The 70,392-nt window shown below is 43.0% G+C and overlaps 5 protein-coding genes across 45 annotated transcripts in view; 2 read left to right on the top strand and 3 right to left on the bottom strand.

Annotated features, from left to right (window-relative positions):
* The window catches only part of CNGA4 (cyclic nucleotide gated channel subunit alpha 4), a 6,789-nt gene extending 3,025 nt beyond the window's left edge, over positions 1-3,764 (bottom strand). Inside the window, exons 1-5 of one of the 2 annotated variants that reach the window (XM_005578815.5) lie at positions 3,552-3,764; positions 3,335-3,436; positions 3,026-3,132; positions 2,104-2,749; positions 1,031-1,380 (exon numbers count right to left, since the gene is read on the bottom strand). In XM_005578815.5, coding sequence (XP_005578872.1) covers positions 1,031-1,380; positions 2,104-2,749; positions 3,026-3,132; positions 3,335-3,436; positions 3,552-3,613 — 1,267 coding nt within the window. In that variant the 5' untranslated portion in view covers positions 3,614-3,764. Of the gene's footprint in view, positions 1-1,030; positions 1,381-2,006; positions 2,750-3,025; positions 3,133-3,334; positions 3,437-3,551 lie in introns of those variants that run through there. The other variant, XR_012423457.1, reaches the window with a different exon arrangement.
* A 4,386-nt stretch (positions 3,765-8,150) lies between these two features.
* FHIP1B (FHF complex subunit HOOK interacting protein 1B) lies at positions 8,151-40,872 on the top strand. Of its 40 annotated transcripts, none has more exons than XM_074014516.1 (14): positions 8,151-8,412; positions 12,322-12,417; positions 18,020-18,348; positions 18,479-19,117; positions 19,489-19,647; positions 19,840-19,926; positions 20,128-20,295; positions 23,722-23,801; positions 24,009-24,214; positions 24,621-25,400; positions 27,837-28,015; positions 28,175-28,337; positions 30,854-31,042; positions 40,543-40,872. In XM_074014516.1, exons 3-14 carry the CDS (start codon positions 18,211-18,213, stop codon positions 40,599-40,601), a joined length of 2,847 nt encoding a protein of 948 aa, XP_073870617.1. In that variant the 5' UTR covers positions 8,151-8,412; positions 12,322-12,417; positions 18,020-18,210; the 3' UTR covers positions 40,602-40,872. The 40 variants fall into 40 exon arrangements, 31 of the variants coding, with proteins under 31 accessions (XP_073870617.1, XP_073870616.1, XP_005578884.2 ...); XM_074014515.1 differs by having other exon boundaries at positions 8,151-8,224; XM_005578827.5 differs by lacking the exon at positions 12,322-12,417 and having other exon boundaries at positions 8,151-8,247.
* On the bottom strand, positions 31,686-37,193 carry C14H11orf42 (chromosome 14 C11orf42 homolog). The gene is made up of 3 exons (XM_005578817.4): positions 37,063-37,193; positions 32,081-32,879; positions 31,686-31,816 (listed from the first exon to the last, which is right to left on the bottom strand). Exons 1-3 carry the CDS (start codon positions 37,132-37,134, stop codon positions 31,686-31,688), a joined length of 1,002 nt encoding a protein of 333 aa, XP_005578874.3. The 5' UTR covers positions 37,135-37,193.
* A 1,729-nt stretch (positions 40,873-42,601) lies between the features above and the next one.
* Positions 42,602-43,781, bottom strand: OR52W1 (olfactory receptor family 52 subfamily W member 1). Its single transcript, XM_045371409.3, has one exon. The coding sequence runs from the start codon at positions 43,670-43,672 to the stop codon at positions 42,602-42,604; it is 1,071 nt and encodes a 356-aa protein (XP_045227344.2). The 5' UTR covers positions 43,673-43,781.
* A 24,075-nt stretch (positions 43,782-67,856) lies between these two features.
* On the top strand, positions 67,857-69,778 carry OR52B2 (olfactory receptor family 52 subfamily B member 2). The gene is given in 2 exon segments (XM_015435316.4): positions 67,857-69,740; positions 69,742-69,778. Coding segments are annotated over 2 exon segments (957 nt in total). The 5' UTR covers positions 67,857-68,820.
* The last annotated feature ends 614 nt before the right edge of the window (positions 69,779-70,392 follow it).

Genomic DNA, 70,392 nt, shown 5'->3' on the forward strand with positions numbered 1-70,392 from the left:
TGGACAAGGGAAAGGGAGCTACTATTTGTTGAACACTTGCTGTATGCCAAGCATTGCACTGGATGTCTCACTCACATAGCTCGTTTATTCTCACAGGTAACTCTGGGTTTTTATTATTATCCTCATTGGATAGGTGATTAAACTGAGGCCTAAATAGGGAAATGACTTGTCCAAAGTCAAACAGACAGCATCTTACCACATACAGGATGTGGAGCCTGAGGGGATCATTGGAGGACAGATGTGAGGCTTTCAGAATCCCTGAGTAGAATTCTCATGCTGAGAGAGCCAGAGCACATCCAGCCTCTCAGTCTGTGACAGTGTGCTCACCCCATTTGTAGGATTTCCTGCTTGCACGACCTCATGCCTAATACCTATGATTAGGCATAACAATTCCTACTGCACAGGGCTGATGAGAGGAAAAAGTAAGCCAGTAGGTAGTACCTGGCTTGGCCAAAGGTGATGGTCAGTAAATGGGAACTTCTTCTCTTCTACCTTTCTCTTTCCACTTGTCTGTAAAAAGGTTGTTCTTTCCACTCATCCCACATGTGTATACCTGTGAAACCTTGGGCAAATCACCCAACTTCACTGAGTTTGATTTCCTTATCTTTAAAATTGGGATAAGAATAGTACTTATCTTATAGAACTGTTGCAGGAATTTAACGAGTTTATATCATATGAAGCACTTAGAACAGGGCATGCAGTAAGCAGGTAATAAATATTAGCTGTTATTATTATTATTATCTTTATCACTGTTCACTAGTCTATTGGTGCTTCAGGTGAATATCCACAGAGCAAGTCTACTCTCTCTTCCACGAACCCACCCTGTTCACTGGTCTTGGCTCAGCTTCTCAGGGAATGGATCCTCTATGTGTTGGTTTTCTCCTGAGCCATCTAGTGACTCAGAGAAGGGCCAGGTTTCCTCAATCAGAAGTTTAGGCCTGAAGTACTATCTGGTCCCAGCACTGGGCTCTGTTGTTCCCCCCTCCCCCCACCCTGTCCTCGTCCCTGGAACAAATACTGGGATACCCACCTTTGATGTTGATGATGCTGATCTCCCCAAAGTAGAGTCCTGCACCGAGCACAGCATACTGTGTGATACCATCATCTGCCACCACGGCCAGTTGACCCTCTCGGATGATGTACATCTCTCGGCCAATGTCCCCTTTGCGGCATACATATTCGCCTGGTGAGTAGGTCTGGGGCTGCAGCTTCAGCACCAGCTCCTCCAGCAGGCTGGCTTCACAGTTCTGAAAGATCTGCACCTGGCTCAGAATAGTTAGGTGCACAGACACAGCCACTTCTGCCCGCAGCCGCTCAGGCAAGTGCTGTAAGATGGCTACCTCATTGGTTATCTTCTTGTTGATCTGCAGGTGCTGATACCTGAGAGTAAGGACAGTGCCATTTCCTTACCAGCCCTTTGTATGTCTGCCTCCACCCCTTCCATCAGGGCTCAGCTCAGCTCCAGCGAAGAATCTCACCATACTGAGATCTAACAGGGGTCGTGGGAGTACCTGACAGTTGGATCATCTGTTTTCCAGGGCATAGACACCTCTACCACTTTGCATAACCCTTCACCTCCTCCTGTCAGGCTCTACCCTACTCACCAATCAGTGATGTCTTGTTCCACCCCTACCCTTAGCTACCTCAGCCACCAAGGTCCCCCTCCTCTCTGGAGACCCTCTGCTCTCCTTCCCCAACTTTGTGACACTTCCTTTTGTTCAGTCCACAGTATGGATCACCATAGGTAGTCAATGATCTTGTTGCTGACCATTCTCAGGGGGATTGCCTTTCTTCACCCACTCCTTCCAGAGCCTTCTGAGCCCTACCAGGCAGTGGCAGTTCCCATTCCATGCTCTCCATATTATCCTTTTTTGGGTATGAGCTCCTCTCCCTTTCAGTCTCTTACCCACTCCCTCTCCCAAGTCCTGATTCCCTCAGTTGAAAGAAGTTTCCTCTTTCCAAGCCCCACCCAGCAAACCCACAGCTGAATGCTACATTTTGATTACCTTGCCTGGCTCACTAGGCACTAAGTACCCAGTCACCTCCCTCAGGTTCCATCACATACACTGGTCCCTGTCCTGGTCGGGAACCCCGCCTTCTCACCAGTCAATAACTCGCCGTTCCAGCTTGTGGTTGACGTGCTGCAGCTTCATGTACTTCTTCACCAGCGCATGATCTGGGTAGAAAGCTGCATCTGCAGTGTTCATGTTGTAGATGACAGAACTCATGCTACCCATGATGGTGGCGAAACCCATGACGGCCAGCAGGAAGTCGCCCACCATGAAGAAGTACTCCTCCTCCCGGGCTGGCGGCGGTGTATCGCCCACTGTAGTCAGGATTAGCGTGGAGAAGTAAAAGCTGTAGAGGTACTGGCGCCGCAGGCGCTCAAAGCCAGGCTGCGCGGGGCCCGGGTACACCCATGTGTCACGCCCGAAGCCCAGATACCGGGATAGGGCAAAGTATAGGCAGCTGTTCCAATGGATGACGACAAAAATGTAAAGCATCAGTTTGGCAATGCGAAAGGCATTTGGGTAAGCTGTGCGGGTCTCTGTGCGGTCGAAGGCCTCGAAGAGGCGGGGTGCGCGGAGAAAGCGGTTTAGCCTCAGGGTGGGTGTGTGCGGACCCAGCCGCACGTAGACCACGTCTGTGGGCATCAGGGAAGCCAGGTCCAACAAGAAACTCCAGGTGCGAACGTAGCGACTCGAGATCCTACCCTTGTCCACCACCAGGATGCCCTGTTCCAAGAATCCTGGGGAGAGGTGGCGGGTAGGAAGGGGACCTGCTGTAGTCAAGCTTGGACTGGGCATGAGCTGCCCAGGGCAGGCCAGGGAGACTGTCTGAAGGACAGGGTGGAGCCGGGTATAACTCTGCTCTGGGGTTTCTGGGGTGAGCACTGGGATACTCTCAGGCCTGGAGGCACGCGAAGGTGCTAGCATGGCGGGGGGTGCCTTTCTTGTTACTTCTCAAGTGGCTATCTTTAGGAAGGGAAGGTGGAACAAACGGTCATTCCTAGAAGCTCACTGACCTGTGTGGAAGCGCACCACAATGTCTAGTAGGTACAGCAGGTCACTCGTGTAGTCCAGCACCAACCAGGCCACCAGATAACCGTGCTGCAAGTCCGGGAAGCAGGCTCTGCAGGGCAGGGTTAATCATGATCGGATTAAGGGCACCCTCTGTGTGTGAGGCGTCTCCCTAAGGCCCTCAACCCTCTGTCTCAGACCCTCCCATGGAAGTTGCTCCTCCTCCCTGCCCCACCAAGGGTCTGCCCTTCTCCTTGGCCTCTCTTTAGTCCTCTTTTTGGCTTCCAGCCCCTCCCTTAGCACCCCTGCCACACCTGCACACGAGGATGATGAGGTTATACATGACTGGGAAGACCATTGTGTTCAGCCACCAGTAGTAGTAATCCCCAGATGGGTCCAGGACAGGCAGCGACTTCCTGTAAGAAGGAAAGTCTTGCTTCATTTATTCACCAGGTATTCAAAGTTGTAGTTGTGACTGGGGTACCAAGAGGAATGAGGAGAGATCCCACACAAGGGACCAGGACTTCTCACCTGTTCTTGGATGGGGCTGAGGGACTGGACTCTGTTGTCTTCACTTTGGTGTCCTGGCTCATAGTTCTGTGGTCTGGTGCTGGGGTGTGAGATATTCACACCCTCTCTGCCTGTAGGGGACTTGGGAGTTGGGGGCTAGTGCCTGACTGCCTGAAGGAGGCTGCCCTTGGGCTCCTGCTGTGACTTCTTTGTCTTTGAGGCTCTTAGCAACACAGCCAGAGCTAGCGCTACTGAAGGGGTGGAGACGGTCTAGCTCTAGCACTCTGCCTGCCCAGCTAAACACCTCTAATAAGATCCCTGGAGAAGGTGGGGGTGCATGCCTCAGAGGGAAGCCTGGGTCTTGTCTCTGTTTTCCTCCTCCCCTCTTTCCACAGCAACTGAGCTACATAGGTGTCCTCTGGGTCAGAAGACCTGAGTTTTAGTGTAGGATCAAACACTCTGTTTTATCTTTGTACATTCTCTGTTTGGGCCTCACTATTTATTTATTTAACAATTATAACTGAATGGCTCATCTATGTCAGGTGCTAAACTATTCTCCAGGGACAAAGAGATGTCTCTCACATGAGAAGTGAGCTCTATTTTTGTAACCTACATCCCACCCATATCTACCTCCACCTACATCTTCCCCCATCACACCACTATCATAGATAGTGCGATGGGGCCATCCTATGGTTCTTTTGTGTTCATTTCCTTCTTGTTACTTCTAGTACCTCATCCTACCAACTACTCCATGTGTTTTATGGTCCCTAATCTTTCAACTTTTCTCTTTTTGTGAACCTGCTTAAATATCTCCTACATCAAAACAAACACTATAAGTTCTCCCTCAACCTGATGTTCCTTTCACTGCTATCATCTTTCTCAGTCAACAAGTCAAAATCATAACACCCATAGGCAGGTGTTCTGTGTGCCAGGCCAATATTGTGCTAAGTACTAGGAATTGGAGATGAATAAGACACACTCTCACCTCTCCAGAAGCTCACAGTCTGCTAGGTGAAATAGTCAGGCCAGCAGGTAATTACACATTAGGTAATTAAACAGCAGCAGTCATTGCCAGGCTACTGATGAGTACTCTGTTAGGTGGATACACAGAAGGTTATTATAGTATCCATGAAGTGTCCCTACAGAGCCTGGGTTCTACAGGATGAATAGGAGTTGGGTACAGAGATGGGAGGGTGAAGAGCACTAGAGGCAGAGTGCACAAAGTGGGCAAAGGCATAGAGATATCAAAAAGCATGGGTGACTGGGCAAACATCAATTGGCTTTTTTAAGATGGCCTAGCGGGTAGCGGTGAGAGATGAGGTTGAATGATAGACAGAGGCCAGCTCAGGAAGAGTTCTGTCAGCCATGTTATAAAGCTTGGATTTTACCTAATGGCAACAGAGAACCTGTGAAGAGTTTTGCACAGTTCAGTGATAAAATCAGGTTTGTGTTTTTGGAGTGTTTCTTAGAAGAAAAACCTGTGGTCCCTAATTAATTTTTGTAAAACTCTCTTTTCCCATGGCTTCTTAATTTCTTTTTGAAAAGTATTACGCTTGTTAAAATAAAAAGACAATATTCAAAATAATGCAACAAAATGAATAAAATCCTTTGTGATGCCATAATGTCTTAGTTTTCTGTTTATTTTTAGTGTCTTTCATAAGCTCCTCTGTCTATTCCTTCTATGACGGTGTTTTTTTTTTCTTGGATTCTGTTCTAGGCTTTCCACTTTTGCCATCCTCCTAACGCTGTCTGGTTGATGTCAGTCACCCACAGACTTGCTTTCCCATACAGTGGCTCCCGAGAACTCTCCCTGAGCTGCAGTTTTCTATATGACTAACTGCTCACTGGATGTTCCTACTTGGATATCCCGCAGTCACCTTCAACCCATTGAGTCTATAACTGAGCTCATTATCTTCCTCCACTTTTTCTTCTAGAATTCCTATATATGCCCTTTCAGCAAAAAACCTATGACAGCATTTATTATTATTACTGTATAACATTGTGGCAGTTAAAAAAAATGTTCACAAATTCTTCGACACCAATCCCTTGTGATAGTTTCAACCAATAGAGTATAGCAGGAGTGATGTTGTATGACTTCTAAGGCCAGATCATAAAAGGCCATGCAGCTTCCCTCTGGTTCTCTTGGAATGCTTCTTGTCTGGTAGCTCCCTCTCAGGATGTTCCCTCTTGGAACCTACCCATCATATTGTGAGAAGTTCTGTTTGACAGTTTCCCCACTGACTTTCGCTTTTTCGTTATCCCAGCCCAGGAATTAGATGTGTGACTGAAGAAGCCTCCAGATGCTTCCAGTCACCAGCCTCAAATCACCCCTAGATGTTCAAGCTTTACAGATAAGGCCCCAGATATCATGGAATAGGGACAAGCCATTCCTGTTGCATCTTGTCCAAATTCCCAGAATTTGTGCACATAGTAAAATGGCTATTGTTTTTATGACACTAAGTTTGGGTTGGTTTGTCACAGAGCATAGTAACCAGAACAAACAAACACAGAGAAAGGTGTATAATCCTTAAGTGTACAGCTTAATACATTTTCACAAAGTGAACACACCCATATAACCAAGCACTCAGGTCAAGAAACAGAATATCACCAGTGCCTCAGGAGCCCCACTCTGCCCCTTTCAGTCAATGTTTTTCCAAGAGTAATCACTACCTGAATTCTAATATCACAGTTTAGTTTTACCTGTTTTTGAATTTATGTAAACTAAGCATTAGTTTTTAATTCTTCCTCTTATTTTCCTCTTCTATCCACCCAATAATCAAACCATGGTGATCTACCTTCTAGAAGTCCACATGTCCACTTCTCTGCATTTCTGCTACTCTAGTTTGGGCCTTATCAGCTTGTTTGGCCTTCTGCAAAGTCCCCCTCACTATCAATCTATGTATAAAATTCTTTATAGCTATCATCCCAAAAATAAAATCTAAATTCCTTAACATGGTTTATAAAGTTCTCCAGTCCATGTCTTCAGCCTCATCTCACAATGTTTCCTCACATGTTGCCTAGGCTCCAGACACACTATACTGACTGCAGTTCTTATAGCACCTCCCACATGCTGTCCATTCTTCCTTTCTCTGGTATATGTTGATCCTTTGGTCTGAAACTTCGATTTCTTTTTAAATACTTTTTATTTGAACTAATTTTAGGCTTACAGAAAAGTTGTAAAAATAATACAGGGTTCTTATAAATTCCTTATCCATGTTCCCCTAACGTTATGATCTTATATAACTATAGCACAATGATAAAAACCAGGTATTTAACATTGGCAAAATACTTTTTTTTTTTTTTTTGGAGACGGAGTCTCACCCTGTTGCCCAGGCTGGAATGCAGTGGTGCCATATCGGCTCACTGCAACCTCCGCCTCCCAGGTTCAAGCGATTTCCCAGGTTCAAGCGATTCTCCTGCCCCAGCCTCCCAAGTAGCTGGGATTACGGGAGCACGTCACTACGCCCAGCTAACTTTTGTATTTTCAGTAGAGACGGGGTTTCACTATGTTGGTCAGGCTGGTCTCGAACTCTTGACCTCGTGATCCGCCAGCCTCGGCCTCCCAAAGTGCTGGGATTACAGGCGTGAGCCACTGCGCCCAGCCGGTGAAATACTTTTAAAACTACATACTTTATCTGAAACTTCTATTTTTCTATTTTAGTTTATCTTACTCTTGCTTGTTTCCCAAGACTCGGCTTAGACACCATCTCCTCCTGGAAATCTTCTTTAAGCTCCTTCACCATACCTTCCTCTCATCCTCTATACATACAAATCATGCTAAGTGCTGCTTCTAGATGGCCCCCGTAGTAATGCACTTATTACACTACGTTGCAATTCTCTGAGGTCCCGGAGAGCAGAGACCGGTTCTAACTGATCTGGAATCCAGCTGGGCATGCAGGTACTTATTCCGTGTTCCTTGACTAAGTGCTCAAGGGGTCACGGAGCAGCACAGCACAAAGGTGTTGGGCGAGCCAGGGGCAGTCATCGCTGCGGTACTAGAGACTAAGCTATGCACGACGAGGCAGCAAAATGAACTAGAATGCCCGCAGTCAGCCCTCTCCAGGCCTCGCTTTTCCGCAGGCCGGGCCCACCTAATGATTCCTCCTGTCTTTTCGTGATAGCCACGCCCCTCATGCCCACTCTTCCACTCCACGCGTCGCCCGGAATCCGTGGCCCCACCCCTTTCTCGTCTTTCTTCCGGCTCCATCTCTCTCAAGCCCCGCTCTTCTGATCTTTCCCTGCCTGTAAAAGTCGCGTCTCTCCTTAGGTCCCGCCTTCTGCCCTCTGGTTCGACCTTTCCTTCCCGGGCTCCGCCTCCGCTCTGCGGGCCTCCACCTTCCCTGAGGCCTTCCCCTATGACACGCCGGAGTCCCTCTGAGGGGCGGGATTTACGTACGAAGGGGCGGAACCAAGAGGAGAGGCGGTGCTCCTCCCTCGGATAGCCGTCGGCGATCCCGCCCCTGCGTTCAGCCGTTGCCAGGAAACAAGCGTCCTTGCTCGGGTTTGGTCGGGCTCAGCCAATGAGCTGGCACGCCATTGCCCAGTCGTGCGTCGCCGGGCGGTTACGTGTGGTGCGCGGGGGCGCGGACTGCGTGTGGCGTGTGGCGTGGGGCGGGGCGCGGTTGGTGCGCCTGAGAAGCGATGGCGGCGGTCTGAACTCACCTAACAGTGCCGCAACAAGCGGGCCCGGCCAGGTTCGGCGTTCCGTGAGTGAACAGTACGCATGGGCCAGAGGGCCTGGAGAGGCAGGCGCTTGGGAGGATGAGAGACTGGGAAAAGACAGTACCGGGTTTGGTTACTGTACTGGTTGTGAGGTGTTGGCAGGTGGTGAGGATCCGGGTGTGAGTGGCTAAGATAAGAGAAGGAAGATGAGAGCTTACAGGTGAGTGGACAAATGAGGGGCTGTGAGAGGCTGGCTGCTTTCGGAGGTGCCAAGTTGAAGGTACTCCTGAACGCGGTTTACTAAGGCTGGGGCCACTGAGGGCTGAGTTGAAGGATACTCTGGGACTAGTGTGAGGGGGTAAGGCCTGCGCGAGGAGAGGGAGAGTCAAAGGCGCAGCTGGGAGCCTGCGGGGTGGCGGCAAATTGGTGAGGGAGTTAAAGGCGGGGCATGGATGGAGGGAATTAGGGCTGTGAGACTTGGATAAAGGTGAGAGGTTGATTCTGAGGCCTCCCTCGATGGACTGTCATGTTCAGTAAGAGCAACAGTTTAGGCGAAGTAGGGCAGCTTGGATGGAAGTGTTGTGCACCTGACTCCTCTGCTCCCATGGACTTTCCATATTCTGGAGGACAAGAAAATGAAGGTGTGTTGGGCAGTAGTACTATGGTAATGAAAATAATATTTGAGGCTCAGTCTTCAACAGAGTAATCACTGAAACTTCAGTTCCTTCGACTCCCTCCTCTGGACTGCATAGTTGAAGATGGGCCCTCTCATGAAGGGTTTTGCGCTGTGACAGCTTGTGTTTTCTCTCTACCTCCTTCTGGACAACCTTATTCGACTGCTGCTCCTTACCTGTGCTTAACTGTGGGTCTTTGATTGGACTGACCATATTCAGTTGCTAATTCTACTTTTATGGAGGTCATATGGTTTGCCCTATACAGCACTGTATTTAGGGTTCCGAACAGGGTGGCCTTGCTGTCCTTTCTTACAGTTGAATGTTTTAAAAAGCTAGCATATATTATATTTAAAATGTATGTTTGATGAGTTTTGACATGTGTAAACATCTGTGAAACCCATCATCACTCTCAAGATACTGAACATTTCAACCACCTGAAAATTCATCTCTTCATCTCCACACCCTGTAATTGGGTTCATCTTACTAGCATTCTTTTAGGTCCTCTTCTCCCCACCAACCCAAATGCACATGAAATTCTGGAAAGTTGTGTTGGCATTCAGTGATAACGGCCGCTTTCATACTACTAAATTTTCCTCTCTACTGCTAGTCTGTCATGGGGTTGGGACATCCTGATTCTTTCCACACTCAGGAAGAGTTAAGTCTTTCCTTAACTCTACATTGGACAGGGCGAAACCATTCCCCGAGAATTAGACAGCCTCAGTCCCCATTATTTTCCAGAGTCAGCTTCAGAGCCGACTCCTCTGTCCTGTGGTATATTCTCATTGCTTCTTTCTGGAGGACAAACAGGCCTCCATATTGGTAGAACACTTGGCAACTTGCCCAGACAGTCAGAACTTATAGTTCAGAGTTTAGAGTAGTGATTCCTAAACACTGGACCAAGGACCCTGTACATGATAAAATTATCATCTATCCAAGATGGAGGGAGAGAAACAAAGACAGCATGGTTAGTTATAAGATAAATTTATTATCAGAGATTATCATTCATATTCTTTTGGTGTTGAAGTGCTCTTTCATTGATGCAGTAATGTTAACAGTAGATGGTGGGTTAAAAAAAGATCTAATTTACGTAAATAAAAAGTGACAACCCAATTTTTAATTTAAAAAATTATTTCTATAGCTTTATGAACTTCAGAAATTTAAAGTGATGATGGTGTGGCTGTTGTATTAGGTTGAGGAAGCATACATTTTTACAATGGTTCTGTGTAACTTGACATCTGAACAACATTCATGCTTTACATAGGGATTTCAAATTTTATTATACTGATTTATATAGATACCTTGTAAAGTAGACAAAGACAGGAACTTTCATTTTATAGATGAGAAATTAAATTCAATAACCAGAGGTCATATAGGGATACAGTGGGAAAGCTGAACCCAGAATTTTGTCTTGGAGAGAGAGACTTTGGTAAAGAAAATTTATAATAGACACTGAAGGTGATGTGGGAGGATTTTTTAATGATTTGTAATTGTTCAATTTCCAAAAGACAGAAAAGGGACTGTGAGGGTGACATAGGGATGAAGGTTATGGACATTGGAACAGGTATATATAATACCTGGATCACATCTTGATAGTGGATCATATCATGATAGTGATAGGATGAATCAAATCAAATATCAGATGGCTCTTAGGGACTGTCTAAATTCTTGGTTATAATGGAGAAAGCACTGGATTTGGTAAGCTTGTTGTTTGCTATACCAAACTCTGTTGAAATAGTAGTGCATTAAGTATAATGGATTTTGATTTGTGTCATATAGTGAGTGGTAGGTCTGAGAGGACGAAACATACACGAGGATGATAATGTAGAGATAGAAACATGTTTAGGGTACTGTGTTAATCATTTATTCCATGTCTGCTCTGTGCCAGACACTCTACTAAGTACTAGGAGAATGAATTCATTTATTCATTCAACAAATACTTCTTGAACACATAGTTTGTGCTTGTGATGCTCACATATTATGGAATAACAAGATGAATAAAACATGGTCATCTGAGCACTCAAGGGATTTTCAGTCTAGTTGGGAGAGTTAGACACATGAAAACATAATTTCAGTTTAGAGAGAGAATGTGAAATGTGAAAATATATCATAATAGGCCGGGCGTGGTGGCTCATGACTGTAATTCTAGCACTTTGGGAGGCTGAGGCAGGCTGATCACTTGACCTCAGGAGTTTGAGAGCAACCTGGGCAACATTTTGAAACCCTGCCTCTACCAAAACAACAACAACAACAACAATAACAACAAAACCACCATGAAAAAAAACCCACCAAAAATTAGCCAGGTGTGGTTGCACATACTTGTGGTCCTGGCTACTTTGGAGGCTGAGGTGGGAGGATTGCTTGAGCCTGGGTGGCAGAGGTTGTAGTGAGATGAGGTCACGCCACTGCACTCCAGCCTGAGTGACAGAGTGAGGCCCCATCTCACCACAGGTATCTCGAAATTAACATGTCCAAAACAGAATTCATAGTCTTTGCCCCAAAAGGCCGCCTTTGCACTCATATCCCCATCTCAGTCCAGGCAAGGACTACATTGTCATCTTTCATACTTCCTGCTCTTTTACTCCCTGCATTCAATCATTTGCTAAAATCTTAATACATTTCCCTCTGTGTTATCTCTCTTCTCTATATCTCCATTGCTACATCTTCACTGTTAAAGCTTTAGTTTAGCTCCCCCTCACCTCATGTGATTTTTTTAAAACAATTTTTTGTCTTAAAACTTGCTCTTTTCTAGTCCATCCCTAGAATGATTTTTCTGAAAATATACATCTGATCACCGAACTCCTCTGCTTAAAAACTTTTGGCTCTTTGTGTCCTGTAGGACAACATCCAAATTTCTTAATATGGCATCATTTAGCTTCAGCTCACCTCTCCAGTCTCATCTGTCACTCCCTAGTCTGTGTTCTAGTTTGAAGAAATTGTTCAGAGTTCCCTAAAACCGTGCTGCTTTTATGAGCCTTGAAATCTTTGTAGTAGCTGCTTCCTCTACTAGGAATGCCTTTTCTTCTCTGCCTAGCTAACTTTCCTTATCCTTTAGGATCTAGTTCAGTTTCACCTCCTTTTTGACATCTTTGTCAAGGTAGAGATAACTGTGTGTGACATGAGGATTCATTGCTGTAAAGAGGAGTCACTGTAGAATAGAGGTTCACTTTTGTGAATTAGATGGGCTGTGCTGGAGTCAGATGAGGAGATCCCTGCAAGAAGCAGAAGCGATACTGTGGGGAGGGAAGGGAATGAGTTGGGACCATACCCTGACATCCCATTTGTCTGAGGGATGGAAAAGCAGGGAAGGTATGTGTAAACTGAGCTGTAGTAAATTCCTAGTAGGTGGTGTTTTTGGTTTGTTTGTTTGTTTTTTCCTTTGTATTACTATGAGATTTTAATCAGGTCATTCACCTTTCAGTATTTAGGGTAACAGCCCATTCATCCTTCTTGCTTAGGAAGAGCCATCGTAAGGAGAGAGAAACCACAGAATTTTACTGACCTGTTCTTGGAAGATCATTTTGGTCTCTCCCTGTCCAACGTAGGTGTTGCAGGTATATCCCTTCCCCCAGTTCCCTCCTCTCTGCCTCTCCCAGTGCAAAGGTTCATAAGTGAGGCTGAGCCACTTCCTGCCCTGTATCTGCCGTTCTGAGGTTCGTTGTCACCCTTGCTGTGTGTGGCTGTAAGACTGTATTTTGGGCTGTAAGGTGAGTGCTTGATTTTGGCCATTTTGGGTCTGAGAGATCAGCTCCTGCCCCTTTTTACTCTGTGGCTGAGCCTGAAGGTAAATCAGGAGAGTGGGGGGTTCTGCTGGTTTTTTTTTGTTTGTTTGTTTGTTTGTTTTTTTCTGGACTTTGCTATGGGAGGAAAGGACACCATAAGAGGGTGGTGATTTTAACTTCTTCTTTATCTTGTTCTGAATGTTGCAGGGAGTCTAAGTGGGTGATAGGAATACCAAACTATGACTTTCTTTTAAGCTTTTGTTGTATGTGAACAGGGCCCAGTTTAAGTGTTGGCTTTTGGAATCTGAGATGCTGATTCCAACATCTTCTCTTGAGGTCTTTGAAATGGCATTGTAGAACTGGGGTGGGCAGGCGGGTGAGGAAGGGTCCTGGAGGCTAATCTTACTTGGTTCCATGAGCAGTGCCCTTTGTTGGTCAAATGGTGGACCAATAATGGGCACCTCAGGTATATTGCAAGCTAGGAGCAGTTAATGTTCGGAATTAAATTCCAGAAGCTGGAGGCAGTTTAGTTTTGGATATGTTAAGACTTTACTGAGACTGAATGCTTGGCCTTTCTTCAGCTGACTGAGGTATGTATGGTAGGCGATAAGGATGGACACATCAGAGCAGGTTATATCTCTTCTCTTAGAGATATGGGCATCTGGGTCAAATAGGATCAGGAGAAGGAAGGAGGAAAGGGACATGTAATTTACAGAGTATCTTCTTTATGGTTGGAATGCTACCTAAGTTATTATATGATTTAATTTTTAAAACTAGCAGTAATTATTTCATTAGGAATTTATAGATGAGGAAGCTGAGGCTCAGATATGTGAAATGGTTTATTTAAGGTCACACAGCTGGAAAATGGTGGACTGAGATTCAAACCACTGAGGGACTCCAGAGTTCAGACTTTATCTACTACTCTGTGTTATTCTTGTTTGATTGTCTTTGTTTTCATTCTTCAAATGAGATACGATTGAGAAGAGTGTTCCATAAGCAGTAATACTCTTTTTCAGTGAGGCTGTTTGCAGGTGACAGATAGCTCAAGCTGGGTTTGGGAAGAATTTAATAAAGGGACTATATTTACAAAGATATGGGTAGGGTTTAAGGAAACCAACAAGGGGATGGTGCAGTATCCCAGGGCTAATAACTGTAAGAAGGGCTAGCCATAGGGGAGAGTGCTTACCACTTTTCTCAACTGTTGACTTTTCCAGTCCATACCATAAATAGCTGGGTGGATGGATAAGTACTTGTTCCAGTGCATCCCTGCTGATGGCTACTAGTCTTTGTGGCTGTGTTGATGATTTATTAAGAAACCATGTATGAAAGACTGAGCAGTGCTTCTGTGGCTTTGCCACCTTCTCACCCATTTTCTTCTCTCCCACCCACAGTCTTCTAGGTGAGTGAGGGAGGGAAGGCGGGGTGGGGTTGGTGGTGGATTGAATGTTAGCTTCTCTCTTTCTTCATGTTCAGATTTGCGTGAAGTAGCACCCATCCTTTATTTATTACTCTATTCTTCCTTTCTCAGAGAAGGTGTCTTACCTATTTTTCTGAATATACCTGATTTTAATGTCATTTATCTCTATCTTATTTATTTATAAATTGTCCCTTTCTTCAGACTACTTCTCTCACTTAACAGATACCCTTATAACTCCCCATCCTACAGCAAAACCAAAATGCTTTTTCTTGACTCCCCTTACCACAACTTCTTTAAGCTATTGCCCCGGTTTTTTTTTTTTTTTTTTTTTTTGAGACGGAGTTTCACTCTTGTTGCCCAGGCTAGAGTGCAATGGCGTGATCTTGGCTCACCACAACCACTGCCTCCTGGGTTCAAGCGATTCTCCTGCCTCAGCCTCCCCAGTAGCTGGGATTACAGGTGTGCACCACCACACCCAGCTAATTTTGTATTTTTTAAATAGAGACGGAGTTTCACCATGTTGGTCAGTCTGGTCTCAAACTCCTGACCTCAAGTGATCTACCTGCCTTGGCCTCCCAAAGTGCTGGGATTACAGGCATGAGCCACTGTGCCCGGCCTGCCCTATTTTTATCCTTTCTCATTTCACTGAATTTCCTGAAAGTACATCTTACTTTTCGATTCCTATACTTTAACCAACTAATTTGACTAAGTTTGTAAAAAACTTGATTATGCCATTTTCAGTCTTCATTCTACTTGATCTTTCTATAGAACTATACACTATGGGCAACCTCCAGTTTCTTGAAACTTCCTTTCTTTGATGTCTAGATCATCATTTCTTGGATTTCTCCTTTTATTTCTGGCTACCTTCAAAGTCTTCTTTAAAGACTCCTCCTTTTTAACTTTCCTACATCCTGGTTTTCCCCAGGATTTTACCCTTACCTCCTTTATGATCTGCTGTTCTCCTTGCATAATTCCATCTACTTCCATAGTTTCATAGTTGCCTATAAGCTGCTAACTCTTGAATTTATATCTTTTGTCTTGATTTTATTCATTATCTCAAGTATGGTATTCCTGCTTGCTTTCTGGACATCATGAATATCCTGTAGATATCTCAAAACTTAACATACTCAAAACTGTACTCAACCTCTTTTCTAAAACACAGTTCCCCTTCTTACGTGTTTCTAGTCTGTTAATGGCTTTATCTTTTACTGAATCTCCTATACTTCCTATGAGAGTCTTCTCTCATTCCCCATTTATTTGCCAGGTCTTATTGCTTTTACTTTGCAGTTAATTTAAATCTGGAGGCAGATACTCTGCATTTGCATTTTAGTCCTGTCACTTACTAGCTGGGTATGTTGGGCAATTTATTTAACCTCCCTGGGGTTTGATTTCCTTATATGTAAAATGTGGATAATAATACTTAAATGAGTTTTTATGAGGTTTAAATTAGCTACTTCGTGTAGTGCTGGAATGGAGCCTGGCATGTAGTAAATATATGTTTGCTGTAATAATTATTAATTCAGCATTCACTTTTGCAGGCATATTTGAGTTCAGGCTCTATGTTTGCACTGGGATATCAAAGAAAAATGAATGATATTTTTATTTTGTCAAGGAACTTGCTATTGATTGGCAGAGGTGTTACTGGTATAAATAATTTCAGTATTGCATGGAACATATTAAGATAGAGTTGAATCTCAGATTTATCTTTCCTGATATTTCTCTTACTACCATAGTTGATGCCTTACTTTTTTATTTTCAAATATACTATTGAAACAGCTTCTTATAAATTGTCCACTGCAATCCATCTCTCTTTGCTCCACCTTATACTGTTATCTGATATATTTTTGAAGGCCAATCTGATCTTATCATTTTCATGTTTAAAAACCTCCTTTGTTTCTAGGGTGTCAATAAGTAAAACCTAAACTCCTTAGCATAATATTTAGTGATATTTATAACCTTCACCCATATTTACCCTTCAACTAATGTTGTGCTTCTCTTCTCTGAATAGTCTGTGATTAAGGCACACTAAATTTGCAACTGTTCTTTGAATTTGTCATGTTCTTTCACAGTACCATAGTTTTGTACATAATGTTTTTAATATGAAGAAAACCTTTTCTTCTGCTCTCTACTTAATTAGTATCTCATTATAAGTTCAATATTAACTGTGTGGGACCCTCTAATAGCACCCCAGGCAGAGTTAGTTGCTTTCCTTCATGCCCCCTGACACTTTTTATAAATACCTTTATTTACAATATTTGTTGGATTTACGTTTATGCTACCTCAACTGTTTTTATCCATCTTTGTTATTTCCAGTGCTTACTTAGAACAGTGACCAGTATTTTATCCATATGGAGGTACATTGAGTTAATCAATGAGTAAGCCCTACCTCCTCTTTAGGACTGGCCCCTCCCTTTGTAAGACTCACCTATTCTATAGAAATTTTCCTTAAACATAGTTGCTACCTTCCTTTAGTTGTGAGCTGGAAATTGTGTGAGAGAGTATCTGGGTGAAGGGAGATGTTGTTAATATAACCTTAGGGAAAAATGTGGGGCTGGTGCCAGGTCTCTGGATTCCTTCAGCCTTTGTTGAGTATAAAGAGGAAGGACCACTGAACCACCCCTTTCCTCTCCAGGTTTTACGCTTGTGAGAGACAGTACTGATGAGGGTGTGGTGGCTGTAAAGGAGAAGGAACCATAGTTCCTTGCAATAGCTACTTGGTGCTTTTTTCCTTTTTCTTGTGAGGATATCTTAACATTTTCTTGGGAGTGAGTTTTGGATGTGTCTGGCAGCAGTGGAGATGGGAATGTGTCTGTCTTCCTTAGTGGAAGGGAAACAGCTCTGCTGTATTGGTTGGCTCTGAATTCTTCCTCTTAAGAGTATTCAGTCAGTTAAGGGTCTATTTGCTCATCTCCCATGGGTCACTGGGTAGGTTTCTAGGGAAGCACCTGTGATAGACAGAAAGACATTTCTTCTTCAGTAGTCCCAGAGGGCTAGAGTCAGATCAAGGCTGGATTTCTTGATTGGTTGTTCATTCATTCATTCATTCATTCATTCATTCACTCACTCATTTACTTCAGCATTTATACATTCAACAAATATTTATTGAGTCCCTAGGCCCTGGGGATACAACAGACACAATAAGATAAACCCTGCCCTCCAAGAAGCTACCTAATGTGTGGAAGATAGACAAATAAATAAATCATTTCCGAGAGTGAAACTGCTAAGAAGAAAGGATTAGGAAGCTAGAGAGTGAAGGTGAGAAGATGTGCTATTTAGATAGAATTGTTAAGCAGGGCCTCTCTGGGGAGATAACATTTGAAAACAAACAAACAAACAAACAAAAAAATGAGCAATGACAGCAATGTGAAGAGCAGGAGAAGGACATTCTAGTCTAGGCAGAGGGAACAAAAAGTATTCAAGAAGGCCTGTGTCACTAAAGTGTGAGTGAGAAAGAGAATGGTAGGAAGTTATACAGATTACATTATTTAGGCTCCTGTAGGCCAAGATAAGGAATTTGAACTATTATAGTGTGTTAGGAAATTATTGGAGAGTATTCAACAGAGGACAGGTCATATAATTTAGGTTTTAAAAATATCACTCTGGTTGTTGTGATAACTCTCAGGAGGATAATAAAGGAATCATGGAGGCCAGATTGGAAGCTACTGCAATAGTGAGACCTATTTTGAAGGTAGAGATGATAGGGTTTGCTGATGAACTGGATATTGGAAGTAAAGAAAAGAAAAAAGAAGGATAATGTGCACGTTTTCAGCTTGAGCATTTAGGTGAATTTTGGTATCATTTTCTTTTGAGATGGAGAAAGTTGAAGGAGTAACAGGTTTGGTGGTAGAAATCTGAGTTCTGTTTTAGACATGTCAGTTGCTGACTGTGTGTGTGCGCGTGTGCGTGCGTGTGTGTGTATGTATGTATAGGTGTGTGGAGTTTTCAGTGGGGTGGTGGGTCTGAGTTCTGGAAAGTGAGCTTCTATTTATCCCTTCCATTATCTCTTCTCTGAATTAGATTTAGAAATCTGGACTGGCCAGTGACCTCATGGCTTGCCATTCCAGCCTGGTATAACCTCTGGCTCCATGGGCAGCTACTGGCTCCTACAGACCGGATGAAGCAGACTGGAGACGCAAGTGGAGAAAACCTCCAGCTGGCAAATCCTCAAAGTACAGGCCTCTGGCTGCCAGTCCTGCCCAGCCTGCCTCATGGAGAGGATGAATTGGCTGAGCAGACTGGCCTCCCGGGGCCCTGGGCACCGTATACCTCAAGGGGCCAATCTTCAAACCCCAGTCATGGCTGACCCTGAGACCTGCCTCATGGTCTTCAAGAATCACTGGTCCCAGGTAGGAGACTGTATGGCACAGGGCTTCGTCTGCTGACCACCTGAGTTCTCCCAACCTTCTGTATTCTCCTCATCCCATTTAGTCACCTTATCAACTTAGATTCCTTCCATCTTCTGTCCTTTTTCTCTAGGTGGTGCGAATCCTGGAGCGGCAAGGCCCTCGGGCAGCTCCTGGGGGTGCAGATGATCTCAGTGCTGTGCGCAACCACACTTACCAGATGTTGACACTGCTGGCAGAGGATCGTGCAGTTCCTTCGACCCCCACAGGCCCTGGCCCCCTGCTGGAGTTTGCTCTGCACGAGGATCTGCTGACCCGTGTGTTGACATGGCAGTTGCAATGGGATGAGCTTGGGGATGGGGTCGAGGAACGGCGGGCTGAGCAACTGAAACTATTCGAGATGCTAGTGAGCGAAGCTCGCCAGCCACTGTTGCGGCATGGTCCAGTTCGTGAGGCTCTGCTCACTCTGCTGGATGCCTGTGGCCGCCCTGTGCCCAGTAGTCCAGCACTGGATGAAGGCTTGGTGCTACTTCTCAGCCAGCTGTGTGTTTGTGTGGCCCAGGAGCCTTCATTGCTCGAGTTCTTCCTGCAGCCACCTCCTGAGCCTGGAGCTGCTCCCCGTCTTCTTCTCTTTTCTCGCCTTGTCCCTTTTGTGCATCGAGAGGGCACCTTGGGCCAGCAGGCCCGTGATGCCCTACTTCTTCTCATGGCTTTGTCAGCTGGGAGCCCCACTGTGGGCCGCTACATCGCGGATCACTCTTACTTCTGCCCGGTTAGCACCCCCTGGCATGGAGGGTAGGGTATGGCATGTAGATACTGGACAGCACCTTCCTATCCAGGAGAGTGGGAGAGGCTATGTACCAGGGCCCGTTCCTCTAGGAAATAGTTCCTGGATTTGAAAGCAGCCCCCTGGAGTTGTAGTGGGGATGAGTCATGGGCTTAGATGGATAGGGCAGATACTAAGGCTCTTCGTAGGCTCGTGAATTCTAGGTGAGTTTCCAGCACATTGGGTAGCCAAATGCTTGCTTTGGTAATAACTTATATCCCTATTCCCATCAAAAGTCTGGATTAATAGCTCCCCTATTCCACTTTCTGTATTTTATAAATATATTTTATATATGAGCCTTTGGTAACTTCTCATAGGTGCTGGCCACAGGGCTCAGTGCCCTGTACTCATCACTGCCTCGAAAGATTGAGGTTCCAGGGGATGATTGGCACTGTCTGCGACGGGAAGACTGGCTGGGAGTGCCAGCCCTTGCACTCTTCATGAGTTCCCTAGAGTTCTGCAATGCAGTAATTCAGGTAGGACTGGAGTTTCCTGGAAGTCTGGCCCTTGATCATTCTTGGGAGATGAGGTAGGAAGGGATATATTCCCTGGAGTTCTGTCATTTTTCCATCTTGGAAGTAGGGTGCCTCTCTATAGTGCACTGTTCTACTCCCTTCCAGGCAGTGGTTGCTTCATAACCCTCCCGGTTCTCTCTTACACTCCTACAGGTGGCTCACCCCTTGGTGCAGAAGCAGTTGGTTGATTATATCCATAATGGGTTCCTGGTGCCTGTCATGGGTCCTGCCTTGCACAAGGTGAGAGTCCTGGGTGGCAAGGCAGATAAGGGGCTAAGCTGCAGTGGTAACTTCAGTGCCAGGACTAATGTAGGAGATGGTGGGTAGAGTACTCCTCCCTTTTCCCCTGTCTGCTCCTGATTTGTCTTAGAATCCAGGGAGCATGGCCCTGTATGTGCAGGGAAGCTGTACATTTCCAGACTTTCCCTTCTTTTTGTCCAGACCTCTGTGGAGGAGATGATCGCCAGTACCGCCTATCTGGAACTTTTCCTACGGAGTATCTCAGAGCCTGCTTTGCTCCGTACCTTCCTGCGATTCCTGTTGTTGCACCGGCATGACACCCACACCATCCTCGACACCCTCGTTGCCCGTATTGGCAGCAACTCCCGGGTATGGCCCTTACCACTGTCCTGGCTTACCTGGATGAGCCATCTTCTCTCTCTGACCTTTGTTCTGGGAGGGTATTCCTGCCCTTCTTTTACCTTTATCTCCAGCAGTCACCTCAAAATTAAGTGGCATTAACTTTCCAGCATTAAACTTTTAACCATTTCGGGTACATATTTTAATCTATTCCCCTGCTTTTATAATAGATGAATCTAGAACACAGTCACCTTTTCTGGATGACTTTGGCTGTTCATCATGACTATAGGTTTTGCTACTGTACTGTGTTTGTAATGTAGTATTGGCCTGAGTTCTCTTAAACTGTTTGTCACTCTGTGGCCTGCTATGGGTGACTTGAGAGCACTTTAGGTTGTGTGTCTGCTTTGATAGATGATCCAGGTGCTACTGATATGCTTACCTTCTTTCTTCTTTGGATTTGCTGCTTTTGAACTATTACTTGGAGCACTCATCCACCCATCTATCTACTTTCGCTCCTTCTTTCTAAACATTTTTATTGAACATTCACTGTGTGCCATACTGTTTGCTGGTACTGGAGATACAATGATAAATAAGGTAGACATTGTTGCTGCTGACTTCCTGAAGCTTACTTTGTGGAGAAGACAGACAAGCAAACACATTAATAAGTTGTGGTCAGGGTTATGAAAAACCTGCTTAGAAATAATAGGGTGGTCAAGGAAGACCTCTCTGAAGAGATGACATTGAACTGAGACGTAAAGATTATAAAGGAGTTAACTTACTGATCAAATAGAAGAACAGAAAAACAAAGGGAACAGCATGCAAAGGACATCAAATGGGGGAAGGGCTTAACATGTTTGAGGAAATGAAAGACTAGAGGTGTAGTGAGCAAGGGGAAGAAAGGAATGAGATAAAAATAGAGGAGAAAAATTCAGATCATGCATGACCTGGAAGATCATGGCAAGAACTTTGGATATTAACAAATAGAAATATATATAACATGGGAGTGGATAGATTCCAAGTTATAAAGACTTAAGCCTTTCTAGGAGAATAAAGCATTAATTTTGCCATGGACTTCATGGCATTTATTTTGCCTCTGGGACCATTTTTGCTTCCTTTTTTTATTATAAGTTAAAGTTCCCTGGATCCATGTGTTTAAAATAGAAGTTCTTTCATCACTAAGGGCTCTGGAAAACTTCGAGATAATGAGGTACTTGGTAGTAGAGTTCCAGGTCAGTTTCCTGGATAGCTGTGTTTTGTATAGGTGCAGTTTCTGAAGCTAAGTTAGGGTGTATAAGAAATATTCCAGACTGATTGATTAAACCAGTGTTTACAAACCAAGTGTATACTTTAGAAACATCTATGAATCTTTGAAGATGGCAACTAATAACTACAACAGCTTCTGAGCTGTACCTCAGATTTCTTGAATCTTTGGGAGTAGGCTCAGGGCATGTGTATTTTTAAACTTTTCCAAAAAGTAATCATGATAGATGCCTTGGGTTAAGATTTATTGGAACCAATAGGGAATAGGTATTAAAGCTTTAATTTTACAAAGATACCAGAAGTATTTTTTTTCCCTCATTATGCTGAAATTAGGCCATGATTGGCCTCAGATTTTCCTGTTCATGTTTAGAGACAGTTGATTTTCTTTTTGAGGTTTTATCTGTTGTTTCTATCCATCTTCCTTTTGTCTTAACTTATCCTAATTTTGATTCTTACTCGCTATCTTTCATTTATTTTTAGTAGTTGTTTCTATTAGGCTCCCATTTGGTCCCCTGGTCTTAGGAGCCTTACATGTTCTTGGGATATTTCTTCTTGGTTCCTGGTTCTTGGAGGAACAGATCTCTTCTAATTTCAGGATGCCCATGTTGAACATGCAGATGCTTTCCTTTCCACTGTGGTCCTTTCAAGCTTGATTCTTTGGCTTGACTTTGTAACTTATATAGCCTGTGTGCCTTGATAGAGTGACTAATTTTGGCTAACCAGCCTGTGTCATAACCAATTATCAAACCTAATGCTTAAAACAGATTTATTGTCTTACAGTTTTGTAGGTCATACGTATGACATGGATCTTGCCAGGCTAAAATCAAAATCTGGGGGGATGGGATCTGTGTCTGATCCCATCCTGAGACCCGATCTCCTTTCAGGAGGCCGTAGGGGAGGATCCATTTCCTTACTTATTTCTATTGGCAGAATTAATTTTCTAGCAGCTGTGGGATTGAGAGCTCTGTTTTTTTGCTGGTTGACAACTGAAGAACATTCTCAGCCTGTAGAGCAACCAGATTCCTTGGCTCATGGCCCCCTTTCATCCATAGATAATAGATACCTATGGATCTCTATTATCTGTGGATACCTAGGATAATCTCATCTCAAATTCCATAATCTTAATCACATTTGCGAAGTTGTCTCTGCCACATAAGGTGAAATATTTTTAGGGTCTGGAGATTAGGATGTGGACATCTTTGAGGGACCACTTTTCTATCTACTTACTACTTTTCAGTGAGTCTGAATTTTTTCATTGGTAGCTAAAGTGGTCATTTAGGATAGCCTTCTGAACATCCATGCTGTTCAAAATGTGAACTGCTATCATGTGTTTTTCTTGTTGTGTGGTTGACTTTTAATTCTCTCATGGTCATTTAGCAAATAATGAATGCCTAAACTGTTCAGGTAGTGCCCTAGACCAAGACCCATTTGTTATCTTCAGGGAGCTCAAGGTTTCTGACACACTTGCTATAAGGGAAGCTTAGAGATAGTGCTAGGAAGATTCAGAGAAGTGAGGGAGAGGTTACATTTGTGTTTTCTTTGCCTAGTCAGAGATGAACTAACCTTCTTCCTTTTCTAAAATTAAAGGTTTCCTTTAATCTTGACCCACCTACTTTTTCCTTTTCCTGTCAGCTGCCCTTGAGTTGTTCTTCATCCTGCCTTCTGAGAGATACACTAGTGTTAGAGAGGTGACTCAGACTTCATATTTGCAGCCCCACCTACTTCCCAGTTGGGAATCTTCCGGGTTTCCTCTAGTTTCTTATTGGTAGGCATTCAGTTACTGTGTTGCTACAGTCCCTTCTGGCAGGCATTCACTTAATTACCATGTTTCTGTTGTCCTGTTAGTCATTCACTCAATCACAGTATTTCTTAGAGTCTCTTCTCATGGACTTTCATTCAAGTGTTGCTGGAGTCTCTGCTGACCAGGTATTTGTAGCTAGAGAGTCTGTAGAAGTCCATTGGGTCTGAGATGCTTCATTTGTATGAACAGTAAAGTCTTGCTCACAAAGATCTTGTGATCATCTAGCTAATACTTGAATGACTTATGTGCTATGCGTGGTGCATGGGCCTCTAGGAGTTCCTCTAGGAGTGGTTGGTTGGCCAACTTGGGGTTGGGGGGTTCCCATTTGGTGAATGGCTTGGAGGGCAGAGAGCTCTTATGGTGACTCCCTTCCTCCCCTCCACTCCCCCACCCAGCTCTGCATGGTCTCTCTGAGTCTCTTCAGGACCCTCCTGAACCTCAGCTGTGAGGATGTCCTGCTGCAGCTGGTTCTCAGGTATCTGTTGGGGCAGGGCTGAGGGATGGCTGACCCTGAAGCCTCAGAGTCTTGTGCATTGCTGGGGCAATGGGCTGTATTGGGGTTGCTCATGAGTTTCCACTTAGAGCCTGGCTTAACCATACAGTTTCATTGGCCTGATGTTCTTCTAGGCCCTGTCCTTCCTTCCTGATCTACCCTGTGTCCCCTTTGTGTTGTCTTTCTCAGGTATCTTGTTCCATGTAACCACGTTATGCTGAGCCAGAAGCCAGCTGTGCGTGATGTAGACCTATATGGACGAGCAGCTGACAAGTTTCTCTCCCTAATCCCTCGCTGTTGTCGGCACCACGCCCCCAGCCCACCTCGTCCAGAGCATGCCTCATGGGCACGAGGTGGGCCTAGCAGAGAGACAGGGAGAAGGGAGGACATCACGGGTATGGCCTGGGTTCTGGGGGAGCGTAACAAGGATGGGCTGGGGTGAGGGGAGGAAGATGGCCATGAATGACATTCTGTCTTTGGGGAGGTTGATGAGGGTGTCTTGCAGGGAGGATCCTTAACACTCACCAAAGAAAATTAGAGTGGGACTTCTGGGCAAAGCTATTCTTGTTCTTCTCTCTAGTCGTATACTCTTCCTGTTTCCATTGTTTCTTCAGTGGTGATGGTGGTGAGTGGGAGTGGTGGATGAGGATAAGGTTAATTAGGAGGTTGGAGAGTTAGCTGTCTGAATAGGTTCAGTGTTTCTGCCTTCTTATTGTCTTCTTTCTTAGTCTCTCGAGGTGTCTTATCTCTCCTCCTGAACCTATGTCTCCTTGATTTCTCTTATATTTTTTCCCTTTGCAGGTCCTGGAAGCCCAAGTGTGGACTCCTCTTCTGTGGTGACAGTACCCCGGCCCTCCACACCATCTCGTCTGGCTCTCTTCCTGCGGCAGCAGAGCCTGGGTGGCTCTGAGTCTCCAGGCCCAGCCCCTTGCTCACCAGGGCTTTCTGCATCCCCAGCCTCCAGCCCTGGCCGATGGCCTACCCCTGCAGAGGAGCCTGGAGAGCTGGAAGACAATTACCTGGAGTATCTGCGTGAGGCACGTCGTGGTGTGGATCGCTGTGTCCGAGCCTGTCGTACCTGGTCTGCCCCCTATGATGGCGAGCGGCCCTCTCCTGAGCCCAGTCCTTTTGGCTCCCGGACTAAGAAACGCAGCCTACTGCCTGAGGAGGACAGGAACAATGTGGGGGAAGGGGAGAAGGAAGAGCTGGGGAGTAGGGGGCTGGCTGGGGGTGCAGGGGAGGGCCCTGGTCACCTGCCCCCTCTCCAGCTCAATGGAGTGCCAGGATCATGGCCTGAGGGGGCCAAGAAGGTTCGTCTGGTGCCAAAGGAGGGAGTTGGGGAACTGCTAGAGGGCACCTCCGAGGGCATGGCAGGACTGGAGGGCTTTGGGCAGGAGCTCCGGGAGCTAGAGGTGGCATTGAGCAATGGGGGAACTGGCTCAGAGTCCCCCTTAGAACCTCCACTGCCCCTTGAGGAGGAGGAGGCCTATGAGAGCTTCACCTGTCCCCCTGAGCCCCCTGGACCCTTCCTCAGCAGCCCTTTGCGGACTCTCAACCAACTGCCAAGCCAGCCCTTCACTGGTAAGCTACTTAGCCTAGGCCTTCCCTTCTGTGTACTCTTTGCATGTTCTCGACATGTTTGTGCTGGTTTCTTGGACCTCTTGGCCATGTCATTTCTGTGTACTTGCCTAGTCCCTTATCCATCCTGCTTGCATCACTTCCAGATACATGTCATGTCATACTTGTGTCCCTGTGTCTGTCTGTATGTCTTCCATGCTTGTGCTGGTTTGAGTATTGACTTATATCTGAGCCTTGTATGTCTGTCCTATGTGCATGTTCCTCCTCTTTCCTTAGTCTGGCCATTTCCTGTGATTTGTAATTAGGATATTCTGTGTTTGGTGTTTCCTGGTGAATCACAACAATATTTCTGAACCATATGGAAGATATATGTGCTGTCCTGTATGGAGAGGCACCTGTAAACACTCTATGCCATTCCCTCCAGTGTGTCTGGGTATTCGGTTTTCTGTCAGCTCTCCTGGGGCCTAGGGTTAACCTTCTGGTATTTTTCTCCCTACTCAGCTCCTTCCTCCCCATCTCTTTAAAGAAGAACTTGATTTCAAGTTTTTCCCGTTCACTTCCTTGTACCTTCTTGGTTACCATGACTGTCTACTAGCACTAAGACTGTCTTAAGCAGATGGGGTGCAGTCTCTTCGAAGGCAAATGACAAAACGTGGCCCTGAGCTCCCTGGTGGAGTTCATTTGGACTCTCAAGGATGCCCTGGAGCTAGACTTGATCTGAGTGGTTGGACTAACTCCTCTTTGTTTTTGTATGAGAGCCAGCTTGCCCCGCCATTCCAAACCTCAGGCCAGGAAAACCAGAAAACCAAACAAAAAACAAACCCACCTCTGAGAAATAATGGCTAAGGCTAAGATCACAGGCCTTGGATTATGCATACCTTACGTTTCCATCTCTGCTATAGATGCATATAAATCATTTACTACAATTATGGCACATTGTGAGAACTCAGCAAGTGGTAGCTTTTCACTAGGATCTCTGGGTGCATAGCAGATTTAAGTTGACTAAGGCAAACACTCATCTTCCAGTTGTTCATAGGTTCATAGTCAGATTGTCATGCCTTGATAAGTTCATGTCCTGACGGCCTGGGAGATGCTGGCCATCCTGCTCATATAGCACCAGGGCTTCTGCCATGGAGTTGTGCCAATTCCCTCTTGCCTCCTACAAAAAATCTGTCTTTCCATTTATTTAGCCTCTGCTCTATTCCTTTCAGCTCAGTACCACCAGGCGGTAACGTGCAGGTTTTACCACACTCTTGAAGTATTAGTTGAACTTTTGTCTTGTTTTCCTTTGGTAAACTTATCTGAGCTTTTCGAATTTTTTTTTTTTTTGGGCAAGAAAATTCCAGGAAATGAAAGGAATAGGACAAAATTATGGGGTATCTTAGGACTCTGTTAAGCTAGAGTTGTTTTGAAGCTAATGTTAGACATGTGCCCCTGGAGTGAAAAATGTTTTAGGATCTTTTTCAGGATTCACTCCATCCTGCCCTCCATCATTCTTCTGTCTCAATTCATAGTACAGTTCTTAGATATACTCCCTTTCGCCAAAAAAATCACTGATCAGAAGGACTTGATGGCTATAGAGGCCTACTGCTGGTGATCTGGCTTAGCTGAGGTCAGTTTTCCCAGTGGATAATACTGATCCTTTCCCTTCCCTTCTCTCCCACCAAAGGGTCTGTCCTCAGTCAGTTTTCTCTGCCCCTGCACTAAGCTATCCTTTTACTACATATTCTGTTCCACCTTCTTGGTTCCCAGCTTCTGAAAGACAAAACTGATGTCTTCTCTGGTCCTCCAAAGATTTTTTTTCCCTAACTTTAAATTGGCTCACATAGTTACTTTGTCTTTGCAACACCGTCTTCTAGCTTTCTTTCTGAGCAGGTTTAGTGTTATCCTCCGTTTTTTGTGGAACCTATTTCTTTTTGGACCTAGTTACTTTATCAACCTATTTGTTCTTCTGTTGTGCCTCTTGGGTGAGTCTTTTATAAAAACAGAGTATGTAATTGTATCTACGATTGTAATTGAACACTTAAAATTTGCCATATCTGAGGCTAAATGCTTTATATTGATAACTATTCATCACCTTATGAGGTAGGTATATTTTCCTATTTTACGAACTAGGAAATAAGGCTTGGAAAGTTTTGACCTGTCCAAACTAGTAAAGGGCAAAGCCAATGAAACCAGATCTCTCAGACTTCAGAGCCTAAGATCTGGCTCGTCAGCTTGAATGTGTGTAAAGCTGGCATCTGGAATCTTGTGGGTCCATATGGTGTCTGCCATCTTATTTCCTCCAGAATAGGTGGCCACAGGATATTTAAACATACCCAGAGGCTGACATACAAAAAATTTTCATCTGGTGGGGGTCTCTTGTTTTGGGGAGGAATGCGTGTGACGTGCATTGTGTTCAGGCCTTGTATCCTTGTGCCCACCTCCCCCCCAACCCAGGCGCCTTCATGGCTGTGCTCTTTGCCAAACTCGAGAACATGCTGCAGAACTCCGTCTATGTCAACTTCCTGCTGACGGGGCTGGTGGCCCAGCTGGCCTGTCACCCCCAGCCCCTGCTCCGCTCTTTCCTGCTCAACACCAACATGGTCTTCCAGCCCAGTGTCAAGTCCCTGCTGCAGGTGTGCGATGCATGCATGCGTGGGTGCGTCCAGGCTCCATGGTGGGCCTGGCCCGCAGCTGGAGTGACCGTGGGTGGGCTGGGAACAGGTCCAGTGGGACTAGAAAGGACTGTATCAGTCTAGAGGTGCTCAGAAATGTCATGAAGGTGTGCTTCATAGGTGCTGGGCTCTGTGAAGAATAAGATTGAGAACTTTGCGGCTTCCCAGGAGGACTTCCCAGCACTGCTATCCAAAGCCAAGAAGTACCTCATTGCCCGTGGCAAGTTGGACTGGGCTGAGGGCCCTGCAGCAGGACCTGCCCCGCGCCGTTCTGATCCCCTAGGTGAGGCCTATCCCACCACACCTGTACCTGCCCTCCCTAAATAGCCTATTAACCCAGGTTAATTGAGCTCTTATTAAGAGTGAAATGTTGTGCCAAGACCTGGTGAGTTATAGAAAATTGAGTCTTCATGTTTGTTTTCAGGCTTCTGGTCAGAGGATAGAACATAGTTCTATCTATTAAGAGCCAGATGAGAAGTTCTAGCAAAAACTACTCTAGAATTTGGGGACAAGAAAGAGGACAGAGTAGTCTCTAGGTTGCGATATTATTACAGCTTTGTAAAGGACATGACATTTGACATGGGCCTTGAGAGCTGGGTAGGACTTAAGTAGGCAAAGGAGTGGGGAATCTTTTTTTTTCAGGAGAGATCCTGGACTGTTTAGTTGGAGTAGGGGATTTAAAAGATGGTGGAATAGTTGGTAGTAAGGCTAGAGAGATTTGGCTGGAGCTCAATTTCTCAGAGTAGAAGTTGGGATGTTTTAGGCAGTGAAAAACCACTGGAAGTTCTAAATCTGGAAGTGGAGAGATTACTATGTTAGCTCAGATGAAGTCAAGCTAGGAGAAAAGAGTCAGGAAGCATCAGGAGGCTTCTGCCATATGTAGATGTTACCAGGGAGGCTTGAATTAGAATAGTGGACATGGAAGGGAAGCATTTAATGAGGCAGAAATGAGAAGGAAGTGTTGGTAGAGTTTGGTGAGTGGTGTAAGGAAGGAGGAAGAATTAAATGTGGTTATGAAGTTTTAAATCTAGACTTTTCGCTTAACAAGTATCTTGAACATTTGCCATGTGTGCCGGGCATTGTCTTTGGTACAGGGAATTCAGGGAGGTACAAGATGTAATTTCTGCCTTCAAAGAATGTACAATCTGGAGAGTGACTAGAGGAATGTAATACCAGAAGTAGGAAGGTCCTAAAGGTGTTGGGAGTAATGGGATCTAGAACAATAGAAAAGGATTAACTTTGGACAGGAAAAGGCTTTTTGTTTTTCTCCCTTTGAGGAAAATGAGCAGAGAGCAAGAAGGAACTGACAGGTGCCAGTGTAGTTGTGAAGTATAGAGGAGAAAGGGATTTCACATCATTCTTTATTTACTAATCAAAGTAGAAGGCAAAATGATACGCTGAAAGCAGAGGTGGAGGCTTAATGAGAAAAGTGTACGGGTTGGGAAGAGAGTACCACAAAAGTTACTGCACAGCTGTGAAGTCTCAGGTAAAGTTCTTTTGCATGATTTCTTCATGGTCTAGTATTGTAAATATTTCTTCCTTCTACAGTTCTGGTGCTGGGGTCACTGTAGAGGGGCCAGGTAGACAAGGTAGACAAGACACAGTCTAAGCCCTTAAGCTCACAGGTTAGTGTGTGAGGTAGAAGACATAGAAATAAATTAAGTATGTTGAGTTAAGGGAAGTAAAATTGGGATTCAGTGGAAGACAAATCAAGAGGAGGCTTCCTAGAGAAGTGGGGATTATAAAATTTCACCTAGAATGATGAAAAAATTAGGGAGAAGAAAATTTAGGCAGAGAGAGCTACAGGTGCATGAAAAGTGCCTGGAGGGTTCCAGGGTGATAGATGTGGATGCAAAAGCAAGATGGGGTGTGGAGAGTTTGACAAGAAATTGTAGCAGTGTGAGCCTGATTGTGAAGGACTCTGAATGCCAAATTTAATAGATCGGTATAGTATTTCTGTAGCCAGTATTAGATGTAGGAAATGGGAATTGTTATTAGAATCTAGGCCTTTATAGTAGATATGGATCCAGACCCAGAAATCTAGGCAGAATGTTAGAGGCAAGAGGACATTGTTTTGAATGGCTCACTTGAGTCTAAGCTGACTTGAAATTGACTGCAACCAGTGGGAGAGAGGCTTTGGTGCAGGACAGGGACTGGTGAATGGTGAAGTGGTGAATGGTGAAGAGCAGATTTTGGAGGGACAGTAGAGTATGACAGAAGTGAAATTGTCACTGAACTATAATTGCATATATAGCCCCTGTGGGTATTGTAGGAGCAGAGGATGTGGATTGGGTGTTACAGATAAGCTGGGAAAGAGGTGGTTGACTGGTTCGGAAGGGTGATGGGAAGCATGAAATCAGGGCATGCTGTAGACAGAGGAGAAATAGCTTGGTGGTGGTAGATTAGTGATTGGAAAGAGGAGAATTCATCAGGGTCAGAGGGCATGGAGAAGGAATGATCTTAATTGGGAATGAAGTGGCTAAAGTGTTGATTGGTTAAAGACTGAGAAGGATGGTTGGCTGGGTGGGGAGGCTGGATAGAGGGAAAAAGGCTGGGCAGGTAGTATTTTTGGTGTTAGAGTGAGAAAGAACTCCTCACTCTAGTCCTCAGAGTCAACTTCAGGGATGGGACAGGAAATGGTACCTGAGGTTCATTTCTGGTCCATTTTGTCCTTTTTTCCATTTCTTCAGAACCCTAAAGGAGAAGTCCAAGAACCTAGGGGGTGGGGGAATCTCCCCTCTCAGTCCAAGGGAGGTTCCTTGATCCCAGCACCTTCATGATACCCCTGTTTATTCCCAGTGAAGAGCCGGAGGCCATCCTTGGGGGAGTTACTCCTGCGGCATGCACACAGTCCAACCAGGGCCCGGCAGACGGCACAATTGGTCCTTCAGCCTGGGCGAGACGGAGCAGGACTTGGCCTAAGTGGGGGCTCCCCTGGGGCTTCAACTCCAGTTCTACCTGCCCGGGGCGGGGCCCCTGAACGCCAAGGTGAGGCTCTTCGAGTCAAGAATGCTGTCTACTGTGCAGTCATTTTCCCTGAATTTCTCAAGGAGTTGGCTGCCATCTCCCAGGCTCATGCCGTCACCTCACCTTTCTTGTTGGAGACTTCAGAGGAAGGATCTGGCCCTCTCATCTCAGGCTATGGGCCCCTCAATCCTTAACTTTCTTCCATGGACAATCAGGGCCATGGGTGGCCTGGGCCCGGGCTGGGGCTAGGGCACAGGCTCCTTTTTATGTTTCGAGGCAGTGGCAAAAGGACTTTTTAATTTATTTCAGATGAATGTTTTATGGAGAACTTGTTGCAATATGTATAAAAGGGAAATCTCTATTCTGTGCTCATTTTTCTTTCCCATTCTTTTTCTGTGTGGCTGGGGCCCCAGAAAAGGTTGTATATAGTGGGGGAGGTGGTCAGGAGTATTTTCTCTTTGGTGAGGACATTGCTGCCAAGGTTTCAAGGTACCCCTTATGCCCTTAGAGGGTGAAGGGACTCTTCCCTCTTCTCTGGATCCCAGAAGGAATAAGCAGCATGGGCCCAGGATGGTTTGGGGGAGCAGCAGCTGATGTTTATTAGAGACCAGTACCCCTATGCCAGATCTTGGGGGCTTTGCCCCCGGAATCTTTTGCTTCAGCTTCAGTCGTCGCTGTCGAACTCTGAGGATAGACCCTGCAGCAGGGGCAGGGACATGGAGTGCCCGTCGGGGTCCCTGGGGCCCCCACCCTGGGCTCCTGGTGGAGGGCTGCGGGGGCTGAAGAGCCAGTTCTCTGCCAGGGTTGGGGATAGTCACAGCTTGACTTATAGCTGGTCTTTTTCCTCCCTAGCTTTTCCCTCTGGTCCTCTGTGCCATCCCAATCCCCTTACCAGGGCCTTCTCATTCCATCTCACCCTCCCCGTACTCCCTCATTCCATCTCTTTCACCAGAGCCCTGTGCTGAGTAATGGATTCCCCACATACTTAATTCTCATGCCTTCTCCCTCCTTCGCTTTGTCCCTCCCATCCATCTCATCATCATTTCCCCCTAGCAGTACCTGACAGTATCTGGGGCCCCCTCCGGAAGGGGTTTCGGCCCTTGTAGGAGAATCTGGTGGGTTTGCCCTCTGGCCCTTCCTGGGGAGGTGGTGTAGGTGGAGCTGGGACAGGTGGGGGCACATCAGCAGCTTCAGGTGTATCAGCAGGTGCTGATGTGGGGGCCAGAGGTGGCATGATGCTGAGGTTGGGTCTGACCCAGTTGGCCCCATGGAGCAATGGGTCTTTAGTCAGAGGCTTCTGTGGTCCCAGCACGCCCTTGGACTGCAGTGAAAACTTGAGGCAGGAGAAGGCAACAGGTAATGACCGATGTAGCTGGAGGAGCTGGGGCTCATGGGCTGTAGGCATCAGCCCCAGCTGCAGCCAGGAACAAGAGAAGACCTGGTAGATGACATAGATGCTGTGGGTGCTTCGGAGCCAGGAAAGAGTCTGCTGTAGGCTCACCTGCCCTGGTGGCAGCAACAGGAAGGCAACCTTCTTGCGCAGGCCACCCATATGTAGGCGGATCTTGCATGGCTGCCCATCCAACATTCGCATCTCTTCATAGGCTATCTCTGCTTGGCCATTTGGTGAGTATTCCCGAGTGCAGTGGGCGAAGGCACCCTCAGATCCTGCCTGCTCCAGGAGGCTTGGTAGTGGCCCCACTGGTTTCAGTGCCCTCCGACCCTGCCGACCTGGCAAAGCCAGGCGGGTATGGGCTGGGCGGGACTGTTTTACCAGCACACCCAGTAGGTCATAGCAGACTGCATCTGACAGGAAAGGGACTGCTACTGCATTGGGCCCAAAGTGCTCCTCGATGACCTGCAGGTGGCCAGTTTATAGGTCAGGGACTTAGGGTCAGAAGTTAACTGGTTGCCTACTTTAAATTGACCCCCAGTGTTCACTGTTCAGTTATATCTCTATAGTGTTCAGATTTGTGCTTTCTGCTTATCTCCCAGCTCTCCTGCAGCAAAACTTTGAATGTCTACATGTCAAACTATCTAGGTAATGGGAAAACATAAAAGAATGAGACTTTGTCTTTGTCCTGATATAGTTTAGTCTAATGGAGAAGACAAAAATGTAAACAGCTATGTAAAATATTAATAGAAAGCAAGATGTGAAGGAGACAAGAAGTGATTGAACAGTCTTTACCTTTCATAGAAACAGGATCAAGGAAGGTTTCTAGATGGTGATACTTGAGTTTTGAAGGAATTATCTAGGTAGGAGAATGGTCAATTCAGGCATAAGAGTCAGCCAGTGAAAAAACTTGAATTTATAAACCAAGGGGGGCACATTTAGGAACACATAATTTTATAATGCTTGTGTGTATGGTATGAAGAGGGAAAGGCACACAGGAACTAGATTATGAAAGGCTTGTGTGCGTGTCAAGTGAATTGCCCTGAAGGCAGTGGGAAGCTGCTTGAAGGGCTCTGGGTAGGAGGAACAGGATCAGATAGGTGTTTTTGAAAGCTATTTTTTTTTTTTTTTTTAAATTGAGTCTCCTTTGTTGCCTAGGCTGGAGTGCAGTGGTGCGATCTTGGCTCACTGAAACCTCTGCCTCCTGGGCTCAAGTGATTGTCCTGGCTCAGCCTCTTGAGTAGTTGGAACTACAGGCACCCACCACTACACCTGGCTTATTTTTTGTATTTTTAGTAGTGATGGGGTTTCACTCTGTTGCCTAGGCTGGTTTTGAACTCCTGAGCTCAGGCAGTCCACCTGCCTCGGCCTCCCAAAGTGTTGAGATTACAGGTGTGAGCTACCGCGCCTGGCCAGAAAGCTAATTTTTAATAGGAAGGCATAAAATAAGGGTGATAGATGAGCTAAGAGTATGGCAATACTCCAGGCAAGGCATGATAAGGTCCTGAACTAAAATAGAGGGGGAAGATACTAGAGATATTTAGGTTATAGAATTAGTAGAACTTGGTCACTTAGGAGATATGGAAAAAAGAATCCTCAGCGGTGCACGCTGGCTCATGCCTATAATCCCAGCACTTTGGGAGGCCGAGACAGGTGGATCACCTGAGGTCAGGAGTTGGAGATCATTCTGACTAACATGGTGAAACCCTGTTTCTACTAAAAATAGAAAAATTAGCCGGGCATGGTGGCACACACCTGTAATCCCAGCTACTTGTGATACTGAGGCAGGAGAATTGCTTGAACCTGGGAGGCGGAGGTTGCAATGAGCCGAGATGGCACCACTGCACTCAACAGAGTCTCAAGCAAAAAAGAAAAAAAGAATCTTCAAGGATTCTTCTTAGGTGACTGGTTACATGGGTGATGTCTTTAATCAATAGTAGGTTACACAGAAATAGATTCGGAATGTCCATTCTTTTACCATGTCTGTTACCTCATAGTATATACCTTCTACCCTAGCTGCAAGGGGTAGTTTTTATAGGGAATTTGAGGCCTCATATTTATAATGTTAGTTAAAGTATGCTTTCAGGGATTTTAATTAATTGTGTGTGTGTGTGTGTGTGTGTGTGTTTTGTTGTTTTGTCATGGCCTTTTTGGGGTTGGTAACCCTGGAAAGTTTATTTTTCATGACTAACTGGGAAACATAAGAGCCTGTCTAGTAATTGTACTTAAGTATGGTTTCAACCCATTCAGGATTTTGTGGCTGACGTTTCTGGTTCTCTGCTCTACTAGGGAGCAAGGGCACACAGAGTTTCCTCTTAGGGCATCTCGTATATTTGAGCCCAGTGCTTACAGTGCTGTACTCTACTCCCTACCTCCAGGCCCAAATTCCGCATGGCTATGCCCGTACTGATGGCATTGCCCTCTTTGTTGGCCTTCTGGCAGAATTCACCAGTGGCTCCTTAAGGCTGATCTACTTTTTGCTACAAAGCTGTTTTGGAAGTACTGCCTCCTAGCATAAGAGGAAGGTAGCTAACTATGGAGTTGCATCTGCACCTTGGATAAGCTGAGGTAGCTTGTAGACTACTGTCTTGTCACCTGGCCAAAGGAATAACTGATGTTCTTTTGTGGTCTGCATGGGAGAGTTTCCCATTATTCCTTCTCCTTTGCTTCACTGGAACGCTTCCTTTTGGGTGGGGCTCTGAGAAGGACCAGTGGGGTTTCCAGGGGAGAGAGCAGAACACTGGTGGGTTGACATTTTTGGATGCAATGCTTGCGCCATGACCATGAAATCAGATGCACCAAGCATGACATCAGAATCTCACCGTAACTGCTCCTTTGGTGTCAAGGATCCTGCACAAGTAAGATAAATGGGAGTGTCTGTTGAAGAGCCCCCTCTGATAGGAGTGTGACATTTAAAATACCTGGTGCTTATTATCCAAGTTTCTGCTAAAAGGGTGAATCTTGGTTTACCTGGAGGCTCTTTATTCCCCATATGCTCTTCCTATATGCTGACAGGCATTAAGTTGCCTAATTCTAACTCTCCCTGACCTTGACAGCTCCAGTGGTTATCCTAAAATAGGAAAAATAAGGAGCTCAGCGGTTCTTTGTTAGGGAGACTGTGTTCTTGGTAGAATCACCATTTAAGACTACTATGTGCTCCTACAGAACTTTTGCTTCTGGATAGAAATTGTATGGACCTTAGGCCCACAAATTTAGGTTTTCCAGGGGCATCCCAGGAAAGTGATGGTGGAATATTGTTTTCCTAGATGTCCCTTGGTTCCATCGAATTCTGAATGTGGAGTTCTTGAGCCACATTCTGTTTAGCCAAATGTTTTACCATATGTTCAGTAAACTGTCAGTGGTTTTGGACACAGGAAACCAGGTCACTTAAAGGTGACCTAATCCTTGAATTTGCCCCATAATGCCAGTGATTTATCCTGCATATCTCTACTCCGATTTTCCTGACAATTTTCAGTTTAAATAGGATAATGAGTTTTTCTGATACTCAGAGATGGCATAGCTTTCTAATAGTGGGAGACTCTGTTTGTTTTCAGTCTAATTCTGCTTGATCTAGTCCAGGACCAACCTTCTACACTGCTGAAACCAGTTGCTCTAATACTTGGGAAGACCTTGAGTTCTCCTGATTTTGCTTCTCTGGGAAGCTGGCCTTTGTGGTAAGCAGCTACCCTATTTGGAATGGAAGCAGCATGCCATTAAATCTTCTTTGAGTGTGGTAGGCACTGCTTTAAGATTTTTTTTTTTTTTTTAAGCCTGGTAGGCTGACTTCTATGAATGTTATAAATTCACCTTCCTTCAAATCACATAGTCAGAATCTGATTCTAAATTATCTGATCTGAAATTTCCTGCCATCCAACCTGCAACTGAAAAGTGATTTGGTAGGATTTTTGGATACCTGCAACCCAGATACAGCTGAGATTGTCCTGCTCCTTAAAATATAAAAATCTGCCTCAAAATCCAAATTTCTTATTTTGTGGAAGTTAAGGTGGAGGAGATCTGTGAAAGAGTTTCAGATAAAATTCAGATTCTATAGGAAGCTGCTTCTGTAGGAAGTCCAGGTTCTAAGATTAGCCCTTATATCTCTTTGGCTTTATTTTTACTACTGCTTCTTTGAACTCTGCTCTAGAAGATTATTAGGAGTTCTCAAATATGAATTATTATTTTTCCTCTCCTTGTTTTTACAAATGCTCTACATTTAATTACTATTAAATTATTATATACTCACCACCCCCCTTCTCATTAATTCAGATATTTATTAAGTACCTTTTATTTGTCAGGTTCTCCTCTCCCTCTTTGTGTGAATAACTCCTGCTTGCCTGGCTAGAATGTCACTCTTTCCAGGAAGCCTTCCTGATCTCCTGTCTCACCCCTGACTTAGCGTGTCTCCTCTTTGTTCATAATTCCCTATACACTGCTTTTCAGTGAACGTTTTTACTATTTTTACAGTTGTCATTAAATGGGGGCAGTCCATGCCAATAACTTTACTGCAGTGCTTGGCACATATGGAAGCACTGAGTAAATGTTGGTTATTATTGTCTTCAGACTTCCCACCCCTTCCTACTCACAAGCTGCTCAGACCCATGGAGGTCATACTTTGTTACTTCCTCTTTAGCCTCCTTACTTCACCTACCTTATCCTTGATGAGGGTCCAGGTGGCATCAGCTTCATCCAATGTCAGCAGGTGGGGGGTACCCACCAACATGGTGGAGTATGGGAGGGATTGGGCCGGGCAGTGGCTGCTGCAGGAACCCCAGGTGGCCCAGGGAGGTGAGACCTGAGGTCTTGGGCTCTAAGCCATTGCATGACATCATAGAGGTCCTGCTAGATAATTGTGCCTTGGATAGGGGGAGGACAGTGACTTTCCTAGCTTCACTGCAGCGTGTAATTCATACTCTTGAGTCACTTATCCATCCTCCTGCATTAGGGAAAGAAAATGCAGGTGTCTGTTAGGGTGTGTTTGTATATGTGTATGTGTGTGTGTAGTTCTTGGTCTGAGTTCTTTAAGGAAACAGGATCAGGTCTCTCCTCCCTTCAGCAGCATCTCTGAAGCAATTTACTATCTTAGCTGCAGATGCTTCTCTGTGAGGTTGGATTGGGGTCCTAAAGGACATGGGAGAAGTACAATCATGAGCCACATAACAATGTTTTGGAAAATGATATGTGACTGACAGTGGTCTGACACCATAAGAGTATATTGTCATGTTTTTACTTTACTTTTTCTATGTTTAGGTATGTTTTGATACACAAATACCATTGTGTTACAATTTCTTATGGTATTCACTACAGTAACATGTACAGATTTGTAGCCCAAGAGCAATTGGCTATACCTTAGAGCCTACAGCCTAGGTGTGTAGTAGGCTATACCATCTAGGTTTGTGTAAGCACACTCTATGATGTTTGTGCAATGATAAAATTGTGTAAGGATGCATTTCTCAGAACATACCCTGTTGTTAAGCAATGCATGACTATGTAGATCAGGACTTATACTGAGAACCAAGCAGTGGTTCCCAACCTTGGCTGCACTTTGGAATTGCCTGGGAGCTTAAAAATTACTGGTGCCTGGATCAATTACTGGTGCCAGAGATTCTGATTTAATTGGTCTGGGGTGTGCCTGGGCATCACAATTTCTAAAAGCTCTTCAGGCAATTATAATGCATAACTTAGGTTGAAAACCATTATTAATGGGTGGGTTACAATTGCAGTGAAAACCAGGAAAATGTGTAGGAGGTTGCTGTGCTCAGCAGTGTGACAATGTGGAGGGTAAGAATATAATTGGGATAATGTTGCCTTAGTAACGAGAGAATCTTCAGGAAGGCAGAATTACGCAGGTAAATTTGAGGAAAAATTTCTTCATGCTCCACTCCATGTCCTAGTCTGATTTGTGCCTAGTAGCTAGATAAAAGCTGGAATATTAGCTATATGTTATCTCCTTTGCATCTTTGCCCAGAGATCTCAACTGTGTTTTGCTGAAGAACCATTCTAGAGAGCCTTTCCTGTAGTTACTTTTCTACTCCATACCTTAGCTGTTCAAGGAGTCCTTTCTCTGAGTCCTTCTGGAGAATCTCCTTTGTGCCCAGGAAGACCTCTTTTGTGTAGGTGGTATCCTTGCCTAGCCCAGCCCTGCATAGCTCTGTAGAGCAGTCCCACAAAGTTGGCTGTCATCTGAGCTGGCTGAGGTGGTATGAGTGGGGGCATAGGCAAAGGTCCTGCAGTGGTGGGAAAGAGCGTTAGGAAAGTTTTCCTAAAGGAGATGTAACTGGCCTCGGGAGGGCAGGTCTCCTTAGATAGAGCTATGGATATGGGTGCTGGGTCTTTGAGCAAAGGTTTTACAGTGGGTGTGGTCCTATTTTCCAAGAGAGGAATTAATATCAAATATTTCCAGGAGAGGAATTATACCAAATATTAATGTTGAGCTCTTTTGTGCTAGGGGCTGTGCCAAATACTTTGAATTCATTATATTAGTTAATCCATTTGGTATCCTCTTGAAGTAGTTACTACTGTTATCTCATTTTACAAGTAAAGAAATAGGCTCAGAGAGGTTAAATAATTATTTCAAAGCATATGATGAGTTTATAGAGGATCTAGGATTCAGGTAAAAGTCTGCTGGACTGAATCTTTAACTAATACATTCCTTTGGCTCACTTTAGTGTGTGGTGGGAGGAGTGAGTGCCAGATGGAAAGTACTAAGTGGTTTAGTGAAAAGGAAATGGGCAGGATAAGAGGAGCCACGATGAGCCAAATCAGAAACCCCAAGTTTCTTGTTAAGACAAGTGAAACCAAATCCCTTCCTTCTAATGCCCCTTTAGCACATTTTGATTATGGTTGACAAAAAGAGGTCACCTGGTGTAGTATAGCTGCACCTCTGTTCTCTCCAGGGAATTCTGAGTGAGACAGGTGGAGATAGAGCAAGAGAGAGACATACACAAGAACAAGAGACACAGATATGGGATAAAACTGACAAATGGCGCAAGGAGACAGAGATGTAGCGATATAGAGACAGTGAGAGTGACTGAGAGAGAATGGTGTACATCCAGATCCCAAGGAGATTCCAGAATGAGAAGGAGAGGAATGAGATTGGTGCAGGGATGGTGGACTGTGGTGACTTTACCACCGTGCAGTCTGCATATAACAAAATTGCCCTTGTACCCTTTGAATTTATACAAAAAAAAAAAAAAAAAAGGACGAGGAGGATCTCTTTAGGACTTTTGGGAGAGGGACTCAGGGGAAATTGGGAGTGAAAACTTCTGTCTGATTACTCCTCAGTCAGAAGCCCATACATTCTTCTGCTGGCTGATTGTCATGATTCCCTAAGATCCCTAAATTCCCTACTGATCTACCCCAACACTAAGTCGGTCGGTCTTTCCTTTTGACTCAGAAAGACTGAGTCTAAAATTTACTGAAGGAAAATGGATGGCAACTGGGTCCTGGATGGAGATGGTGAGCCTAAGGACTGGGCTCTTTGGGCCATGTCCTGCTTATAGGATTTGCCTCTGGTGTGGCGTGAGAGACAGATCATCTGTAGGGTATCTGAGAGTGATCTGAATGGAGAGCATGAGGGTAACAAACAGATGGATCTTTTTATCCAGAGAACATGAGGTTCTCAGTATGAACCTGTAGGGCAGTATAGAATAGTATTGACAGCTAAGACTTTAGAGTGATAAAGAGCCTTAACAAGTCTCTTCATGTCTCTCAGACTTCAAGGATAATCACACAGACCCCTCATACCTTATTTGAAACTTTTAGGGACAGATATTTTAGAATTCAGTTTTTTTCAGATTATAGAAAAGGAATATTATATATATATATATATATATCCTGTATTAAGGAATACCCCAGTGGGATTCAGGACAGTGCCCTATAATCAAACGCATCAACACTTCTGAAGTTAGATGTATGAATATTCACACTAAATAAGATAAATAAAGATTATAAATAGGATCATGATGGTTGAGGTGTCAGGTTTTGGGCCAAAGTTATAAAAAATATTGTTTCTTCAGAGTTTTTTTTAAATTTTGGAATTATGGATGAGGGATTGTGGGCTTATAATTAATTCTCAGGTTGTCATGAGGAATGAGAGTGTGGTAAAACTCTTGAAACTATCATATGGCAGGTATGTATGCAATCTCAATTTGGAACAAGATACAAATGTCCAAGGGAGTGGATTTTTAGCTTGAAGGAAGAAAGTCGCTACAATGGACAACGTACAGCTCTGGAACCAGCTACCTTGAAAAGTTGTGCACAACCAGGAGTTGAAGGTGCCTTAGAAGAGAGTCTTCATGTAGTGGGAGGGTGACAGAATTCATTGTTTATGAATGTTGGCTGCAGATGATTTCCCTTTCGTGTATCAGAGGGGAAGGCAAAAAATCGTATACCTGTATATATGTGAGACACAGGATTATCACACATATTTATTTATAATCAATAAATATCTTACTGCATATATGCTTGTTCACATGTCAATTATTTTCTTAGGATAGATTTATTAAGGGGGAACTTATTTATTTATGAGACAGGGTCTCACTGTCACCAGGCTGGAGTGCAGTGGTGTGATCACAGCTCACTGCAATAAAGGGGAATTTAGAGTAAGAGAAGGATATGAACATCTTCAAGACTTGTGACTCATTAGGATTAGAATTGTGTCACAGTTATCTGCAAAATCATTGCTTGGAGGCCGTTTAAACTCAGAACCTCATGAAAAAAAAATTAGTCTTGAGAATGAATGAGCCCACACTTAGGTTGACTGTAGATTTCCTCTGTATCTAGTTGTGTACAGTGTGATGATGCCTCTGAAAATCATACAGAGCTTCTGGACTCTTTAGTCCTTGTTATTGATGACCTGGTAAGACCCAGTGTGGCACCGGAGATGGCATCATCTTTTTCTGATCTGCAGCCTCCTTATCTGTGTGGTGTTCCGTGGTCCAGCTTGGTCCAGCTATCTGTGCTGAGCGGACTGGGTTGCTCTTCGCTTCAGGTTTTCCTGTCTAACTCCAGTACCTGTGGTTATGATAGTTTTCCTGGAGAGCTTGGGTTTGCCTTTGCAGTCTGCAGCTTTTTCTGATCTCATAACACTGACTCCCTGCCATATTATACTTATTATATTATACCTATTCTGAACTCCATGATGGTATTAAAGACCTTTTGTTATGTAATGTCCCTTCCAGTGTGGTGTCTTAGCTGAAAATGAATCCCCTGTTGGGCAACACCGCCACACTTCCTGTTCTTGCTCTGGCAGGTACAGAAGTGCGAAATGTTTCATTTATCATATTGCACTAACGTCATGTGCTTCTAATGATGTTGGCGAAGACAAATGGGGGTGCCGATGGGGATTTTATTTGGGGATTGTACCTTCTTGTTGAGGGTGCACAAAAGGGCAGATTGACAAGAAACCGTAGTAATGCAGCCTCAGGCAATCAGATGATGTGGCTGCAGTGATTTTCTGGGATATCAACATTTCTTTCAGTGGACCCCTGACCTCTGAAGCTGCAGTCAAAGGGGAAGAAGTTCTAGCTGTTAATTTTGGGGGCTTTGGTGGGAGTTGGGGTAAGGAAGAATAGTAATTACAGATGAGACCAAAAGAGGATTCTTTGAATTTGAAGTGGCCAAATTGGTACCACAGGGCACATTATTTAGATTATCAGAAGGTGGGAGACTAGCCTGTATAATAACTCGTTTCCTGAGGGCAGTCTGAAAACAGAATCTGGCTCCAGGAGTAGAGAGGGCTGTGATTTCAGACAGGTACCCAAGCACTTGACTCCAGGGACAGCGCCACCATCTGCAGCAGTGCCAAGCACATCCATCAAGTTTGAGATCTATAGAGGAGCTTTTGTGTGGGAGCATGGGAAGACTTAGACTGAAATAATGGAGGTGGCGAGCAGGAAGGGGAGTTAAGTTAGATCTTGTTTATTATGATCCTTCACTGATTTTTCCTGCATGGTAGTTTAGCCCCCTGACCTCTACCTCCTGCCTCCTCCCAAGCAGAATACATGTTTAAGTCAAAGTTTACAGATGCCAGTGTTGCACATAGTAGGGACTCCACAACAATTACCTGTTAAATGATGGTAACAGTCATATGCAGACAGTGGGATGAAGATAACATAATTCACACCCCCAGACTCCCCTCCGAGTGTCCCCTCACCTCCACTCTTAGGCTCCATTGTTACCACTGGACATTACAACGGGCTTTTTCTGAATGTGAAGGTGTCCAGGAGTTGGTTCCTGATCTGCTTGGTGTGGGCCCCATAGATGAGGAGGTTGAGGGCAGGTGGCAGCAGCAAGTAGATGTTGGAGAGAAGGATGTGCACAGGCTTTGGGACGGTGTGATGACCAAAGTGGTGTGTGAGGTAGGAGAAGAGACCAGGTATGTAGAAGGCCAGAATGACACAGATGTGAGAACTACACGTACCAAAGGCCTTGGCACAGGCCTCCCGGGTAGGCAGCTGCAGCACAGCATGGGCAATGAGTCCATAGGAGCCAGTGATACCCAGAATATCCATACCTGAGATGGCCAGTGAAAGTGCCAGACCATATAAATTGTTGACCCGTGTGTTACCCACCACCAGTTCTACCACCGCCATGTGTGCACGATAGGTATGGCCTATGGTTTTGGCTTGGAAGTGCTCAAACTTTGCCACCAGCAGTGGGAAAGGTACAACAATAGCCACAGCTTTCAGTGCCAGTGCCAAGGCTGCATAACCCACATGGGCTTTGGTGACCAGGACAGGGTAGTGCAGTGGACACCCTATTGCCACGGCACAATCACTGGCCATGGCCAAAAGCACACCTGATTCCATGGCAGTCAGTGCATGTACAAAGAACATCTGGACCAGGCACACAGCATATGGCACAGATCGGGGCCCAAGCCACAGCACAGCCAGTAACCCTGGGGCTATAGATGTGGCTAAGCCCAGGTCTGTGGCTGCTGGCATGGCCAAGAGTAGAAACATGGGCTGGTGCAGTGTGGAGTCTATCCACACCACTGCCAACAGTGCTCCATTGCCCAGCAGGGCCAGCAAATAAATGGGCCCAAAGGCCAGTGTCAGCCAAGTCTGGGCACTTCCTAGCCCTGGAAAGCCAGTCAGTATGAAGAAGGTTGGGTGTAGGAAGGTGGAATTGAGTTGTAGAGTTTCTGTCATTCTGTGGTGGGCACAACTTGAGGGCTTATGGGGGACATGACTCCTGATAGGAAAGACAAGGGGAGAGATTTTGGGGGTGTCACAGTGGCACAAACCCATCCATGGCATATGTGTAGGAGTAGTGCAGGGCTGGAAGGATCACAGGGTTATAAGTTTTGGTTAGTGGGGGTTTGGATGGATAATTAAAGTCGAAATTCTATCTTAGATAGGAGAATCCTTTGCTCCTAAAAGTTTATACGTATTGTAGTGGGAGGAAGGGGTAGTGAGGAAGAGGCTGCCTGCTGCAGTGGCTGGTATAGATAGCCAGAGAGAACCTTCTAACTGGATGTCAGCAGAGGGTGGAGCGGAGATGAATACTTTTTTTCCTCAGGGTCCAAATAGAGTCAGTCTCAGTCTCTATGAGGAGAAAGCCAGTGCTGTGGGCAGGGTGGGGAATCAGGCTTCCGGCTGTCCTGTCCCTGCCTGTGTATCCTTGGGCAAGACCTCTGGACCTCAGCTTCTTCAGCTGTATAGAGCTGGTGGGTACAGTGATATTGATATTAAGGTTTGCCCAGCTCTGAGCAATTGCCCATTCTCTGCACCAACTATCCTGGAAGAGAGGAGGCAGAGTAGAAAGAAAGGGAGAAACCGTAGTGGGAGGCAGATGGAATCTGGAGTGAATCTGGGAGCTTGGTGTGGCAAGGGAAAACTTGCTAGGTTTCTGGGGTGCAGGGTGCTTACGTTCTGAACTTGATGCTGAACACCAGCTGGAGAGTTGAAGTTGGGGCTGGGGAGCAACAGAGAGAGATGGCAGTATGAAACGGGACTTTTCTTCTCCGTTTCCCTTCCTTCTTCACGATACGAAAGTGGGTCCCACTAGAGTCTCATTCCTGGCATGCCAGAGGGAGAGGAGGTGACATAGAGGGAGAAAATGGCACTCAACTCAGAGTAGCAGCCATCTGAGGAAGAAGCATCTCTGACATTGGAGGAGGCAGGACGAGTAGATTGACTTCTCCCAGGATCTAGCCCACCTAAGAAGCTTAATACATGTTGAATGGATAAATGAATGAGGAAGAAATCACCAGCAGAAGGCTTGACTGGGAAAGATCTCAAGCACTGTGTGTTGGCAGCTTCTTTTTGCTTTAATCAGTGCCTGTGGGGCTCTTTATGTGGCTGTTCTACCTGCTTCCCTCAGGGCCTTTCTCCCTCCCACCTGTGCCACATTAACTCTTTTTGTATCTCTCTGCTCAGTGCTGATGGGCTGGTGACTCAGGAAGTAGAGTAAGGAGGCAGAAATGGGGGTAAGCCAGGAAAGAGACTATCGGGTGGAAAGATCTGGGAAAGGAACACTTTCTCAGGGAGGTCTTTCCTTCCAGGAGAAAATTCGTTGCTTTATTCTTTAATAGCGTCTAGCCCAATCTGTTGTAATTTCTTGTCTCTCAATTCTTGTCTCCCACTAGACCAAAAGAGTTGCAGATGTTGCTTTTTATTAGCCACAGTGTCTCTACTGCTCACCACAAGTCTGGCATGTAGTTAGCTATGAATAAATATATATTGCTTTTAATTGTGGGACAGACTGCTAGTCCAAACAGCTTTTGCTGATGAATAGGGGTTCTTACAGTTTCAGGAGTCTTAGGTATCCATGAAGAAAAAGAGTTATTTACCATCAACCACAAGTCTGTTGAATACAGTTCTTTTTATTATAAGGAGACATATTGTTAAACTCATCACACTATGTAAAGTTATGCAATAAAGACCACAGGACCTATTGGAAAAATGAAGGTAGGGGCACAACACTCAAAAACTTCATCAGTGACACATTTAAGAAAAAGATGGGCTGGGCACAGTGGCTCACACCTGTAATCCCTCCTGTCTTTGGGAGGCCAAGACAGGAGGATCATGAGCCCCGGAGTTCTAGACCAGTCCATGCAACACAGTGAGAGCCCATCTCCACAAAAAATTAAAAAAGTAGCCAGCCATGGTGGCATGCACCGGTAGTTCTACCTACTCGAGAGGCTGAGGCAGGAGGATCACTTGATCCCAGGAGTTCAAGGCTACAGTGAGCTATAATCATGCCATGCACTCCAGCCTGGGTGATAGAGTGAGATCTTGTCTCTAAAAAATAAATAAAATGAAATGAAATTGGACAGAAAGTTGTAATACCAGATGTGAATGGGTGTGGCTCATAACACAAGTGGTGAACTGAAGTAGCTGATCGATGTTTGAGGTATATGCATGTGTGCATGTTGAGCTTTCTTACTCAGTTCAGTTCAGCTGCGTTCAGTTTTCTGTGTTCACCTACTTTCTTGAAAGTGGAGTTACATGCAAGAAAACATGAAATTCACATTATTCTCAGTTCCCTAATACATATGTCAATTGTCTTTGAACTATTTGTATTTCAAAACTAGCATTATAGAAGAACTAGTTGAATCTATTTTCTGCCTGGCCTTGTGTCATGTGGTGAGGATACAGTGGCAATAACAAGACCATGCTGCTCTCAAGGAGTTCACAGTCTAATGGACACAGTGATCTAAACAGTTGTTGAAGGGTTGTTAAGGTAATTGCCTTAACTCAAGTCAACACCAGATACGATGGCAGCACAGAGAAAGAAGACTTTCACTCTTCCTGGGGGAGTCAGGGAAATCTCTGAATCACAGTAATGGTTAAAAGTTTTGTGGAGTTTCCTGGGTACATGCACTGCTCTAAGCCCTAACCTCACAACAGTCATCTGAGGTGGGCACAAGTCTTTCTTCCATTTTACAAAAGAAACTAAGAGATAGGCATTAACTTGGTCAAGGTCATATAGCTAGTAGACAGCAGAGTTAGGATACTAACTCAGTCTGGCTCTAGCATACTTGCTGTTAGCCACTACTTCAAAAATTGTTGCTGAGGTTTAGAACGTGAGTAGGAATTTTTAGAATAGTTGGAGCAAAATGCACCCATTCCTGCAAGAAGGAGTTCAGGAGATTTTGGGATTGGCAGGTGATCCTAGGATTGCTGAATGGAGAGATGTACAAAGAGCTGTAATTATTTGGTAGTAAATGGTGAGCTGTCACCAATTCAGGGAGGAGAGGAATACTGAGCAGGTGGGAGTGGTGGGTTAAGAGCCGTGAAGGAGAGGGTTAGGAAAAAGTGCTCTTGGCCTCAAGAGAACACTAATAAAAGTTTTGGCTGTCTTGGACACTTGCTCTTTGTGCAAAGATTGTTCATAAGATAAATTACAGAATCCATAAGCCCAACAAGTCCAAATTTGAAGTCATTAGGTTCTTGGAAATCTACTGTGTTATGTATTTCCTATTCTCCAGTAATCCAAGATACGCTGGGAGATATCATTGACTTCGTCTTTAGAAGATTCCTTGGTTAGTCTCCCAAGCTCCAGTTCATACTTACAGAAGCTGTCTAAGCACACCTTGGGAACCAACTGTCTGGTCTTTTCCTGTGACATTGACCATTAGAGGAGGGGATTTGACACCTGTGACCTTGTGGGGGCTATATGCAAGAGCTGACACCCCCAGAGCAGGGTGTCAGCTCTCTGTGAGGAGTTGGGTGGGGTGGGGAGAAGGGAGGCTCTTTGGATTTCTTAGTTGCTGTTAGACTGATATGGAAAATAGGATAGGAGGGTTCTGTCTGGAGACTGACTCTGATTTTCTTACATTTTTGACTAATGCAACTACCACCAACATCTATAGAATAGTGTTCTTAGATAACAGCTGGCTCCATGTGGGCCTGTTCTATTGTTTTCCATTTAAAATGATCCATGAGCAAGAACACATATAAGTAGCTTATCACTTTACATGATAGATTACAGATCAGAAATCTTGGGTTCTCGTGGTGTCATACAGCACTAAATCCTCTTCTAGAAACCTACTAAAGCAAACTCAATTGTCAAATCCCAATTCCTGGGTCAGTATGAGATCCTTTTGTGACTAATGGCACCACAGTAGCCCAGGCTTCCTTCACTCAGTTTCAGGAGAGGTAGAGAGATCCTGTAAGATCAGGTTTGCCCTAGCCTATGGAGATGTGGAAGGAGTCGTGGAACCACTATGCCCATTCTTCTAGCATTAGTTTTCCTCCTCTACTTCATGCTTCCCAGCCCTTCCATGAGCAGATCTTTAGTATTCCATAAAGCTCTGGAGCATTGGGCATCCTCAGTTCCTAGGAGGATAGTAGATGTGCTTGCATTGAGGTTGTAGATTTGAGAAGGGAAATGTTTTCCCTCTCCGTCATAATAGGATCTTCCAGAAGTCAGGTTATGGTAGGGATATGGAATAGATCACATCTAGTTTTTAATTAAATCTCTTTTAATCTTGTCTACGCTCCTTATCCATGTCTCCTTCCTCTGCAATAGGCTTATTCCTTCCTCTACCCAGAATCCAGAGATTTTGGGACTGACACTAACTTTGACCATATATAGAAGTGACTCTATGAATGCCAAGGTCACAGTTGCCATCTTTGTTTCCAAGGCAAAGCTATACCTGTAAAATTGGGTTAGGACCCTGAAACTCTCTTAACTTAGCAAATCGTTGTATTCCTTCAAGAGATGTTTTTTGACTAAGCCTCTCTGACCAGTAATGGCTGAGGAGAACACTGCTGGGATAGTCTTCCAATGACTTTTAAAAATAGAAGACAAGTAGTTCCCTGTAAGTGTTCTCTAGCATTTAGAGGAGGGCTTTTGAAGTGACTCACCTTGTTGAGATTGGGTTGAGGTTATTGCTCAAGAAATTAATCCCTTGATGTTGTTCTCTGAGGTAATAGATAACACTTTTATCTTTTCCCATGATTATCCCCCTCCCTCTGAATTCACATTGCATGGGTGACTCTTTACAACCACGAAAAGTATAAATGTCATTCACAGAATTCAGCAATCATTGTTCAGAACTCATTACATATCAAGCAAAGTACTGCAGATGGGTAAACAGCCTCTCTTATCATTACATTTGTTATGTTGGTGTCCCCCTACTAAATTCACGTGTTCCAGCCACAACCCCCAAGGTTACGGTATTTGCAGATGAGACCTTCAGGAGGTAATTAGGGTTAGATGAGGTCATGAGGGTGGGACCCTCATGAATGGGATTAGTGTCTTTATAAGAAGGGGAAGAGAGAGACACACTGTGAGGACAGAGTGAGAAGACAGCACACTGTAAGCAGTAAAAGAGTCCTCACTAGGAGCCTACTCTGTTGGCAGCTTGATCCCGGGCTTGCTGGCCTTCAGAACTGTGAGAAAGAAATGTCTGTTGTTTAAGCCACCCAGTCTATGGTATTTTGTTACAGAAGCCTGAGCCAACTAAACATTCAAACAGCCACTAAGACCTATCTCCTTAAGAGCTGTGTATCTGACTCCTCTCTGTCTCCAAAGTAATATAACCTATTTTACACCTCACAACCTTATTGTGGAATACTGCAGCAACCTCATGACTGATCCTCTGGTCTATAATGTGCTTTTTTGTATTTTATTTTTTGTCATACTTTTGAGAAATGACAAATAGATATAAAAGTATAAAGAATAAGAACATGCACATGTATCAACATACCCAGAATTGACAGTTATTAACGCTTTTTCCTACTTGCTTTCAATTCCTTTTTAATAAAGACATTAACAATTACAGGTAAAAATGTATCTTTTTAATCCCCTGTAGTGTCTCATTCTCTCACCTTAGAAACAATAATTATCATGAATTCAGAGTGTACTCTTCTGATTCAGCTTTTAATGCTTTTGCTGTAATACTTGGTGCTTTTAAGTGTTTACATAAATTATTTACTACTGTATACAGCAAGTTAAGTTTTTGAGTTCTTTTTATGTGAATAAACAGATCTTTATTATCCCTTTGAATTGTTACGTAGTTTTATAGCATATGATTATGCCAAATAGTTATCATTGATAGAGTTCAAATTGTTTCTGGTTATCTTGCTATGTACACTGCTATGGATATCTTTATACATGTCTCCATTTTCACATATGTGAAACCTTCTCTTGAGCATATATCTAGAATTGGAATGGCTAGGTCATAAGGCATGTACATTTTTATCTTTAGCAGATATTATCAAATTGCTCTTCAAAATAGTTGTTCTAGTTTGTATTCCCACTAGCAATTTTATGAAAGATCTTGGTTTTTATAACATCCTTGAAAACACTGTATTATCGGACTCATGTTTTTATAAATCTGATTTATTTTTATTTTTCTATGTTTTTTTTTTTTGTTCTGGTGATCAGGTGAATTGAATTAATTAGAAATATTATCTCATTTTGGCCGGGCGTGGTGGCTCACACCTGTAATCCCAGCACTTTGGGAGGCCGAGGTGGGCGCATCACAAGGTCAGGAGATCGAGACCATGGTGAAACCCCGTCTCTACTAAAAATAGAAAAAATTAGCCGGGCGCAGGGGCGGGCGCCTGTAGTCCCAGCTACTTGGGAGGCTGAGGCAGGAGAATGGCGTGAACCCGGGAGGCGGAGCTTGCAGTGAGCCGAGATTGCACCACTGCACTCCAGCCTGGGCGACAGAGCGAGACTCCGTCTCAAAAAAAAAAAAAAAAATGTTATCTCATTTTAACATATTTTTTCATATATTTGTTAGTCATTTAGTATTCCTCTCCCCTGTATTTATTTGTAGAAATTCTCTATGTATTCTAGATGCTAACATTTTGTTTTATGTTGGAAATATCACCTTCCAGTTTGTTGCCTTTTAATTTTATGTATAATTTCATTTGTCTTACAGAACATTTTAATTTTAGCTGAAAGTACATCAAGGACATGTGATTTTTGTATATTATTTATTTTTTCTTATCCTCGGTGTAAAGACGGTATTATATTTTTTCTTTATATAGTGTGTAGACCTTGACAACACTTAGTATTGCCTCCCAGTTTATGATGTGTTGAACACTTACTGTGAGTGAGGCACTGGGCCAGGCACTCTATGCATATCGGCTCACTCAATATAATATCCCTATGAGGTAGACACTATTATTATTTCCATTTTACAGATGAAATAGCTGAGGCATAGGTGGCTTACTTCAGATCACAAAACTTCTAATGTATCTTAATTTGAATTTAGGTTAGTGTGAGTTCAAAACAAGTTTTCTTAATGGTTATGTAGCATCAGGGTTATACAAGCTTCATAAAACTAAATCAGGTTGTTTTTCACCTTTTTCTCATGGGTAATTTCATTTCTCCTCAATCTGCATTTCCCCCTCCCTTCCCTAGACAATGCACCCTTTAGGGTTGAAGGAGCAGCCACATTGCTTTGCCTACAATCTGCAGGGAAATAAGACAGCTTTTCTCCTGACCTCTGACTTTATTTGAATATTCTTGCATCCACCCAAATAATTATCTTCCTTATCTTTTCCATTATAGCTTTTTGTCCATGATACAGCTAGGACTTTCTGCCTCCCCTCTGTAGTTGCTATTGTGAATTCTATATCATACAAACCTCCCTGCCAAAGGTCTGCAAAGGTGATTTCCAGCTTACCTAGAGAGTCAGTGAAATGTTCTGTAATTTCCTGGCCAGCATCCTTTTTCTCCTCTCACTTCTCTTGTGTACCCACAGCAATGTAAGCCACTCTGTAGATGTTCTTGTACTCCAAGTGTGTCACTGGCCAGGGCTGAGAATTTATTGTAAATGTCAGTTTTGTCCATTTTCACATTACTTAAGTCTGCAATGTGTCACTGCCACTTCCCGTATTGGCCAACCACCTTTGTGTATGTGTTCCTAGCCCATCCTTCTTCATTTTTGTGTGGAGAAGGTAATATTATAGAGTTTTTTTGTAGTCTATGGAGCCTGAATGTGGACTCCATAGACTCTTTAGTTCTGGCCAACATGTCATCACAGAGTTTTCTTCTTCATTTTGATGCTTGTTTCTTGTGCTTCATCTGTTGTCATCAAACCTCTCAACTCTTTTCTTTCCTTGGGCCCTCACCACAACATCCTTGAAGAACTTCATTTACCTCATTTTGCAAATTTTGTTACATTTGACCATCACTGTGCTCAACTCATCCTACAGTCATATTCATGCCATTCATATTTTTTGCTTTTCATTTTATTAGGTTGTTTTTTTCCAAATCATTTAAATATGTTTAAAAGTATTATTTATTGTCTATGAAAATACAAATTTTACAAGTATTTACTACAACCAAAATATAAAGATATGTAAAGGAAATTTTAATAATCTCTTCATCCTGTCTTCCTCTTTCCAACCTCTCCTTTACTACTAAGTTAATTTTTGTTAACATCTTCTTATGCATCTTTTCACACCTTTCTCCATGCTCATCTGTACTTATATGAACATAAATATTTTTATTTTTTTATTTTTATAATTTTGGAATCAAATAATATATATTTTCCATAATTTCCTTTTAGTCATTCAATAAATAATGAGCACCTACTTTATACTGAGTACTATACTTAAATATTTAACAATAACATATTGCATACATTCTTTAGGTCAATAGATACAGCTGTTCTTTTTAAATACAGTTATGTGTTGTCTAGTGATGTGGATATGTTCTAAGAAATGCATCATTAGGTGATTTAGCTGTTTTGTGAACATCATAGAGTGTACTTACATAAATCTAGGTGATATAGCCTACTACACACCTAGGCTGTAGGGTATAGCCTATTGCTCCAAAGGTACACACCTGTATAGCACGTTACTGTTCTAAACATAGCAGGTAGTGGTAACACAATGGTAAGTCTCTAAACATAGAAAAGGTAAAGCAAAAATATGACACTATAATCTTATGGAACCATGATTGTATACATAATCTGTCTTTGATTGAAATGTCATTATGTAGTGCATGACTGTAGCCAAATTCATATACACATACCTTTTTTATTATAAGTTACTATATATTCACAGGCAGTTGTAAGAAACAATACAGAGAGATTTCAGGTAATATTTGTCTAATTTCTCCCAATAATAATACCTTGCAAAACTATAGTACAGTATCCACAACCAGTACGGTGACAGTGGTACAATCAAGATACAGAATAGCTGCAGCACTGCAAAGGTTCCTCCTTTTGCCCTTTTATAGGCATATCCACCTCATTCCTTCCCTCCTTCACTCCCAGTGATAACCCCTAGAAACCACTACTCTTTTCTTTTTGTTCATTTCTATAATTTTGTCATTTGAAGATTGTTATATAAATGAAATCATACAGTATGTTACCTTCTGGATTTTTTTTTTGACTTGGTATATAAATAGTTCATTCATTTTACTACCGAGTGGTATTTTCTTTCTTTCTTTTTTTTTTTTTTTGAGACAGAGTTTTCACTCTTGTTGCCCATGCTGGAGTGCAGTGGCATGATCTCAGCTTACTGCAACTTCTACCTCCCAGGTTCAAGCGAGTCTCCTGCCTCAGTCTCCCAAGTAGCTGGGATTACATGCATGTGCCACTACACCCGGCTAATTTGGTAGTTTTAATAGAGATGGGATTTCACCATACTGGCCAGGCTGGTCTCGAACTCATGACCTAGGTGATCCACCCACCTTGGCCTCTCAAAGTCCTGGGATTACAGGCGTGAGCCACCGTGCCTGGCCAAGTGGTATTTTATTGTATAAATGTGCCTCAGTTTGTTTAACTGTTCATCTGTTGAAGGATATCCAGGGTGTTTCCAGTTTTTGGCTAATAGCAATAAATCTTCAGTGAACTGTTATATATGAGTTTTCTGTGGGAACATAATTTTTATTTTTCTGAGATAAATGCCCAAAGGTACAATTGCTGGGCCATATATAGTAGCATATTTAGATGTTTAGTTTTATAAGAAACTGCCTGCTATAGACCAAATGTTTATGTCACCCCAAGTTTATATGTTAAAACCTAATTCCCAATGCAATGGTATTTGGCAATGGGCCTTTGGGAGGTGTTTATGTCATGAGAACAGAACTCTCATGAATGGGATTAGCACCCTTGTAAAAGAGACCCCAGAGAGCTCCCTTATCCCTTCTGCCATATGATGAAACAGTGAGAAGACAGCTAGCTATGAACCAGGAAGCTGCTTATTAGACACTAAATCTGCTGGTGCCTTCATCTTAGATTTCCCAATCTTCAGAAGTAAAATAAATGTTAAAGTCACCCAGTCTGTGATATTTTTGTTACAGCAGTCTGAGCTAAGATACCCAAACTATTTTATGAGCGGGTATACCATTTACATTCCTACTGACAGTTCCCATCTGTATGCCTTTTATTTCTTTTTCTTATCTTATTGAAGTGGCCAGAAATTCCAGTATGATGTTGAACAAGACTGATGAGTGGATATCTTTGTCATGTTCCTGACCTTACAGAAACAGCATTCCATTTTTACCATTAGTATGATGTTAGCTGCAGGTTTTCTGTCAATGCTCTTTATCAAGTTGTGGTAGTTCTCTGTTTCTACATTGCTAAGAGTTTTTGTTATGAATGGATATTGGGTTTTGACAACAGATTTTCCTGCTTCAATGGTTATGATTTTATGGTTTTTCTTCTTGAGCTTATTCATATGGTGGATTACACTGATTGATTGTTGAATGTTGAACCAACTTTACAAACCTGGAAAAAAATCTCACTTGGTTGTAGCATATGATTTTTTAAATACATTGTTGGATTAAATTTGCTAATATTGTTTTGACGGTTGTTTTCTGTATGGTCTTCATTTGATTTTGGTTCAGGGCAATATTGGCTGCTTGAGAAGTGTTTCTTAGTCTTCTATTTTCTGGAAATAATTATGTAATAATTGGTGTTAATTCTTTAAAGTTTAGTAGAATTCTTCAGTGAAACCATCTGGGCCTGGAGATTTCTTTTTTTATTAATTAAAGATTCCATTCTAAAAATAGTTATGAGACTATTCTTAGATTATCTGTTTTGTCTTGAGTTTAAAGAAAATTTGTGGGTTTTGATAAATTGGTCTATTTTTTCTAAACAGCCAAATATGTGAGCATAAAGTTGTTCATATTATTTCCTTATTTTCTGTGGTAATACTAGAATCTACGGTGAGATTTCCCCTGCTTTATTCCTCATATTGATGATTTGTATCTTCTCTTTATCTTTGTCAGTCTTGCTAGATGGCTTATTAATTATAATGATGTTTTGAAGAGCCAGCTTTTACTTTTATTGATTTTTTCTATTTTTTTATTTTTCACTTTCTTTAATTTCTGCTCTTAATTTTATTACTTTCTTCTTTTTGTTTGTTTTGGGCTTATTTTTCTCTTTCTCCCCTAGTTTCTTGGGATAGGAACTTCAATTATTGATTTGAGGCCTTTTGTTTTTTCTAAAGTAGGCACGTAGTACTAAAAATCTCTTTTAGCATTTCTTTAGCCACATTCCACCCATTTTTATATTTTATATTTTCATTTCCATTCAGTTCTGTTTTTTTAAAAAACTATTTTATGACTTTTTTTGACCCATACTTTATTTAGAAGTCTACTATTTAATTTCCAATTATTTAGAGACTTTCTTGTTCTCCCTCTGTTATTGATTTCCAGTTTGATTCCAGTATTGTCAGGAACATAGCCTGTGTAATTTCACTTTTTGGTAGTTCTGTATCCTTATTGACATTCTGTCTTGTAGTTCTGTTAGGAGTTGCTGAGATAGAACTTCAACTGCAAGGGGGCTTTTGAGGTCCCAAATTTTAATTGTGGATTTGTCTATTTCTCCTTTCAGTTGTTTCAGTTTTTGCTTCTGAAAATGTTTTGAGACTCTGTTGTTTGAAGCCTACATACTTGGGATTATATCTTCATAGTGAATTGATTACTTTATCATTTTGTAATGTGTGACTTTATCACTAGTAATTTTCTTTGCCCTAAAGTCCACTTTATCTGAAATATTAGCGTTCTTGCTTTCTTTTTGGATAAATACTTGTGTGATACATTTTTTTTTTGCAAACTTGTATTTTCAACCTATCTATGTCATTGAATTTGAAGTTAATTCTTGTAAACATCATATAGTTGGATCACGTTTTATTTTTCCACTTTGCCAATCTGCTTTTAATTGGTGTGTTTAGACCATTACAATTACGGCAATTATTAATATGTTATGGTTTACCTGCCATTTTATTGTTTTCTCTTTGTTTCTGCTGTGTCTTATTCCTCTATTAGTTTTCTTCCATTTCTGTGGGTTACTTGAACATTTTTAGGATTTTGTCTTGATTTATTTATAGCACCTTGACACCAGGGGCCAGTTTTGTGGAAGACAATTTTTTTCCACAGATGGGGGAGGGCGGATGGTTTCGGGATGAAACTTTCACCTTAGATCATCAGGCACTAGATTCTCATAAAGAGCACGCAACCTGGGTCTCTCGCATGCTCAGTTCTCAATAAGGTTCACAGTGTTGGAGTACTTTAATTAAATGCTCATAGAAGGTAAATTTGCTTTTTTCTTCAGTTTTTTATTATGGTAAAATATACATATTGTAAAATTTACCATGCTGACCATTTTTAACTGTACAGTTCAGTGAGATTAAGTACATCTATATTGTGCAACCATCACCACAATCTATTTCCAGAGCTCTTTTCATCTTGTAAAACTAAAACTCTATACCTACTAAGCAATGACTCCCCATACCCTCTTCCCTAAGCCCCTGACAACCACCATTTTACTTTCTGTCTCAATGATTTTGACTACTGCAAGTAGCTCATGTAAGTGGAATTGTATGATTCCAATAGTCTTTTTGTGACTGGCTATGAGACTGTAACGCGCGGCGGATCTGACAGGAGGCGGAGCTCAGGCGGTAATGCTCACTTGCCTGCTGCCCACCTCCTTCTGTACGGCCTGGTTCCTAGCAAGCCACAGGACGCCTGATTTATAGTGTTTTTCAGTGGATTGCTTTTTATAGTTTTCTTGGTGATTGCTTTGTGTATTAAAATATACATATGTGACTCATCACAGTCTGCTAGTATCGATATTTTACAACTTTTGTGGAAACCTTACTTTAAGTTCCTTTACTCTTCCCACTTTTAAATATCATTGTCTTTAGTATCAGATGGTTTATAATTTGTTCTAATTATTGCATATATTATAAAGAACTGATGGGAAGAATTTACTCATATTTCTATTCTTTCCATTGCTGTTTATTCTTTACTAATACCCTCAAAAGTCCTTTGGACAATTGCAGACACCTATGTAACTTACAGTCACCTCAGAAGGTAGAATATTTTCATCAAAGAAATGTCGTCTGGTTCTTCCTACCCCCAGAGACAATTGCTATTCTTATTTCTACACTGTAGACTAGGTTTTATCTGTTGCAGAACCTCATATAATGCAATCCTACAGCATGTAGACTTTTGTATCTGGGTTCTTTCACTTGACATAAAGATCTTGAGTTTAGTCTGTATTGTTACATGTTTTAGTAGTTTGTTCATTTTAATTGCTGAATAATATATCACAGTTGATTTGTCCATTCTCCTGTTGGTGAACATTTTTTTCCCCCAATTTTTGGTTACTATAAATAAAGCCACTATAACATTCGTGTACAAAACTTTTTGGTTTTTTTTTTGGTAGATATCTAACACTGGTATTCCACCCCCTTTCCCCCATTGTTGGATTCCTAGCTATTTCATTGCTCCAAAAGTTACAAGATGATTTGAGAAGAATTATTCTCCTCCCAACAGTGTTGGAGTACTTTAATTAAATGCTCATAGAAGGTAAATTTGCTTTTTTCTTCAGTTTTTTATTATGGTAAAATATACATATTGTAAAATTTACCATGCTGACCATTTTTAACTGTACAGTTCAGTGAGATTAAGTACATCTATATTGTGCAACCATCACCACAATCTATTTCCAGAGCTCTTTTCATCTTGTAAAACTAAAACTCTATACCTACTAAGCAATGACTCCCCATACCCTCTTCCCTAAGCCCCTGACAACCACCATTTTACTTTCTGTCTCAATGATTTTGACTACTGCAAGTAGCTCATGTAAGTGGAATTGTATGATTCCAATAGTCTTTTTGTGACTGGCTACTCTCAATGTCTTCAATGTCTTCAAGGCTCATCCATATTGTTGCATATGTCAGAATTTCTGTCCCTTTTAAAGCTGAATAATATTCCATTGCAGGTATAGATCATATTTTGCTTACCTATTCATCTGTTGATGGACATAGTTGCCTCTGTGTTTTAGCGATTATGAAAAATGCTGCTGTGAACATGGTTGTACAATTATCTTTTCAGGACTTGGTTTTCAATTCTTTTGAATATATCCCCAGAAGTAGAATTGCTAAATCATATGGTAATTGTATTTTTAAGTTTTTGAGGAACCACTATTCTGTTTCCCACAGTGATTGTATCATTTTACATTCCCATCAACAGTGCACTGGGCTCCAGTGTCTGCACATCCTGGCAAAAACTTATTTTCTGTTTTAAAATTTAAATTTTAGATTTTTTATGGTAGCCATCCTAATGGGTGTGAGGTGATATCACATTGTGATTTTGATTTGCACTTCCCTGATAATTAGTGACATTGAGCATCTTTTTATGTGCTTATAAATTTTGCTTTGAATGGTGCAAAACTTTTAATCAATCTTCCATTTATTCTGCTTTTTCTTGAACTTATCCTCAGTGATTGACCCTGTAGGGTTGCTTCAAAATTACTCCTCCAAAATTAGACCTTCGGAGGAATTAATGAGTGTTTTCAGACTGAGTCAGAACACTTTGACATGTTCACTTGAGGGCTTTTGTCTTTTCTCCTTATCAGCTACTTAGTCTTTCTAAGCCTCCATTTTTTCATCTGCAAAATGGATATATAATAATAGTGCCTTTTCTCATTGGGTTGTTCTGATAATTAAATGAGATAATTTATGTTAAAAACTTAATGTAGTGACAGGGATGTAGTAATCGATCAACAAATGTTAACTGTTAAATGTTATTTTATTGTTGAGATCTCTGTCACTGCTCTATGCTGTGTCTTCTAATACTTTATGTGCTTTCTGTCTGGAGCTACTAATTATCCCTAGAGTTATTGTTCCCTATTGGCACTAGGGGAAATGTTTTTATGTCTCCTTTTGTTCATTGACCCCATGCTCAATGATCCCAGGGGTGACTCTGACACCTGCCTCCAGAAGAAGGAAGCAAGTAGCTTCTCAGTCTGCAGATATAAGGGTCCTGTACAGGGTAGGAACAGTGACACCTCCTCACGCCAACACGAACAGTCTCCAGCTTTCTCTTTTCTTTTCATTCTTCTTTCCTCAGAATAAGCAAAGTGATATTTTTTTTCAACTCTTCCCTACCATTTTCTCAATCCTTCAGCTGATATTGTGATATAGTAGGTGAGTTTAAGAGCATTGGTGGTGGCAGAGGGAGGGATTGGCAGGTGTGTGTGTGTGTGTGTGTGTGTGTGAGAAAGAGAGAGAGAAAGAGAGAGAGAGTGTTTGTGTATTTAGGAGTATCCGTAAAGGACAAAGGCTGAAGTTGTGAAGAAAGAAATGGGTATGTGGGAGAAAGATAAGGGGTCAGTGAGACAAAGGATGAGAGAGGGATTGCAGCATGACAGAGCATAGATTAGGGAGTGTGGGCATTGGGAGATACATCAGTGGGTTTAGTTGGTAGACACTGATGAGAGATAGGAATAGGAACGCAGAGAGGGCCCAGGAAAAGCACCAGGAGCATGTGAGAAAGAGAAAACTTCCTGTTTAAGGGTTTGAGGGCAGTTTTTAGAGCCATCAGAATCAGGCTATACCAGGGAAGGGTATATTAGTGGGTGCTATTCATGAAAATGGCTAGGGTTTTGATCAACACCTTGTTTTGGGGAAACAAGGAAAGCTACTGGAGAAAGATTAATTCACTAATTCCATGGCTTATTATTTTTTTTTTTCAAATATTTCCTAAGAACCTACAATGTGTCAGGCTCTGTATTTAGTGCTATGGGCTCCTCAGTCTCAAAGTCTTAAGGAAACTTTCTTTGGTAATCTGGGTGTCACATGTGTCTAAACCTGAAAAATCTTCTTTCTTCTGTTTTTTGTCCTGCATCTTGTAGGACAGATATGATATAGACACTGGGAAGGAAGAGGTGACACTTTGGAGCTGGGGTTCTCCACATTTTTGCTACTACATCACAACAACATAGAAGATATTTACACATGATACATCACCATACGCTTACTCAAATTTTGACAAAATACCCAAAATGTTTATAGATAGTAAAACAAATGGATAGGTGGGAATTTTTCTTAAGATGTTTATTCATTACAAAAGTAAATCATGCTGGTTGCCAGAGGCTTGAGGTTCAGGGGTGATTAAAGAGATGCTGGTCAAATGAAAAAACAATACAATTAGGAGGAATACGTTTAAAAAGTCTACTGAACATCATGCTGACTATAGTTAATAACAATATATTATATACTTGAAAATTGCTAAGAGAGTTGATTTTGTTTTAACAACAAAAAGTAAATATGTGAGGTAATAAGCATGAATTAGCCTGATTTAGCCATTCCACAATGTATTCATTTATCAAAATATTATGTTGTACAACATAAATGTATTCCATTTTTATTTGTCAGCTAAAAAATAAATAATTGAAAAACCATGAGTTACTATTAAGTGTTGTCTGAATTAAGGGAATTTCAGTGCCTCTGCAGCATGGATAGCACTGGCTTTAGATTATGAAAACATCTTCTTACATGCTGGCTTTAAGTGCATGTGGGCAAGAGTGAGCTTATTAAAGGCATAAATCTGAATTTTCCCCAATATATTAGAAGGGTAAATAATTCATAAATTTTGGGACCTTATATGTTATTAGAAACAAATTTCTTATGACACATATAACAAAGCCTGCGAGATATTGTGCTGCAAACAGAGAGTAGTCTTATAAGCAAAGGGCAGTGGGGTAGTGAGGTTTGCAGCTGTTTTATCCATTAGGGACATGGCTTTAGTGTACAGAGACAGTGCATTTTGAAGAACCTAAGACTGGTGAAAAATGCTTGACATCTAAAATGCACATAACAAAGAAAATGGCAAAGTGAAACTGATACTTGTATAAATAAATATCTAGATAATACAACTGGGCAAAAAAGTAACTCAACTCCTATATAGTTACCTAAAGGTTATATCACATGTAGTTTGTGAGCACATTTTCATACATTGTTATGATGGTAGGAGAGTCTTCTGAATTGAGATTGCATAAACACATAAAAGACCTTTATATAACCCCCTAAAGAGGAAATGGTTATTACCAAAAAATAGAGCTGGTTAGGAAGTCTGGTCAGGAGCCACAGAGAAGTGGCTCCATTTTGCCTTTAAAGTGTGGACCAAATCTCCTCTATGATTCCCATCTCCAAATCTCCTTAATTCTACAGTTGAAGCTGACTCCCATTATTCTATGATGTTCCTGAGGCTTCTGTAAATGATGGAGATAATTTCTCTTTATGTTGAGACAGGTGAGTGTTTTTCAGAGCATTTGAAGGAAAACTTCCAGGTAGTTCTCACCCAAGCTAAGTCCATCACTACTGGACATGCCTGGTGTAACACCCAAAGCCCTTGGGTCTGGTTTTTGAGACACCAGGTTCATCTGAGATCTGGTCTCAGGCTATTTTCCTTTCATTGGGCACTTCCTTCATTCCCTTTCCTCATCTTTCTTCCTGGGAAAGGAGTTTCCCTTGGTCATATTTGGATGAAGAATAACACTTTAATGTTGCTAAATATTCATTAAGGTGTTTTGCCTACTGGAAAAAATACAACAGAATGATGGCCAAACATGTAATAATAATAGTAATAATTATGATATAAACAAGAATAATAACCTACTTTTCTGAGAACTTAATACAAACTTATTTAATCCTCACAATTACCACATGAAGTTTTTTTGTTATCCACATCTTACAAATAAAAAAACTGAGGCATGCAGAAGTAAAGTGACTTGTCCAAGAGGGGCAGAGCAAGGTGGCCAAATAGGAACAGCTCCAGTCTCCAGCTCCCAGCGCGAGCCACACAGAAGACAGGTGATTTCTGCATTATCAACTGAGGTACTGGGTTCATCTCACTGGGGAGTGCCCGACAGTCGGTGCTGGTCAGCTGTTGCAGCCCGACCAGCGAAAGCTGAAGCAGGGCGAGGGACATCGCCTCACCTGGGAAGCGCAAGGGGGAAGGGAATCCCTTTTCCTAGCCAGGGGAACAGAGACCCACACCACCTGGAAAATCGGGTAACTCCCACCCCAATACTGTGCTTTAAGCAAATGGGCACTCCAGGAGATTATATTCCACACCTGGCCGGGAGGGTCCCACGCCCACGGAGCCTTCCTCATTGCTAGCACAGCAGTCTGTGATCTAACTGCAAGGCAGCAGCGAGGCTGGGGGAGGGGCGCCCGCCATTGCTGAGGCTTAAGTAGATAAACAGAGCCCTGGCAAGATCGAACTGGGTGGAGCTCACAGCAGCTCAAGGAGGCCTGGCTGTCTCTGTAGACTCCACCTCTGGGGACAGGGCACAGCTAAACAACAACAACAACAACTACAACAACAACAAAAAGCAGCAGAAACCTCTGCAGACGCAAGCAACTCTGTCTGACAGCTTTGCAGAGAGCGGTGAATCTCCCAACACGGAGGTTGAGATCTGAGAATGGACAGACTGCTTGCTCAAGTGGGTCCCTGACCCCTGAGTAGCCTAACTGGGAGACATCCTCCACTAGGGGCAGACCGACACCCCACACCTCACACGGTGGAGTACACCCCTGAGAGGAAGCTTCCAAAGCAAGAATCAGATAGGTACACTTGCTGTTCAGCAGTATTCTATCTTCTGCAGCCTCTGCTGCTGACACCCAGGCAAACAGGGTCTGGAGTGGACCTCAAGCAATCTCCAACAGACCTACAGCTGAGAGCCCTGACTGTTAGAGGGAAAACTAACAAACAGGAAGGACACCCACACCAAAACCCCATCAGTACGTCACCATCAGCAAAGACCAGAGGCAGATAAAACCACAAAGATGGGGAAAAAGCAGGGCAGAAAAGCTGGAAATTCAAAAAATAAGAGCGCATCTCCCCCTCCAAAGGAACGCAGCTCATCTCCAGCAACAGATCAAAGCTGGACAGAGAATGACTTTGACGAGATGAGAGAAGAAGGCTTCAGTCCATCAAACTTCTCAGAGCTAAAAGGAGGAATTACGTACCCAGCACAAAGAAACTAAAAAGCTTGAAAAAAGAGTGGAATAATTAATAACCGGAATAATTAATGCAGAGAAGGCCATAAACGAATGGACAGAGATGAAAACCATGACACGAGAAATAAGTGACAAATGCACAAGCTTCAGTAACCGTCTCGATCAACTGGAAGAAAGAGTATCAGCGATTGAGGATCAAATGAATGAAATGAAGTGAGAAGAGAAATCTAAAGAAAAAAGAAGAAAAAGAAATGAACAAAGCCTGCAAGAAGTATGGGATTATGTAAAAAGACCAAATCTACGTCTGATTGGGGTGCCTGAAAGTGAGGGGGAAAATGGAACCAAGTTGGAAAACACTCTTCAGGATATCATCCAGGAGAACTTCCCCAACCTAGTAGGGCAGGCCAACATTCAAATTCAGGAAATACAGAGAAAGCCACAAAGATACTCCTCGAGAAGAGCAACTCCAAGACACATAATTGCCAGATTCACCAAAGTTGGAGAATGGCTTGAACTCAGGAGGCAGAGGTTGCATTGAGCCAAGATCGTGCCACTGTACTCCTACAGCCTGGGCAAAAGGGCAAGACTCCCTCTCAGAAAGAAAGAAAGAAGGAAGGAAGGAAGGAAAGAAAGAAAGAAAGAAGGAAGCAAGGAAGGAAGGAAGGAAAGAAATAAAGAAAGAAGGAAGCAAGGAAGGAAGGAAGGAAGGAAGAGAAAGAGCAGTTTCAACACAGTGATAGGACAAGATTTTAGATGTATGGCCATAGGTTTTAAAGATGAGGAAGTGAAGGCAATATGCAAGAATGTCTCTTACAAGAGGTTGGGTCAGTGAAACGTAGACCTTAGGGATACAGGAGAGAGTCTAAGAGGTGCCATGGAAAGACCTAAGATGTACATGGAATTGAGGTATTTTTTGAAACTGGCAGTCCTTGGAATCTTTGTATACTGAGGAGCATGATTCGAGAGAGAGGAAAAGACTGTTAATATAAGAAAGGGAATATAATCACATCAGCTCTTTTATTTTGAACACACACATACATTAGTTACAACACTATTGATATATTAGTAAACAATTTAAGCCTAACTGAATTTTACATTTGCTTATGTTCAATTTCATCCACTAGAAATACTGACTGAATGCAGTGTCAAAAGACAAAATTACAACAAATTTAGGTTAAAAATACAATTGGCTTTGATTTATTATTCTAGAATCAGGTAGCATTTCATTGTATAAAACAGAATGAGGGTTCTGATTAGCTCAGCAGAGGAGGTTGACTTTTTAGGCAGAAAAGAGCTGAAGAAAGTAGAAACGGAGAACAAGAAGCAGGTTGGACGTTTCAAAGTTTCTTCCACTATGGAATTAAAACAGAGTAGACATATCCTTTGCCCATTTTTTGATGGGGTTGTTTGTTTTTTTCTTGTAAATTTGTTTGAGTTCTTTGTAGGTTCTGGATATTAGCCCTTTGTCTGATGAGTAGATTGCAAAAATTTTCTCCCATTCTGTAGGTTGCCTGTTCATTCTGATGGTAGTTTCTTTTGCTGTGCAGAAGCTCTTTAGTTTAATTAGATCCCATTTGTCAATTTTGGCTTTTGTTGCCGTTGCTTTTGGTGTTTTAGACATGAAGTCCTTGCCCATGCCTATGTCCTGAATGGTATTACCTAGGTTTTCTTCTAGGGTTGTTATGGTATTAGGTCTAAAATTTAAGTCTCTAGTCCATCTTAAATTAATTTTCGTATAAGGAGTAAGGAAAGGATCCAGTTTCAGCTTTCTACTTATGGCTAGCCAATTTTCCCAGCACCATTTATTAAATAGGGAATCCTTTCCCCATTTCTTGTTTTTCTCAGGTTTATCAAAGATCAGATGGCTGTAGATGTGTGGTATTATTTCTGAGGACTCTAGAGGACATTCATACAGCCAACAGACACATGAAAAAATGTTCACATCACTGGCCATCAGAGAAATGCAAATCAAAACCACAATGAGATACCATCTCACACCAGTTAGAATGGCAATCATTAAAAAGTCAGGAAACAACAGGTGCCGGAGAGGATGTGGAGAAATAGGAACACTTTTACACTGTTGGTGGGATTGTAAACTAGTTCAACCATTATGGAAAACAGTATGGCGATTCCTCAAGGATCTAGAACTAGATGTACCATATGACCCAGCCATCCCATTACTGGGTATATACCCAAAGGATTATAAATCATGCTGCTATAAAGACACATGCACACGTATGTTTATTGCGGCACTATTCACAATAGCAAAGACTTGGAATGAACCCAAATGTCCATCAGTGACAGACTGGATGAAGAAAATGTGGCACATATACACCATGGAATACTATGCAGCCATAAAAAAGGATGAGTTTGTGTCCTTTGTAGGGACATGGATGCAACTGGAAACCATCATTCTCAGCAAACTATCACAAGAACAGAAAACCAAACACCGCATGTTCTCACTCATAGGTGGGAACTGAACAGTGAGATCACTTGGACTCGGGAAGGGGAACATCACACACCGGGGCCTATCACGGGGAGGGGTAGGGGGGAGGGATTGCATTGGGAGTTATACCTGATGTAAATGACGAGTTGATGGGTGCTGACGATTTGATGGGTGCAGCACACCAACATGGCACAAGTATACATACGTAACAAACCTGCACGTTATGCGCCTGTACCCTAGAACTTAAAGTATAATAATTAAAAAAAGTAAATAAATAAATAAACTTGTGGTCTATTAGAGGACCACACAGCCTATAGCACACTGCAAATAAAAATGTACCCGTAAATCCTAAAAAAAAAAAAAAAAAAAAAGTGACTTGTCCAAGATCTAGTCAGTTAGGGAAGAACTGGGAAATGAATGCAGAAACTCTGGCTCCAGAACTTAATATCTACACCTTCTTTGTTGTGTTCTTTCCCAGCTAGCTTGGCTTCTTCCCCATCTCTACTATTCTGGCTCTTTTTTTCTTGCTCAGCTGGTAGTTCTCTTGGAAGCTCTGGGAGGTACTTCTGTGAGACATTGGATATTCCTCTTTCTGTCTGTGAGTTTCCTTTCTTCTCACCCTTAACTCTTTCCAAAATGAGGCTCGAACCCTCCAAAGGTGCTTGACAGAGAAGCAGCAGGGCTTGCTGGAGCTCTAAGAAGCCACTGAATAAAATGAAAGTCCTTTCCACGGGCAGTAACCTCCTTTCCAGGACCTCATTAACAGCCATCTAGGCCTCATTGCCCCTCTCTCCACCCTGCGGTGATAAAACATCACAGAGTCATAAGCAGAGAGCAGAGCTGTTTTGATGAGGATGTATATCAGGTGTCTTACTGTTTTATTGAGAAGGAATATGTTAATAACTGGAGGGGTTGGGAAAGTTGTGAGAAAATAAATGTCCAATAAATTTCCTCCAAAGGAAAATGAATTTGTTTTTTTGGTGAGGCTTTTGCTTACATAAATTTGAGTTCAATACTTTAAAATAGAGCCAGAGCAATGCTACTAATGACTTCTTCTATATGCTCATTTCAGCAAAGCTCAGGCTCTCTTTTAAGTAGAAGTTGAACATATATATACACACACACATATGTATACATATATGTGTATATATAATATTTTATATATATATATAAATTTTTTTTTAAGAGACAGAGTCTTGCTCTGTCACCTAGGCTGGAGTGCAGTAGTGCCATCATAGCTCACTCACTGCAGCCCCAAACTCCTGGACTCAAGAGATCTTCCTGCTGGGACTACAGGTGTGTGCCACCGTGCTCAGCTAATTTTTAAATTGTTTTGTAGTGACAGGGTCTTGCTATGTTAACTAGGCAGGTCTTGAATACCTGGCTTCAAGCCACCCTCCCATCTTGGCCTCCCAAACTTCTGGGATTGTAGGCATGAGACACTCTTCCTGGTCCAAATATTTAAAATATACTGGCTTGAATGATGTCAACTTATTAGCCTGCCTGTGGCCTTTACTTGTCTGAATTTGACTCTATTCCCTTCCTTGTACCCATCTGGAGTCCCATTGCTCCCTCCCCACAGCCCACAGTGCTCTGAGCAAGTTCATTTGCATAGAGGCAGAGGGATGGACTAATGAACTGAGGACTTTATTCCTTTGCATCTCTTCTTTGGGACCCTCTGAATACCATTATGAGAAGATCAATCTAGTGTTTATTTGGTACCTTTATACTTCCGATTCTGTCTTTACTGTCTCTATGGTCCCTTTTCTTCAGGTTCCCTTCTAGATTCTTTTTTTTTTGTATATATATATATTTTTATTATTATTATACTTTAAGTTCTAGGGTACATGTGCATAACGTGCAGGTTTGTTACATATGTATACTTGTGCCATGTTGGTGTGCTGCACCCATCAACTCGTCAGCACCCATCAACTCGTCATTTACATCAGGTATAACTCCCAATGCAATCCCTCCCCCCTGCCCCCTCCCCATGATAGGCCCCGGTGTGTGATGTCCCCCTTCCCGAGTCCAAGTGATCTCATTGTTCAGTTCCCACCTATGAGTGAGAACATGCGGTGTTTGGTTTTCTGTTCTTGTGATAGTTTGCTGAGAATGATGGTTTCCAGCTGCATCCATGTCCCTACAAAGGACACAAACTCATCCTTTTTTATGGCTGCATAGTATTCCATGGTGTATATGTGCCACATTTTCTTCATCCAGTCTGTCACTGATGGACATTTGGGTTCATTCCAAGTCTTTGCTATTGTGAATAGTGCCGCAATAAACATACGTGTGCATGTGTCTTTATAGCAGCATGATTTATAATCCTTTGGGTATATACCCAGTAATGGGATGGCTGGGTCATATGGTACATCTAGTTCTAGATCCTTGAGGAATCGCCATACTGTTTTCCATAATGGTTGAACTAGTTTACAATCCCACCAACAGTGTAAAAGTGTTCCTATTTCTCCACATCCTCTCCGGCACCTGTTGTTTCCTGACTTTTTAATGATTGCCATTCTAACTGGTGTGAGATGGTATCTCATTGTGGTTTTGATTTGCATTTCTCTGATGGCCAGTGATGATGAGCATTTTTTCATGTGTCTGTTGGCTGTCTGAATGTCTTCTTTTGAGAAATGTCTGTTCATATCCTCCCTTCTAGATTCTTAATCACACATTCTTTCCCTAGTCCTAATAGCTGGCAGATAGTTCAGAACTTCAGAAGGAAACAAATATTACCTGAGTGGCAGGAAAGCCAAGAAGGGCTCTATACTTAATCCTTCTTGGCACCAGGGAAACATAGTTCTTTCTGAGGGTTGGGGAACAGTGGGGTGGGAAAAAGGGCAGTATTAGTGGAGTCAGAAGGGGTTACAGCTGGGCGAAACATTGATTTCTTTTGCTCAGAATCATTTTCCTGGGGGGCTTCTGTAGATAAGGAAGCCCAGACATAACCAGGAGGTTCCTGTATACAACTATTTGGGGAGGAGCATGAGAAGTCCATGAGGAGCTGGTGATGAAAATTGCCTGTCTCAGTTTCATTGGCTGCCCCATTGCTCACTGCGTTAGGGAAGATATGAATCTGGATCAGAGTGGAGAAATGTACCCCTCTAGGTTTCCTCTGGATTTCCCCTTGATACTCTACTTCCTTGCAGAGGGGGCCACAAGTGCAAGTGTCCTGTGAAATGTTCAAGGCAATAGCCAGATAAACTTAATAGGATTAAATATAACAAAGTTAAAATATAGTTTAGCTAATAGGCTTTTAGGAAGGAGACATGTTGCTATGAACACAGACCATTACAAAGTGGTATGTCTTAAGGAGTTATTTTCAGGTTATTTTAAGGAGTTACTCTGGTGAACAGAAGTAGAAGGGGAGGGAAATTAAAGGTAAATGCAGAACAAAATCTTAGGGAAAGGGACAAGTACAACATAGGTAGGTGGAAAATGCTGCTTGTGTGAAAATAGTAGAATGAGGTCAGAAAGGGAGGGTGCAGCCAAACTCTGGGGGCAGGGTGGTTGAAGGCAGGTGCTGCCATCTCTGTTCATACTTGAAGCATTATTCCCACAGAAGCTCTATCTGCAAAGGAAGGACCATGGGCCAGAAGCCATTCCTACACCAAGTGAACATTCTCTGGGAGAACTTGCCCCTGGAGAGTCCAGCAATTTAGAAATCTATGCTGTCTTTTATGATATTTATACATATTCAGGAGTGCTTTCTGTTTCCTTCAATTTCAGGAGACTCATCAGCTTCTAAGTCATTATAGAGAGGACCATAAAGTGCATCATGAGTCACAGCAATGTTACCATCTTCCATCCTGCAGGTTTTGTCCTACTTGGCATCCCTGGGTTGGAGGCTTATCAAATTTGGCTGTCAATACCTCTTTGCCTCATTTACATCACTGCAGCCCTGGGAAACAGCATCCTGATAGTGGTTATTGTCATGGAACATAACCTTCATGAGCCCATGTATTTCTTCCTCTCCGTGCTGGCCATCATGGACATCCTGCTGTCTACTACCACTGTGCCCAAGGCCCTACCCATCTTTTGGCTCCATGCCCATAACATTGCTGTTGATGCCTGTGTCACCCAAGTCTTCTTTGTCCATATGATGTTTGTGGGAGAGTCAGCTATCCTGTTAGCCATGGCCTTTGACCCCTTTGTGGCCATTTGTGCCCCACTGAGATATACAGCAGTGCTACCTTGGCCTGTTGTGGGAAGGATTGCTCTGGCCATCATCACCGGAAGCTTCTGCATCATCTTCCCAGTCATATTCTTGCTGAAGCGGCTGCCCTTCTGCCGAACCAACATTGTTCGTCATTCCTACTGTGAGCATATTGGAGTGGCTCGTTTAGCCTGTGCTGACATCGCTGTTAACATCTGGTATGGCTTCTCAGTGCCCATTGTCATGGTCATCTTGGATGTGATCCTCATCGCTGTGTCTTACTCACTGATCCTCCGAGCAGTGTTTTGTTTGCCCTCCCAGGAGGCTCAGCACAAGGCCCTCAGCACTTGTGGCTCCCACCTCTGTGTCATCCTTATGTTTTATGTTCCATCCTTCTTTACCTTATTGACCCACCATTTTGGGCGTAATATTCCTCAACATGTCCATATCTTGCTGGCCAATCTCTATGTGTTGGTGCCACCAATGCTGAACCCCATTGTCTATGGTGTGAAGACTAAGCAGATATGTGAGGGTGTAGCCCACCATCAAGACTTGGTGCTGTATCTCCCCTCTGGGCTGATGGATCCTCATGAATCTTGATGTCCAGCTCCCTCAAGGAAGCTAGATGTGAAATACAGAGATTTCCTGGACTGAGAAGACATTTCTTCCTCTTCTTTCTATTTTATCCTCCTCCCCCCACTTTTCTTTCTTTTCTCATAATTCTTCCTCCTTCTCTTGTTTGTTTTCTCTAATCTCTTTACACATTCCTCCCTACAACCCAGAAATAATAACTAAGTGTATATGCCTCTGATATGAGGTTTTGGTACCCTCAGTAGACTAGATAGACACCAGAAGCACAGGGATCTGAACACCACATGAAATGAGGTTATAAAGAAGTGGATAAAAATAATTTTATATTTACTATTTTAAGGGGTTTTATTTTTTAAAAAAAATCCTAAATGTGCATTGATTCTTTGTACAGAATCAAGTGGCCTGCCACCCACTACCATAATGGCAGGTGAGTTTGAGGAACAGCCATGCATGACCTTTGGCCATCTGGAAAAACTTCCTCTCCTTCAAATTTTAGTTCAAGAACTGCCTTCCCTGAGAAGTCTTTTATAATTTCTTCAGGCAAGCCAAAGGTCCTATCTTTGCATGTCTAATGTATCTTGTACAACTCTCCAAATGTGCATA

The sequence above is a fragment of the Macaca fascicularis genome, chromosome 14 (assembly GCF_037993035.2).
Source record: "Macaca fascicularis isolate 582-1 chromosome 14, T2T-MFA8v1.1".
NCBI classification, from domain to species: domain Eukaryota; kingdom Metazoa; phylum Chordata; class Mammalia; order Primates; family Cercopithecidae; genus Macaca; species Macaca fascicularis.

Excerpts from the sequence above, each read along its gene's own strand:
- FHIP1B (XM_065528665.2), top strand. The coding sequence starts at position 18,211 with ATGGAGAGGATGAATTGGCTGAGCAGACTGGCCTCCCGGGGCCCTGGG. Across the intron at positions 18,349-18,478 it reads TCAAGAATCACTGGTCCCAG|GTGGTGCGAATCCTGGAGCG; the intron begins GTAGGAGACTGT and ends CTTTTTCTCTAG. Across the intron at positions 19,927-20,127 it reads TGGGTCCTGCCTTGCACAAG|ACCTCTGTGGAGGAGATGAT; the intron begins GTGAGAGTCCTG and ends CTTTTTGTCCAG.
- OR52W1 (XM_045371409.3), bottom strand. The coding sequence starts at position 43,672 with ATGCCATGGATGGGTTTGTGCCACTGTGACACCCCCAAAATCTCTCCC.
- C14H11orf42 (XM_005578817.4), bottom strand. The coding sequence starts at position 37,134 with ATGTTGGTGGGTACCCCCCACCTGCTGACATTGGATGAAGCTGATGCC. Across the intron at positions 32,880-37,062 it reads GGACCCTCATCAAGGATAAG|GTCATCGAGGAGCACTTTGG; the intron begins GTAGGTGAAGTA and ends GGCCACCTGCAG. Across the intron at positions 31,817-32,080 it reads GGGGCCCCAGATACTGTCAG|AGAACTGGCTCTTCAGCCCC; the intron begins GTACTGCTAGGG and ends CAACCCTGGCAG.